This window comes from Papaver somniferum, chromosome 2 (genome assembly GCF_003573695.1).
Source record: "Papaver somniferum cultivar HN1 chromosome 2, ASM357369v1, whole genome shotgun sequence".
Taxonomy (NCBI): Eukaryota; Viridiplantae; Streptophyta; class Magnoliopsida; order Ranunculales; family Papaveraceae; genus Papaver; species Papaver somniferum.
Genome location: NC_039359.1, coordinates 327,440 through 383,774, shown reverse-complemented (window position 1 = coordinate 383,774; position 56,335 = coordinate 327,440). Strand labels below are relative to the sequence as shown.

Here is a 56,335-nt window from a genome sequence, read left to right as displayed (position 1 = left end):
ATCAACATAGTGCAAATATCTGGAGTATCTTAAGGAAACACGATCAAGTAAGGAAGTAATGAAAGCAGAACAAGAATCCAAATGCCTAACAATTTGGGCGTGTACTCAACAACCGATTTATCAAATGGAAGAACAACTTAATTTGCAAAGGCTTCGACAACAGACTTATCAAATGCATCAACAACAAATGCATGTAGACCAAGATAATGCAATAATGAGTATGGATCTTAGTAAATTAGCTCCTTACGAAAAAAATATTATCCACGCAAGCAAAAGGATATTCTGAAGAGGGTGAACATAACCATTGTTGAAGATTCAGAAGATGGTGATGTAATCCATCTCTAATTGTTCTCCTAAATTGAGTTTAAGTTTTTAATTTTCAGTCTAGTTTTAAATTAAAAGTGTTGTCTTTATTTCAAATTCTTGAAGTTGTCACCTTCATTAAAAAATGTTGTCTAAATGAATTTATTTGTTATTTGAATTAATGAAATGTCTGAATTTTAAAATTAATATTTGAAAATAATGGAGTCGTTACATTTTTAATTTAATACCAGTAGTCGTATTACAAAATTTTGTATTAAACCAATGTTCATTAATAACTAAAAATTTAAATTACAACAGATTGAAATTACAACTAATCATTCGATAAAAGCTTTTAATGCGATGCCCAAACATGTGGACGGTGAGTATGAACACATTACATGTTATTATTTGGGTTGTCGGTGCGATATTCAACTATCAATTCCGCTTTGAAATGATAAAACAGTTCTCCTCTCCATTTGGTATATGCATCATGTGCCGCAGACCTGTCTCCTTTATGTATAGCGAGAAACTCATTGTACTTGACGCTAATTTCTTAACATGAATTTTCCTGCTACAAACGTAGCTTGGTTCATACTGATGGCGTGGTTTCTTATACTCGCTCGTGTTTTTAACGGAAGGACAAGAAGATACTTGAATCCAAAAAAAAAATCTCATGTTGTTTTTCTTCAGGAAGATCCTTAACAGTTTAATAATTTTTAATTCATTGGGTCTCTTCCTCAACATCCTTTAATATTTCTCTCAGTTGGAATTGTTCTTCACCTCGTTTCTTTACTCAGAGTCTATCTTCTTCTTTTTTTGCAGCCGATGACGAAGATACGATTTCTCTTGATGAAGACATAGTTGCATTCTTAGTTGATGACGAAGATACGGTTTATTTTGATGAAGACGTAGTTGATTCTTAGTTGCTTCTTTGCTTCTTTTGTGTATCTCTTCTTCCATTAATTGCAACAATTGATTTGGTTGTTCGCTTGCATCTTCTAAGTATGTTTTTGATTGAACTGCTAGTTGGTGATGGACTTGCCATTTAAAAGTTGGTTAAATTTGATTTTCACCTCAATAATTTCCTATGAATCAAATTAGGGTTGTGTTCCTTATATAGTAAAATACACAACGACTATAGTTCTTATTGATGTTTTGTGCTTAGAATTAATTCTTTGATAATTCATGCTTAAGGATTACAATTCAATATTTTGACACATTATAGATTAATAAGTGATTTAAGGGGAAAAAGAGCTTAATAATAATTTCTAAAATATTTTTGTAACCAATCAACTTGAAGTAATAGTGAATCCGGAGCCTTAGTCCATTTAAAATGTTGACATCACTATTTGAATTGAATTTTCTTTATTTTTAAGTTTTATTTAGTGTAAAATTTCATTTCCTTCACAAGTCTGAAACGAATCCCATACCACTATTACTACAACAACATTTAAAAACCCATCACTACCGTGACACCCATAATTATATAAAATTATTAAAAATGTCTGCATGACGGATTATGCATCTGCATGACGGGTTATGCATTAGGGGTATAATTGGCAAAGCAACTTGGATATAACATATCTAAAAATCCGCGCCTTGGAATTTTACAAATTTTATATCGTTGGAAATCTTTTTAAGAGAAATACGAACAACAATATCAAATTTTTGTTTTTCACGAAAATATCGGAGGTGATCTTCATTTTAGGCAAAATTTCGAAAACTGACTACATAACCTTTATGCAGCCACCAAAAACGATGCATAACACATTATGCAGACGCATAACGACTTATGCAACCATTTTCTCGACTGTATAACAAATTATGCATCAACTTTCACGACTGCGTAACATGTTATGCATATATTATTGTAGGTGCATGACAAGTTATGCAGTCTTTTTTTATTGCTGGTTTCGATACTAACAAATAAGTTGATGCATAACGTGTTATAAAACAAAAATTTTAAATGCATAATAGGTTATGCAGCCACCAAAAATAATGCATAACACATTATGCAGACGCATAACGACTTATACAGCCATATTTACGAATGCATAACAAGTTATGCATCAATTTTCATGAATGCATAACATGTTATGCATATATTATTATAGGTGCATGACAAATTATGCAGTCTGTTTTTATTGCTGGTTTCGATGCTAACAAATAAGTTGATGCATAACGTGTGCAACCACTTTCTGAACTGCATAACAAGTTATGCAACAAATTTTTTAAATGCATAACAGGTTATGCAGCCACCAAAAACGATGCATAACACATTATGCAGACGCGTAACTAATTATGCAACCATTTTCTCGACTGCATAACAGAAAAATTATGCACCAGTCTTCAAAGCTTCTCCAATTTCTCATTCAATTCTACTTGGTTTCTCTTAAATCCATCGATCTCATCAGTCAAAACCCTAATTTTTTTCATGATTTTCATTCTTCTCTTTCAACTATTCTGATTTCTCTTGTTCCAATGTTTCAATCTTCTTAAGATCAACATCAGCACGATCAGTTTTTGAAGAAACCTTTTCAATCTCCACCAGTTTATCATCATCGTTATTATTATTCAGTTATAAATCCGATTCTGCGCTGTTGATAACAGTTTCGTCCGCCATTGTTAAACCTAGGGTTTTGGATCAGAAAGCTTTGAAGATTTCCACATTGTTCCTTTAGAGAAGAAGAAGAAGAAGAAAAGGAACTGAAGAATAAACTCACGGTAGAGAAGAAGAAGAAGAAGAAGAAAAACAATTTAGGAAATTCTGGGTGTGGGTTTTAACCCAGAAAATGGGTGCGCGCCTGAACTTTTCCGCCTGTGGGTTTGACAGCGATGGAAGTTGAGAAAATGAGTTTGTCTATAGTTTTCACCCCAAAAAATCGTTCAAATAAAAAGAACCATTTTTCAGGCACTACTCCAAAATGGTGGGGGACTACTATTTGATAGGAATATCTACCTTAAATTATTAAGGGGTGTCCTAAAATGCGGAAATGACTAATCTACCCTTAACCTAATTTAATTTAAAACCAATCTAATAACCACATATATATATATATATATCTAACCACCACCTCCTCCCACCATCGCCGTCCACCACCGCCGTCCACCGCCACCAACTCCGACTACCACCACCATAAACATATATATCGCTTAATCTAAATCATTAACATAGATATTCTCGCAAACCCATTACTTGTCATTCGTTTTTGGTTGAAAAAATGAGTAGTAATCATTAAAATGAGTAGAAAATGGAAGTTGCAGAGAGAAGTTCGGTTAGGAATTGTCTGACTTTGTCAAACTATCCGAACTTAGCTTTAATGGAGTTTTTTCTTTCAGAAAAAAGTTAGGTTACCTCGTAAAAAAAAAATCTCAGCCGAACTTTTAATTCGATTACGTCGCAACTTTTTTTCTTTTTTTTCCTAGCCGAACTTTTAGTTCGGTTACGTCGCAATTTTTTTCTCCTAACCGAACTTTTCTCTGAAAAACTATATATTGAGTTCGGTTACATTGATTTTTTTTCCCAGCCGAACTTTTAGTTCGGTTACGTCGCAACTTTTTTCCTAGCCGAACTTTTCTCTGGAAGCAAAAACCTCCATTAAAATGGAGTTCGGTTACCTGCGTCTTCTGAACTAAGTAACTGAACTCTACATACAGAACAGTTCTGTTACGTTGCAAGGAAGGTTAGGTAACCGAACCACTTTGACCTAGCCGAAGTTTCTTCCTGAAATTTTCGATTTTTTTGCACAATTCAAGCTACATTGACTAAATTTGAGCAATACGTGAGTACCCATAACTTCATCTTCTGGTTGTGGATGATACAATCCATCATTTGGTTCGTCACATTGAGTTTGGGGAAGATTTTTTTGGGTTCACCCCTCTTTTTGTTCATTTCTTCTTCTTCTTCTTCTTCTTTTTCTTCTTCTTCTTCTTCTTCTTCTTCTTCTTCTTTCTCTCAATAATTCTGATTCTAACAAACCTATCATATTATTAACTCACTAATCACTAACTAATTATTACACTAACACTAAGAAATCATTACATTAACACTAATTTGAGTTTTAAGAGCTTTTTTGGTATTAAAAAAAATAGGATAAGGGATAACCCATGTTTACTACCACTATCCACACATAGTAGTCCCCCCACAAAAAGTGAGTAGTGCCCAAAATTTAGTTTAATAAAAACCATAATCCCAAAAAAAATGAGGGCTATTTTTAGGCATACCAACAAATTCCTAGGCATACCAAGTGAAGACAAAAAGGGATGTCAAATAACAAATTCAGAAAGCCCCTTAACCAATTTTTTTATAATGACAAATCTACCCTTTATGTATTAGTGTTAATAATCTGGATTAGTGATTAAAATTTTTGTTTAGTGATTACGATAATTTTCAGAAAGGTTTTTTTGTGTAGATGATAAATTTTGGGGGAAAATTTTTTTTATTGAGAAGGAGAGAAGGAGAAGGAGAAAGTGAGAAAAAAATTTCTTGATTCAATGGAGGATAAGGAGGGTCATTATTCATACAAAAAACCTAGAAAAATACATATCAACTATGCTTAATCTCACTTTTATAGCTCGAAATTATCAAAAGTTTTTATCTTTTCATTGAGGTTTGGCGAACCAGGAAGAGGTTCGGCTTACATCTATGAGCCGAACCAATCCCTTGATGAACAGTTCGGCTAGCTGAAACTGTTTAGGTATGCGCCGATACTATATTTTCCACTTCCAACCCATTTGCTAGACACTAGTTCGGCTTGTATAAAATTTTCCTTGGAAGCCGAACCTGTTCCTGAGAGTTCTGGAATAAAAAATGTGAATGGTTCGGCTTATATAATGAAAATCGTATGAGCCGAACCTTTCAAGATCGTTTTCAACCTCAAGAACAAGAATAAGTTTGGCTTAATATATCAGCCGAACCCATCTGGATATTGACAACTAATGAACAGTTCGGCAAGCTGAAAGTGTTATTATTATGAGCCGAACCAACTATTTCGGCTTGTTTAAAAATGTCATAATGAGCCGAACCTAATCCTGTGTGATCTGGAAGAAAAATTATGTGAGGTTCGGCTTATATTGAGAAAATCATAAGCGCCGAACCTTTTGGTAGTACATGGTTCGGATATTTATATAAGTATTATATAAGCCGAACCTGATCATTTATATTCCTGATAATTGTTGGGGTAAGAATTTTGTATTGGTTCGGCACATAGTGTGAATATCGAATACGCCGAACTTCGTTTACACTCAACTTATTTTAAAATCGAAGAAGTACCCTTTTCGTTCATGAATGAAAAGGGTATATTCTGCACAACCAAAATAATGAAGGGCATCTCATACAGTTTATTCTTTCCATTCATGAATGAAAAGGGTATTTCATGTACTTCAACTTAAACGAAGGGGCCCAGCTGCAAAAATGCCTGGCGACTGGTATGCGACATGGTTCGTCATAATTCATCTAAAAAACCTAGGAAAATACATATCAACTACAACAATGATTCATAAAGTGAAGTCTAATGATGGAGATTACCAAGGTCCATATTGAACACATTAAAATCTATGAGATCTTATCTTCAACTTTAAGAGAATGAAAAAACAAACACAACGCAAAAAGAATGAGGTCATTCCGACATCGGACGAAAAAGTTATGACCAAAACAAGATCAAAAAACTTGAGTGTACAAAGAGAAGGTTCGGCTGATAACTCAACAACACGAGCTAGCCGAACCTAGATCCTGAAAATCAATAATTTCGAAGTGTTTACAAAGAGAGGTTCGGCTTGAAAGTGATCTAATCGAGTCAGCCGAACCTGATAACCACCTGGGGTAAATTTCACTTCTCAGGTTCGGCCGGGAAGGTTTGCAAGGTATTACCCGAACCTGACACTGTTCTGGGACGTATTCAATACACATTTTGGAGTTCGGCTAAAAATTGAAATTTACGGTTTAGCCGAACTGTTCATAGACACTTTCAGGTTGAAATTTCAAGAACAATTCGGCTCAAAACTCAACTCAATTATCAGCCGAACCCGTTACTGTAACCGTCAAAAACCCTAAGTTTTTAGCAATTTAACCCATTCAATCCATGAAAAACAACAAATAAAAGATTGGGTTTGTAGGGAATACCTTTTTATCCTCATTTTAGTTTTTGGAGCTTCAAATGGTTGAATTTCCGATTCAATTTCTGGTTCAATTATAGTTTTTACACCTTCATATTCAATTGGTTTTTGTTCTTTAATTTATGGATTGGAAGAGGGTTTGGCTGGAGGAAGAAGAAGAGATGTTTAGGATAATTTGTTTTTTTATTTTAGGTTTAAGGGTATATAGGTAATTGAACTACCCAATAGACACCCCTTATAAGGTCACCTAGGATGGTAAAACTATTTTGTATGCCTTGAAATTTTTTGGTATGCCTAAAAAAAAAATCGCCCTTAGAGAAGTACCTCAGAAGCCCATTTGCAGTGTATGGGCCTGATATCGGAGGCATCCCCTAAATGAGTAAAAAACACACTCAATTCCTCAATTCCTGACTTATGAATTTGTGCTTACTTGTTTTTTAGGGTTTTCGTAATCGATAATTGGAAATCGCTTAGGGTTTAATCAGAAATTGTTTTTGTGTTCATTAGGTAGGATTTCAAATCAAATGGAGATTGGTGATAATTATGCTTTCAGAATATATAGAGGACGGAGGAATTACGACGATGAGCAACCTCTAAACAAGAACACCCCCAACCTTGATTTTCCACGTCCAATTGATGATCCCGCACCTTACATTGTCGTCGTGCAGGGACCTCGCAAGGTAAGAAGATCCCCTATTTACTTTTGAATTTCTGTAGCAATCCCAATAGAGGTTTATAACAGTTTGTTTCATACTTATATTATGTAGGTTGGGAAGTCCTTGTTGATTGAATCTATAGTAAAGAGTACGCAACGCCCCTTCCCTTATCCACAAGGCACCTTCCCAACAGTCCTAGTCCCGAACGAATCAGGTTCAGTTTTATTTTTAATTTTATTCTTCATTCTTCACCTCAAATTCCTTTGTTAATGCAATATTATGCTGATGTAACATATCCACGGGTAACTTTGGTTTTGCTAAAATGTTTTCATCTACGTAAAGGTATACGGCTACAGTTTGTGGAGTGTCCGGATGATATTAATGGCATGATTGACGCTGCAAAGTATGCTGATGTAGCGATACTAATGGTTGACGCAAGTTATGGGTTTGAACAGGTGAGTAACTTACAAGAATGATGTTTTACGAGTAAAATGGTTTTGAGAATGGCATGTCCGAGTGCTCAGGATAATGCTTTTGTTGATTTCAGGAAACATTTGAGTTTCGTAACCTTTTACAAGTTCACGGCTTTCCAAAGGTTATTGGGGTTCTTACACATCTTGACAAGGTCGCTCTAGATGAAATGTCAAAAGTCAAACAGCGTCTCGAGGATCATTTCTGTACTGAAATATATGAAGGAGCAAAACTTCTGACCTTATCCGGTCTCGAAAATGGCTTGTAAGTTTTTATTAGATGAATATAGCAAAGTAGCATCTAATGGAGGAGGATTATGTTTGCTTGAATCCTTTTTTTTTCAGTTAAGGTTTTAAGTAACAATGCTTTCTAGTCTAGTAGTTTCTTGCTAAGGAAGGTATTTTGTTATATAAATATTTTGCAGTAGGAGCTGATTTAATGATCAAAGATGAAAGACCACACTTCACATTAGTAATATAATATTAATGTTTCCCTTTCAGCTGAATTAAAGGAAAGTCTATCATGGATTCTTATCCGGTGTATGATTTACAGGTACAAAATGCCTGAAATTGGAGATTTGAGAGAAATGCTTTCAGATCCTCAATTCCTTCCTCTGTCATGGCGGGCCAAACATCCTTATGTGCTGGTAGATTGTTTTGAAGATGTTACTTCAGAAAGAGTGCATGGGGATAGACAATTCAATAGAAACTTAAGTCTGTACGGTTATCTCAGAGGTTGTAATATCAAGAAAGGATCTAAGGTATTTCTCTTAACTCTTTTATTGTGGTTCTCAATTCATTGATGCACTTGCCGCCCAACTTGCTTTATAGTTTTTGTTGTCCCCTTGTCAAATACTCTTTTATGTCATAGTATATTAATATTTGATTCGAGTTGGTTGTCTTTTGTTTTTTAATTAGAGCTTCAGATAATTATCTGCTCGCCCTTTCTTGGTTTTCTGTTTTTAATGCAATTCCCTGTTTATGCTGGTTCTGTAACTGTCATCTGCACATGAGTCTGATAGGCTCATCTTCTTGAACATGCACACCTATTATACACTTCTTTTACCACATGGTTACTTGTATTTTGTTTACACTAAACTAATTAGGTGTATTATGCCAGGTGCATATTGCTGGTGTTGGGGATTTCTCTTTAGCTGGCGTTACAACGTATTATGATCCTTGCCCTGTTCATTCTTTTGGGAACTTCGTTCTTCTTGATAAACAAAGCACAGGGACTTATGTAAGGTTGGATTTTCTTGATGTTCCTCCGGAAATAGTTGAAAAATTTGATCCCCATCATCCTATTCTCGTGGGAGGTATCCTTCCAGAAGAGGAAAATTCTGGATATATGCAGGTAATCATGCATTTTCTAAGTTTTATTTACTACTGCAAAGTGTGTTATATGGAACCATGTTACTGGTTTAGCACGCGGTTGGGTTCTTACAAAAGAAACTGGAAGGAGCCGTCATTCAAAATTTGAATATAAGCTCGTAGCAAGGCATTTATACCTGTGTGCTGCTTGTATGATCATGTTTTTGTGCTGTTTTTCAGGTGAAACTTAAGCGGCATAGTTGGCGTATGGATTTGTTGATGACTGGTGCTCCAATCACTGTTTCGGCTGGTTGGAGGCGTTATGAGACAACTGCTATTTATGCCATGGAAAACGAATATGGGCATCATCAACTTCTCAATTACACTCCAGAACATAAGGAGTGTCTTGCAGTGTTTTGGGGCCCTCTTGCACCTCCTAAGACCAGAATTGTTGCTGTAATGACTAATCTTAATTGTTTGAAAGATCAGGTCTGAGTTTCAATTTCCATTGTTCTATCCTATACATTTATGTAATTCAAGGATGCAATCTGAAGCTACTGCTTAACCAATTGTTGATTTTTTCATATCTAGAACTTTGTTTCTTAAGTGATATGTGCGTTTGAATCAGGAAGAGTTTCGGATTATGGCCAAGGGCATCGTTCTTGTTTTTAATCTTGACGCAAAGATATTGCTGAACGTAGAAAAGATAGTAACTCTTGTTGACACCTGCTGGAAGACTGCTCGTATCAAGTTTGCACCAAACTTTCAAATTGATGGGTTAAAGTTTATAGGTGCACCAATTCAGACTAAGAGCGGAGTTCGGGGGAAGATTGACAAGGTTTGTGTGCCTAGAAACAAAATCCTCTCTTCTGTATTTGCCGTTGGGTTTTGTTATGAGTTCTCTATTTGATTTCTAGATTAAGAACAACAGGTTGTGACCCTTTTTCTTTTGTGTTCTTTTTTAATCTTTCTATGTCTCGCACTACTGAATTTTGCAGTGCTATCCAGTGTGTTATTTGGCATGATCTATTTTTGCAAGTGAATTCGAACTGTAAGGTTTCCTGATTTCTGTCGTGTGTTATGTGCAGGTTGTAGGAGATCGGTTATTTGAATGCACATTTAAGGACTATGTTCACATGGGCGACACTTTGTTTTTTCCTGTTCCGGCCACACTCGCACTTCCTGCACTCTTCAAACAGTTTAATTTGCTCTCCAAACCCTTAGAGTTTGTCGAAGCAAGCATGGCCGGCACTGTCGCCGCCGTCGCCGCCATCACTGCCGCCACTGTGGCCGTCGCCGCCGCCACCATCCCTGCTGCCGCTGCCGGCATGACCAACCTCGCTACTATCGTCGAGTACGAGCTTGCTGTTTCATACAAAAAGGTTTTCTCCATATCATAACCCAGTTTCGGTGCATACATTTTACAAGTCCACACTTACTTATTTACCTATATTTGGATCAAAACCCAGGTTGCTTGGAGGAAGCGGAAGTTTTATCAGCGACATGGTGTGGTTATCTGTGAGGGGAAACCTTCATTTGTTACTTTACCAAACCCACTAGAGTCAGCTTATTCATCAGTGGTTGAGTCTGCTTATTCATCAGAGGTATGAACTCTTGGGCTGATTCAGATCTTTCCTGTGTGCTCGCTTTGCGAGAACTCATTTTTCTGGTTTAATGCCTTTTCTGCTGCTGACTGGTGTTGGTTGGTGTTATAATATAGGACAGCCAGCTATATTAGTCCTAGCTCTACTAGTCTCTAACTCTCTATATCCTATTATGTTTCTTATTGGGATTTCCTTTTCTTAAGTTCTAATCTGTTTCCTTGTAAATTTTGGAATAATTGAAGCCTGTGTAAGAAGGTGTAGCATTGAAGAGAGACATTGCTTTATTACTAACATATTTTTGACAAAATCAAACCGGACTGTCTTTCTGAAACAGACGGAGTATTTTTTGGATTCTGTTACGTTTTGTTAGCTCTGTAAAATTGCATCTGATATGGTTGATATTATGTCCATTGTACAGGAGTGGAAGCCACTCAAGAGGAGCAAATTTAGTGTTTGTCACGGCCAGGTGATATCAAGAGCGGAACCAACGGTGATCAAGGACGGTGAAGAAGTCACGCCACTCGAAAGACTTTTGCGAAGGCACGGTGGTAAGCTAGTACTGGCAAGACAGTAGTGAGCTGGTAAGAGAGAAGACTTTTATGAATGCAGTTGTTTATGACAAGCTATCTAGTAATATAATTTAACTAGTATTGGTTTCATTCGTTTGCTTATATCTGGGAGTTTGTTACTTCCGCAGAATCTTAAAATTATTCTTTCGATCTTTCAGTGTAACTGTTTGTATTGTTATAGTAAGAGTTGAACTTCATCATGTAAGGATCCTATATCTGAAAAGACTATTTTCGCACCAGTGTGGTTTTCCGTTTATGAATTATTGTACTAACAGGGGTGTATTGCATCGAAATATAATGGGGTAGAACTTATGAAAAGGAGAACTGAAATGATTGCTGAGTAAAATTAAAGAAAACATTCTCTTGAGAATGGAACTGTCGGGTTCTCTCTTGCCTCTCTTGAGATGACCTCCTTTCCCATTCCACGGTATTCACCGTCTCTTTTCTATCTCTTTCAGTTTCAGAATTCTCTTTTCTATCTCTTTCAGTTTCAGAATTCTCTTTTCTATCTCTTTCAGTTTAAGAATTCTGTTTAGACTTCTGTCTACAAGAAACATGCTTTGAGAAAGTTCAAATACACCCCTTCTCCTCTTCTTTGGCAATCTGAAATGACAATAACAAGAAGAAGTGAGAAAGCCAGAAGTATATGCAACAGCAGAAGGTAAAACTCCTATATCCAATATATATAAAAAGACAGAAAGAAAAGAGAATACATATACGATCTTAAAACAACCTTTACTAATGCATTGTGATGGCTAGGAACCTGCCATAGATACCCCAGAAGTCATATTATGACGTATGTTGAGCTTGTCATAAAACTGCACAAGAATGTACAACAATCAGAACAACATTTAAACTCAAGACACCAGATGGGAAACATAATAATTAAGATACCGTGTCAAAAAAGTGGATAACAAAATATATCTGGGAAATAAGGACAAGAAGTTAATGAAGATGAATCTCTGTTTTTTATTTCGAAGTTAAAAGAGACTGCTCTAAATGTGTTGCACTGAGAATCCTTCCAAAGCTCTCAAAATGGGATACTTGTAAGTCACAACACTTACCTGAGTATGTACGTGAAGCTTCAAAAGATTCCCGACAAGAAACTCAAGGAAAAATTGATGAGCTTCAAAAGAGAAGCTGTTGAAGATGAACCACTGCACACCAAACCAACGTGCAATGGAATTAAATGATGCACACAAGATTGTGTTACTGTAGCCAAGCAAAACTGTTCAAGTGATACCTTCCTTCTGGCATCCAGCAGATCAAGACTTCTACCATCTTTGCTCTGAGATAAGGATACAGTAGGGACTTCCCTCCATAAACATTATAATGAAGTTCATAAAATCATCCTGATAACAGCAATGTCAGCAAAAAATTAAGATCCAAAGGCATAGACTAGTTCACAAGAAATCATAACAGTTGATTATTCATAAACATAGAAAGCATCAAAATATCACTGAAACTGCGTAAAGAAAGCCTACCAGCATAAACCCATCCAGAGCTCTAGGTATCCGAGATACAAAAATGAGCAGTCCCATTGCATCTTCAACAAAATGTTCAGGCATACAAGCAAGCTTGATGGCAAGGGCATTTTGAATCCGCCTACAAGATTTACCAACCATCAACCAGTAGAATGAGAGTGCGTGCTGAATTAATGATCCGTCCTACAATAAAATCCAAGAAACCTCACTAAATATCGTACCATATAATAATGTGCGTGCTGAATTAATGATCCGTCCTACAATAAAATCCAAGAAACCTCACTAAATATCGTACCATATAATAATTTGTTCGGTGCAGTAACATATCAAATATTCAATGACTGCAAACACTCTCCAATTATTTTGATCCACATCAATCTCTTTTCAACGAAACATTGGTTTTCATATATATAATTGCTTGAAAATCTTGGAAGCTCACAGCATGATCATCGACTACTTCTTTTTAAGGTTGCAGTTTAACGGATCATAATGACAAAGGTTGTTTACATCATACCACAACAGAACTTTTCTTATTTCTGTAAGGGCAAACAGATCATAGTCAGAAGCCTTCCAAATGTATATTAAATTCGTCACACAAGAAGCTAACAATCTCAGCAGCGAAGAAATGTAATTTTATTATCTTGTAATCCAAGCATAAGAGTTGAAGCGAAAATGTTTAGGTAATTGTATATTAGCAGGTTAAAGATACAAGAAAGCAAGAGAATAAGAATGAGAAGTCTCCTTTGGTCGATATCTTCTAATCCAATATTTTATTTTATTTTCCAACCAGTGTTCCTAGTGTATGCGGTGCCCATTAAATTCTACCTAGTTACAGTAGAACATATGCAGGCTCTGTGCAATAAGTGAAACAAGACTCGGAGGCCGAAGCATGTCATAAGAATCAAGTAAACAGCTAAAATCACAAAATCAATGAAAATGAGAAAACAAGACTTACTAATGAGACGACAAGTCATCATGGCAATCAGTTAATTACTGACGGAAATTTAGCCAGCTTCGAACTGTATATCGGTGCAGACGCAATAGGTTTCCTAAGAGGATTCCTCCATTATGTCATCAGCATCACAAACACTGTCCTTAAGCTTTTTCAGCTAAAATTTGATCTCCTTACATCACTTGCTTTTTCTCAGCATTGCGATTTTTGGAAGAATCATCTGTAAGGAATTTTGAGGCTATTACATGTCCACTGAACTATGAATCTCTGCACAAAATAAAAGTCACAAAAAAGTGGGCTAGCGGCGGCAATTAAAGCAAACAAATTAGTTAGAAATTCAATTGCATCCAGAATACTACACAACTCGGATGCAACATCGTTTGATAGCTGAAGTTCTTAATCATCCATTACTAGAACACCATATCCTAAACGTTTGGATATACACAACTATTAACTTCTTAATCATCCCTTACGGTAACAATCCTACTAAAATCAAGTACTAACTCGAAAACCTCCTCAAGAAACAAAAAACCTAGTTGAGAAGTACAAATTTCTTAAATGCCAAGTGTCCTTAAACTTATACTTATGGATTTAATATGATGCCAACAAAGATTAACAACTTAAATAACACATTGCATCTACAGATGTCATTTTCACTTTACAGAAAACAAAATTTTCTCTACCATTTTTAAAATGCTATCAAAAACACAGAAAATTGAACCCTAAACAATGAAGTAAGATGAATCTGAACCTAGAGTTATACAAACATAAATAAAAATCTGATCAAAAACCAAGAATCAGAAAATCATTCAGATGATTAATAACCCGTCTTTTTCAACATTCAATTCATCAAAAATTTGATGAACAACTCAGGACTGTGCCGAATCAAAAAGAGAAGGAGGGTTGATTAAAATTAGTCATCATTAAAAATTGAATTTGAAACTGATTTCACTATGTTTTTCTTATACTTACCCTGCACTATCACGACGGTGGTAGAACTTATGAAATCCCCATTTCAGAGTGACAGAGAGAGGAGAAGAACTGAAATGAGTGCCGAGTAAAATTAAAGAAAACATGCATAGCACCTTAATGAAAATCGGGTCATCCAGTTGGAGCATCTTGTAGAATTCACGATAAAGAATTAAAGATAAGTAAACTGCACATTAAAGGCAATTTCTACGGTTGAGCCTCGTGACGAACAAATTGTGTTTTTTAGTGGAAAATTAGAGCCAGACGAATAGATTTGGTTTTCCATGGTTCCACTAATATATTTTTTTTTGGTGTAAAATGTTTTGTAGGATAAAAATAAAATATATAATAATATAATTGGTGAGATAAAATAGGATAAAGTGAGATGAAAAATGATAAAGGGAATAAAAAAAAATAGTAAAGTAATTGTTGGGAATTTGAATTTGTACTGGGCGAGGGAGGAATATACGTCAGAGTTTTTTCTTCCAACGCCCGATCATCCCACGTTCGCCCGACTTTTCATCAAGCACGCACTACACGTTTAACTCAATGAACAATCCAACAAATTTGTTGGTTTGAACATCCATTTTTCATGTTTGTTGAGTCCATAGTGGGAGCAAAATGAACAAACTCTGAGTTTGTTCATTCCATAGAAACTGCTCTTAAGTGGTAATAATGTACTGGCTAATGAAGCTATGATTTATATTGGTGGTCTTATTGGCTGAATCACTTACTCTCAAGGAAAGTTTCAGGTTTATGTTGATATCTAGATCCTAGATTGGATTCCGTAGGCCGTAGTTTCTCATCAGAGCATTTGTCATCCCTCTCCTACACCACCCGCAGTGGTGTGAGAAAAAACTATGAGCATTTGCCATGAAGTGGCAGATCAAGGAAGATATTTATGGTTTGCACATTGGTAACTGGACTTTTTTTTTTGAAACGAAAGATGATATATTGAAGAAAATTTAGTTCAATACATGAGTTTTATCCTCACAAAGTTGTACTCTAATCTCTTTAGGAGAAGATCTAAACCAAGATACAGATAAAGCATTTTCTCTAGGTATCTTAGAGAGGATGTCTGCTACTTTATTACCCTCTTTAGGAATGTACTAACATTTCCAAGAGTTAAAACTACTGAAAAACTTTTGAATATATTTAATCATGTTGAGTAACTGCCAACCTATTGAAGCATTTTTGTTGACTGCTTCCACCACTGTATTTTTGTCAAGTTCAAAATCCACTTTCTCCAAATTTAGCCTTTGATCCCAGCTCAAAACTTCCCACAGTCCCATGCATTCTGCTTGTTCTGCACTTCTAATTCCCCTCAGGTGGATGCACCTTGCTGCTTGCTGAGCACCTGCAAAATTTCGAATTATTAGACCAATGCCATCAGTATTATTAGAGTTAATGTAAGAACCATCTACATTAATGGTAACAACATCCAAAGGTGGAGGTTTCCAATGCACATTTCTTCGACAATCCATATTAACAATAATATGAGTCGTGTTTTTTTGGGATAAATGTTCATTGGTGAAGCTACGAGATCTTTTAATGGTTCTTTCAAGACATGGATTAACAATATGAAAATCTTTATCACATCTATCAGTCCATATGAACCATGCGATGATAACCCTTTTGCAGAGTTCGTCTTCTGTAGTCTTTCTTGCATGAAGATCATCAAACCAACTTCTTATCAAATCAAAGAAGAAGATAGAACCATTTGAAGACCAACCAGAGATAGAAAACCAAACTATCCTTGTTAAGTTGCACTCCATTAGTACATGCGCTGGATTTTCTTGCACTTGTTCATAGAAAGGACAAACAATTTCGATTACAGGTATCTTTATACTCAGAATGTCTCTTGTTGGTATAAGGATTGAAACAACTTTCCATAAGAATTGTCGTATCCTGGGAAGTAAAGGAAGTTTATACAGTGTTTTGTAAATTTTGATCAGCCTTGGCCCCACAGATTCTGAATCATTTTGTTCTTCATACATCTTTCTATAAGAAGATTTTACTGAGAAATTACCATTTTTTTCAAGTAACCAGACTAGCTTGTCTTCTTGATTGTTGTGAATCTGAATACCAGAGATAATGTTGACTGTGCTGAGATCAAATAACTCTTGAAGAATATTAATATCCCACGAACTGTTATCTTGTTTAAAAAGATGGTGTACCTATTTGTATTGATGATGTGAAGAACATCCTTGTTTTGGTACAGGGGGATTTGAGAATGCTAGTATCCATATGTGTTTCCAAATTAAATTCTTCTTCCCATTACCCAGACACCAACAACTGTATTTTGGAACAAACCCTAGTTCAAAAATTAAGCTTCTCCATGACCAGGTGGAATTAGACTTCTTCAAGTTAAAGAGGTTTCCATCTTGGAAATATTTTTCCTGAAGGGGTTTGGACATCATAGAGTCAGTATCAGAACAAAGTTTCCATGCTGATTTCGCGAGTAAATCTCTGTTAAAGATGTGCATATCTCGGAATCCTAAGCCTCATTCTTCTTTCGATTTCCGAGTTCTTCTCCATGTGATAATGTGGTTACCTCTGCAAGTTTTTTTATTTCTCCAAAACTATTGTTGTTTATAGATATTTTTGATAGTAACATCAGGTAGTTTGAAACTTTTCATGTGGTGAATTGGTATCGCATTCGAGACATTCTTGATCATCACGGATCTAGCTGCTTCAGACATATTGCTGCCACTCCAATTGGAGAATTTGTGGTTCATTTTTGCGCAGAGAATAGAAAAAAGGATACGATTTTTCCTTCCCAAAAAAAAGGTAATCTGAGGTACTTCTCGTCTGAAATATTAAGATATCTGACTTGTAAAGTACCACTGATTATTTGACAAACCTCAGGATCAAGATTAGAACTAAAGTATACAGATGACTTATTGAAGTTAATCAACTGTCCTGAACATAGAGAAAACTGATGAATCACATGTAGTAGTTTTTGAACCTGAGAGTAATTAGCTTTAAAAAATAAAAGACAATCATCACCAAAAAGAAGATGGTTAATCTTTGGTGCTGAGCGATAAATTTTCATACCTATCAACTGGCCTGTTTTCTCGCGGTAAACTAAAAATATTGAGAAAGACTCCATTGCTAGGATGAAAAGGTAGGGTGATAAAGGATCACCTTGTCGTATACCACGAGTAGGCTTGAAAGATGGAATAGGAGTTCCATTCAACATGACTTCAATATGACTTGTAGAGATATACTGTGAAATAAGATAACGAAATTTTTCCGAGAACCCAAACTGTTTAAGAATATCCAGCAAGAAACTCCACTCTAATATATCAAACGCTTTGGACACGTCCATTTTGAGTGCAAGATGCCCACTCAAACCTTCTTTTTTCTATAGCTTGAACAATTTCCTGAACCAAACATATATTCTCCGAGATTAATCTTCCTGGGACATATGCAGATTGCATTGGAGAGATGATGTTAGCAATACGCTTCTTCATTCTCAAGGCGATTATTTTTGAAATAATTTTATACACTGTGTTACAGAGGGTTATTGGACAAAAGTCTTCCGGCTTATTGGCCATTTGGACTTTAGGAATCAAAGAGACTCTTGTGTTATTCAGCTGCTTAAGAAGAAACCCATAATGAAAGAAGGACTTGATAATTTTGCATACATCTTCCTTTACCAATTGACATTGTGTCTGATAGAAGCTAGGTGGAAAACCATATGGGCCTGGTGAAGTTCATGGCTCCATCGCCATCAAAGCCTAGTAGATCTCATGCTCTGTAAGAATATCTTCAAGTTCTTCATTGTATTCTATAAAAATACATTGTGGAATATGCTTGAGAAAATGCTGACTGCTTGGGTGATTTGAGGTTGACATAATATCTTGAAAATGATTTTTGAGAAGGTCGGAAAGAGAGTCTCTATGATTGCACCATATTCCACCAGGGGCCAAGAGGGAGTCAATTCTATTTCGAGATTTCCTTCAATTCATGCTAATGTGAAAGTACCTTAAATTCATATCCATACCATTATAGAAGTGGTCCCCTAGCTTTTTGTCTGTTGTAACTTGCTTAAATATCGTTGAGCATTCTGATTTCAGCTTCTAAATTAACAACAACTTTAATGTTTGAGCCATTCAAATCTGCTGCTTGCAAGGTATTTATCACTAACTGCAGCTGAGTAATACATTTATTTATATTACCAAAGTATTTTTACTCCACAATGACAAAATGTGCCTTGTATTAGATAACTTGTTGGTAAGAATAAAAGCATTAAAACCAGAGTAGTTAGAAGACCATGCAGATTCAATATGATCAGGGCAACTATATTGCTTGAACCAATGCTCAAAAAAATTCTAGTTTCTACCTGACACTCTAATTTGTTTTGAGAGTTCTAACAATATAGGTGTATGGTCTGAGCCATTTTGGTGTAAATGGTTAAGAATAGAGTCTGGATAAGTCAAGTACCAATTACTATTACCTAGTGCCCTATCTAACCTAGACTTAACATGTCCAATGTCGTATCTATTACTAGTCCATGTAAATGGGTTTCCACAAAAACCTATATCTGATAGGTCATAGTCCTTGATTAGATGTAGGACATCACTAGAAGTTGTATTATTAACTTCAGAGTTTTTATCATTAGGAGAAAAATTGATTTTCAAATCACCAATAAGAACCAAAGGTTTATTAATAGAACTACTAAGGTCTTTAGTGAAAGACCATTGAACAACTTTTTCATGGATGTAAGGTGTACCATAGACACAAGATAAGTACCATTCCCATGTACTTGGGGCATTGATAATATAATCATGGATCATTTTTTCATCTTGGTGAACAATGTTTAAGGAGAAACCATCTTTCCATAACATAAGTAAACCACCATCTATTCCAACTGATGGAACAGAAAATTTGTTTGGCATACCTAAGAAATTAGATAGCCTAATGATTTTATTGTCATTTATCTTGGTTTCACAAATGAAGATTATATCAGAATTATGGAGATTATAGAGATAGAGAAGATGATATCTGGTATCTTTACCTAAAAATCCTTGGCAGTACTAACTTAACATTTTCATACTGAAAAATAATTGGAAACGAAAGTTGATATTATAATTAATACTATGAAAGACCGTAGGCAAAACTTGCAGAAAAAAGAGATAAGATATTGGGAGTAGAAGGTACCGAAATGCTAGTAGAAGTAGCAACCTCATACGTAGCATGGGAGTACTCCTTAGTGTTATCATATCCCTCGTCAGTCAGATCATGCTCCATACCATCAAACTCGATAGAAGATGGATTCCTTCCAGTACTTTGCTCATTGATGTTATGTAACTCGTTTTTCTGCATGGGGAGATTCTGCGTGGGATCTATATAATCGAATTCCTCTTATTTAGAGCTTCTTGATCTTTTGGGCCTTCTAGTCTCTTCATGGTCATATCCTTGTTTTGCCAATTATTTTCTGATAACTTCACAAATTATTTGAATCAACAAGTCAAGATCGTCACAGATTTCAACTCCATAAGCTTCATCCAACTCATGAAAATAGTTGATGTACTGTTCATTTTTGTATCTTCTTATTTTCAGATCATGATCGACATTAGCACATTCCTCTTTATTATGATCTATTGTCCAACAGTGGGGACATAAGTTATGTGGTTCCCGTTCCCAATGGTATCTCACCCAAGTAACACCTCCGGACCGTATGTTCCACCAACCACCCCTAGATATAGGTTTGTTTAAGTCAACTTTTACTTTAGATGATATCATGTTCCCAAATGTAGGTCTGCATGTTTCAGGGTTGTCCAAATCTTTTGACCCAATTCCATCAGGGCTTCATTAATTACTTGAACATAATGATGTTCACGCAGTAATTTTTTGAATTTAATTTTCCATTCTTGATGAGTAAACTTCCAGTCTTTTAAAGGGATAAAATCATCATAAATTAGGAGATTAAGGTGAGACTTACAAACATTCCAAGGGACTTTTTTGAGAACGACTTCCATCATTTCCTTTGTGTGAAACTTGAATAGAAATATGTTTCTGTCTATAGCACGAACTTCTCTAAATTTATATGGCTTCTAGATACTTTTTAGTTCCTTCCTAACCAGATCTGTTTCTATAGGGTATTCAGCAAATAGTTTTCCTATCAAAGTGTGACCTCTTTCTTCAGTTGCTACCGATAAATCTCTCACTGACCCAACCGCTCTCCTTAACTTCATAGAAGAGATATCTCGAATGTTAGCATTCTAGAGTTGGTTGGTGATGGCAGGGACTGGGTTTTTATATGAAGAAGCCATTGTTTTTTCTTGAGATACATCCACTTATAAAGAGTGATAGCAGCGGCAGAAAAACCATAAATAGTTGTAGAAAAGTAAGAAAGATCTTTTATTTTTGTAAAGTCTATAACTGCAGAGACTATAATTAAATATCTGGAATTAAAAGAGTACAAGGCTGAATTAGAAAGCGTGAGATTCTCTTTGATAACTTGCTGATGACCAAAAACTGCATTGAATGGGTATAACATTTTCTGCTTAATAACCACTGAGTAGCTGCAATGCTTCCAATCACGGGTTTTCAAATTTTGAAATTTTTCTGGATCGAAAGGGATGAGAGAATGGACTCGGATCGGGAGAACTGAGTTTATAACATGACACTTACAAATATCATTTGAGACATTAAAATCATATAAATGATTTATAGAAAAATACTGGAACATACTGTTGGAATCCATCATGAGAATGATGGTCTGCAAAACTGCCGAAGAAGACGATGTGCGTACTGCTTTTGATTGAAGCAATAATGTTTGAACAAGGAGAAGAATAGACCAAGTCCAACAATGGATGCCTCCAATGATAAATGATGGATGAGGCCCTGCAAAAAGATTAAAAACTCATTAGATAAGTAAAAAACTTAACTGACATATAAGAATCTGAGAAGAATAAGAGAAAAAGTTCAGAGCTATGTTTAAACAATAACATCCATCTACGGTGTTGTTAGACATGTTTATAAGGAAAATTCATGAATAGAAGATAAAGTTAGTCAAGTGGGTCGAATCCGTTTACTGTGTAAAGACATTTCTACAAGCATCAGACCTTGATCAGTTGCAAACTTGCAAATACTACACGAAACATCATCACCCATTAATAATGTAATCTACAGAGATTGAGTTGTTCATGTCCTTGTTTGGAAAAATTTATGATTATCAATTTATGATTATAGATAATCATAGATAAATGATTTTAGTATAATCATTTTTATAATAAATTTTCACAAACACCTTTCTCAAATAAATGATTATCTTTGAAAAATGCTCTAAAAATGGAGAGTAAAAAACAATGATTTATGAATTTTTTCTAAATTCCATATTGTTCTTTTAACTCTCTCTTGATAGTTTAGAGAAAATAAGAATAGAAAACCCAACTCAATTTACTGAAAAAAATAACTGATTATAATAATTTTTTTAAAACAACTTTTTTCCGTTTCTGAAAATAATGAATTTTTTCAATTATTATTAAAATAATCACTTATTATAATGGCTACCAAACACATACATAATCCATTATAATTCACATAGTGGATTATGGGCTGATAATCCATTAAAAGAATTATTATCAAACAACCCCATGTATCTTGTGAGTGTTGAATAGAAAGAGAAGCAGATGGCGAGAATTATAAAAAGGCATAGGAGGATGAGCAAAGCTCATGAATTATATTACACATTCCGTAAAAAGGATCAAATATAAAGGATCAAAAACCAGTTGACTCTTTCTAAGCCCGGTTCATATGGGGCTCGTAACTGGACCTTATAAACAACTAAAAAGGCTACAGACACAGTTAACTGACATAAAAAAGCATGAGGCAATGTAGAATCTCGATTAATACGTACAAGGTCGGAGCCAAGTTCCGATACAAACCATCACCATTATTTGGTGGAACAAACCTACTTGAAAGGTGTCACCATAACAGAAAAGAGGAAGAAAAGAGTACTTGTTAAATTTTCAGAGTCTATATGCATTGCCAAAAGTGTCTACAAAAGCTAATAGTATTAGAATCTGAACAAACTAGTTGATTGGGTGATTAATTATGTCCAAAACATAAGTACATGCACAATTACACCACCACAAGGGCTGTTTGGTGAGCATTCTCTTAATGAATTATCAATCCATAATCCATTATTATATCTATATATGTGTTTGGTAATTATTATAATAATTGATTATTTTAATCATAATTGAAATAATTCATTATTTTCATAAATATAAAAAAGTCGTTTTGAAAATTTATTATAGTAAAAAAAATTTTCTAACAAACTTAAATTGAAGTTTATCTTCTTATATTCTCTAAACTATCAAGAGAGACAATAAATCAACATATGACTAAAAAAAGTCCTAGATCATTATCCTTTCCTCTCATTTTTGAAATCATCATTCTAAGATAATCAACTATTTTTAAAAAAAAAGTGTTTGGAAAAAATAATTTTAAAAATGATAATATCAAAATCACTTATCAATTTATTATTATCTATAATCATAAATAGATAATCATAAATTTTACCAAACAAGGACTATAAAGAGTATATAAACAATATGAATGAAACCAAACCTATACCATATATAACTTGACGTGACGAATTTGTAGTGAAATTTACATGTTTGAATAACATTTCATAAAACGAGTTATGACCTGAATTTTGGGTTTGTGTGGGAACAATATACCATTACTCTAGAGAATGTTATTCTAGACTCTAGAGTAATACAATGTTATTTTCAAAGGAAAAAAAGTAATACAATATTATTTTGGGTCTTGTATCAGAACAAAAAAGTACAAGATGGATACTCATTACTCTAAAGGAAAAGGATTAAAATCAAATCACCCCTCGATTGAAAAACATTGTTTTTTTAAGCAACCCAATCGAAACAGAATGAATATGAAACTGTCCAGAGGACGAGGGAATTCAAGTATGATGCAAAAAAAAATCAGCAAACTTAAAGTACACCTTGTGTCCATTCAATATTACCCAAGAAATTGGGCCTTCCAACGTATTCGTATTTTTGCCCACTTCATAACCCATATCTCTTTTTCGAGAGCTTATCAGTTGTAAAATTGATTTCTGCGAAACCACGTTTAAAAAAAATGGTGATGCTACTTTTGCATATTTCATTCCACCTTCTCCAGAACAACCAAGGTAGTTTTTCATTAATTCAAATTGAATAAGCGCATTTGTTTAGTTGTTCTGTAGTTCCTACTCCAATGATCTGATAACAACGACTAACTCAGCAATGAAATTAGAAATTGTGTTTATACATCAACATTCTACAATTATGAAATCACCAGAGTGATTTCTACCAATAAACACATATCAGCCACGATTGCATCTTTAGTTATATCACAACTTTAGTATTCTGAATTACGAAGCATACACTTATCTTTTGACCCTTGTAATTGCGACATATGGACTATCTTTGTAACTTGTTACTAGATTCTGTAATAAACTTAGGAATGATTTCATGCCTAGAAAACTATGTTTAACTAAATGAGTTTAAAGAAGTAAACTTACAAAACTTGTTTTATAGTCGAAAGGAATCAATGGAATTAGTGGTCTGATTCCTATTGGGGATCTATAGCAAGACCGATCCATGTTGGGGATCTCTTGCAGGACCGATCCTAATAGCAAAACTCTTATTTCTAGTTTTACATATATTTTAGGGTTTTGTGAATATTAGAATATGAGTTGCTATTATGGAAAGTTCAAAATGTCGATATAGTGAGTAATTTGAACACATGCTAAATTTTCATTTGTTATTGTTCAAATATATTCCTTGATACTCAAGTTAAAATCCCAAACTGAAATGTTTGAGAATCTTTTTATTAATATTTTTGAATATATATGTTTTATTTTCTCAATAAGTAAAACATATATCTCGAAGATATATTAGTAAAGTATACTTGTATACCAACTAATATTGAGTTGTCATCCATGAGGAATTTCGGTATAAAAATTTGATATCAATTGGAATTAGAAAAAACCTAAAAATAGAATATATTGCACATTTTTAGATATTTTCAGTTATAGAAAATTCTTTCATGTCCAAACTAACTTGGTCTACAAATATCAACGTTTGTTCTTCTTATAAACTTATCCTGACATAAGCACTTCATTTGTAGTTACTTTGGTAGCCGACTAATAGTATTACTTGTAATACTATCTTGGAGAGGAGAGTAACCTAATTAAATGAAATCTCTTACGTCCGCTAGTTTAAAGAATTATGTAGGATCAAGAAGTGTTTAGATGGTACCGTTGGTGGGAAACTAGAATTGAATTGTTATTTTTAGTTGCGTTGTTATTTTAGTTTTCAATTATTGATTTGATTGACTAAGGAAGGTTAAACCTTGATTGCACCTAGTTTTTTTTTATTATAAGTTCCTTTTCTTCTGATATAAGGGTCCCTCAAACTAAATCAAGGATTGACGGTAGTTCTGATCTATCTTTAGATCTGAAAAAAATATATGGTCGATTGTAAGGGAATCAAGTTTGTTTGTGCAGACATTGAAGATTGGAAGACAAGAAGATTTCTAATTGGTTTATGATCTTTTTGATTTAATACGTGCACACATTTGATCGACTGGGATCCGACTTAGCTTGTTTATCTTTGATAGACATCTTTGCTAGTCGTATAAGATCGACATATCTATATAATTCTCTTTGAGATCTATTTAGATAGATTGCGAATCAAGATCTTGTTATCATGATAATTTAGATCTTGATTAATCTAAAACTTAACAAAAGAGTTTATATTATTTAGATGGAAGAACCTTTTCTTAACTCAAAACAAATATCTGATTTACTTCTTGAGATTAATAGAGCAATTACCGAATATAGATTAGTTCTTTACTGTTTCGGAAATACGATCCAAAGGAGTTGAGTGCTTGAAGTGTTCACAAGCAGGTGAAGAAACTTAATGTGGTGGACTCTATCTTAGGATTCACGTGTGTTGGCCAAATTGGTTGTATGCGAAAGTGAAAACATTGGGGTATAACAACCACACCTAATATTCCGTTCAGTAATTTGTATGGACTAAACTCCAATATAATTCCGAGACCACCAACTTAAAAAGTGAGACTCAATCAAGAAAGATATCAAAGAGCTTTATCTCTTTATCAATCCAATCACTAAATTAACTAGATAGAAATATTTGAGACTGATTGATATGAGAATGACTTGGATGGTACCAAAGACCAATGCCCGAGTGTCAATCAAGTTTTATCCAACAAACAAGGTCGGATTTATCAACTGTGATTGAACTACGCACAACCTGTGATGTTTCAAATATATAAACAAATATAATGCAGAAAATAAATAACACAGACACCTAAATTTTTTTAACGAGGAAACCGTAAATGCAGAAAACCCCCGGGACCTGGTCCAGACTTGAACATCGCATTGTATTCAGTCGCTACAAACTCTATCCTACTACAAGTCAACTTCAGACTGGAATGTAGTTGAGCCATAACCAAGTCTCACAACGATTAAGGTACAGTCGCATTCCTTACTCCTCTTGAATCCCAGCAGGAAATTACGCACTTGATTCCATTAGCCAATCTCACCCATAACTTAGAGTTGCTACGACCCAAAGTCTAAGATTTATAAACAAATCTGTCTCCAACAGATAAGTTTATTCTTGGTTTTGTTTCCGTCTTATGATAAATCAAGGTGAACAAGAAACTCAACTAATACCCCGGACTTATACTCCCGAAGAGCATCCTAGAAATATCAGTCATCTCACAATAACCCAACTGCTTAATAGAAAAAGTTATCGTGGAATCACAAGAGTCTGAGACGAAGAACTGTTATGATTACTTTTTATATCTTACCCGTCGTAGATAAATTTTGAGTAAATCTTAGAGAAGATAAAACTCAATACGATAGAAAAATTAAGATCAGAATACACAACTACAGAGAAAATAGTTAGATCTGGATTCACGAATCCCAAATGAAGTCTTTAAGGCGTTAACCTATTAATGTTTTTGGAAAGCACCAGGCTAAAGGTGAATCGACTCTAGTTTATAACTAGGACATACAGAAATTTCGGGATTAGGTTTCCCAGATGGTAGAGTTCTCCCTTATATAGCCTTTCAAATCAGGGTTGCTTACAATCAAAGCTAAGATAGCTTAGTAAAAAAAGAAATTGATATTCACCGTTAGATGAACTCCTGATTTAAGATTCAAGCCAAGTCTTCTTAGAAACTAAGCAATCAATCTCCATCGTTAGATGATATTAGCTTGATACACACAATTAAAATATACTTATATTTAGATATGGATGAACCATACCCAAACGTGTATACCTTGTTGGCATAACAATAGTTAACAGAAGTTAGCCATATTAACACTTATAACTTAGCCATATTCATCTAACACTTCTAGACCAAATATGATGATCAATCAATCATGATAGATAATCAAATGAATCTAATTGTGTTTCAAGAGAGTTGTTCAAATGTTAATCATCTTATAAGAATATGTATATGAACCATTTGAAGCAAAATCGGTTTGGTTTGTAATTATACAAATTACTTATTCAAGAACCAGTTCATGAACATAATACCACAGTTTGTAAAGCTAGTTCACATACCTTAATACATTAAATTTCCAGGGACTTTAGTTCTCAAACTGAGTACGGAAATGAACCTGAGTTCATAATTATATATGACTTTAGAACTTAACCACTTTGTTTACAAACTGAGTACGCGGACACCATCTCCGGACTTTGGCCTTGTCTATCCTGTTCGCAAACAGGCTACGTGAACAAAAGCTCCGTACCCTTTCAAAGGTAAACAAGTTCGCAAAACAATAGTTTCGGACCTGAACTAGACTTACACAGTTAACATACAAAGTTTGCAACCTGTATTATATCCAGACATGGTAGTCTTAAAACTCTCATTTAAATACTAAACATCCTTGGAAGACAACAATAGTAATCTTACATACACCACTATTTTCAAGTGATTAATCGATCAATACGAAACTTCCCAAGTTGACATCAAATGATTGTCTCATACAAATCATATAAGATGTTTAACGTAATTTTCACATGATCATCTTTTGACTTAATATTTAGTTTCCAACAAATAAATTGTCTCCAATTAAACTCGTCAAGAATACGATGAACTTAGCTAAAGATAAAATCTTTCAACACATATTTTGAGAAATAGATGAACGAGAAAAACTCGTCTTGAAATATCAAATGTGTATAATGTAAAAGTCTATATAGGTATACGACTTAGTCTCATTAGAAGATAGAATAGAATATACTTCTAAGTGATAGATAAGTTTCAGTCTCCGTATACCTTTTGATAATAAAGTTCCTTAAATCTCTTCAGTAGATCTTCTTCTTCAATTGGTGAACGTCGTGAAGTCTAAATCTCAACTACACACTTCTATCTTAATCCGATACATAGCTATAAGTAGACTAGAAACCAGATTTTTCTGAAAAAAAGATTCCAACAAAAGCCAGACCAATTCAAATGAATAATAGATTGTTAGAAATATGTAAATATGAAATTCAAGATTTACTAGATAAAGCCTTGATTAGAAAAATATACTCTCCTTGGAGTTGTCCTTTCTTTTATTTAGAAAAAGCAGCTGAATTAGAAAGAGAAGTTCCGAGATTATTCATCAACTATAAGCCTCCATGAAAAGTGGACTTTACAGGTAGAAGTTCCAGCAAAACCTTGTCAAAACAAAAATCTTCAACAAATAATTGAATATGAAGATAGAGATGTGGAAATAAAGTTTTCATCTTTTAGGAAAACTAGGCTTAAGATATCAAAAGGTGATGGAAGTGCACCAAGGCCATTTGTAGCATCTTCTTCTTATACAGATCCTATTCATAATTTTATAAATGACCCAAATGATATTATTATAGAAGGAGTCGAAAAAACTTCGCATCAGGTTAATAAACCTTATTATAGAGTAGAAAAGCCAAAATATACGGTTAGAAATATTCCGGAACAAGTAGAACCTATATTCTATGATCTAGAATTTGAGATAAATGTGATCCAAAAACCATTATTGAGTTTACAAGAAGTTCGAAAAGAGTATCATAGTTTATAAAATACATTCAAAAGGGCTTGGTTTGAATCCAACTTTAGTTCGAATAGAAGAATAAAAATATATAAAACCAATGGTCAATACTTAAGTCATAGTAAAGATCCAACCCCATTATTCACCTAGTTTGAAGATTTTAGCAAAACTTACAATTTAGATGGATATAAAAAATCACTTAATATGTTGGAAACTCATTTTCAATCTTATGCGAAAAAAGATGGAAATGTTATTCAGTTAATCCATCCACCATAAGTAGTTCTTGATATCAAAGGTGCTACATCGGCCCATACAAATTAGAACATAAGGGAACTAATTCAGTAGCAAACCAGGAAGATATTGGTCAGTTAATACAACAAAATAACTACACCAATTTATATTTACATTCAATAGGAAAACAAACAATAAGAATTGAAGGTTTGTTAAACAGGGATAAAATCTAAGGTATACAACGTAGCGCCCTTAAACTTAATCCGACACCGTCTAGTGGATTATTATTTAAACCAAACCCAATAATAGCTCCAAATGTCATCAAGTTGTCCAACCCAAATCATAGCTTTGTAGATGCACTAGTAGAAAAGCTAGGAAAGATAAGCTTATCTGCTCCATGCCCATCCAAATCATCCAGACATTCAAAATAAGGAATAAATGTTATTTTCAAACCAGAACCATACAATGATATAGATATAGAATGACTGGAAGAAATTTTTCATGCATCAAATTCTGATAATATTAATAAAAATTCTGGTGATATTAATAAAAAAATCTTTTGGGAAAAATAAATACACACCAACAGCTCCTACTAGAAATTATTACCCTAGATCAACACCAGTAGATTCACAACTGGAAGAGAATTATAATTGGAATCAGACTTTGTTTGATGGAAGATCCATAGTTGAGTGTAACAAAGATGGTATGACAGAAAACCAAATAGTAAACATCATAAGACAAATGTCGATGTATGCTTATGCATCTAGGCTCACTAAAAAACCAGAAAAAAAAATTGTTGAATCCATAGTTACCGGCTTTTATGGCCAACTTAAAGGAGATTTCCATATTTCTGACCAGGAAAAATATAACATTTGGATGGAAAATAATCCAGCCAAGTTAGAAGATGGTACTGAATTACCCCAGGAAGATATTGTCAGTATCCTACTTTATACCGTTGGTCTACACTTCGTATGAGTAATAGACAACAAATGAAAAGATCTAGGGAGTTACTTATTAATCTTAAATGTCATACCCTCTCTCATTATAGATGATACAAAGATGTATATTTCTCAAAATTGTTTAGTAGGGAAGATTGTTCCTCTAATTCTGACTTTTCGAAGGAGAAATTCGTCTTAGGATTACCCCCTTTGTTTGCTGAAAGGGTTAGTAATAGACAAAAATCAAAAAATATCAAAAAACGTATTGAGTATGGTGAATATACTTTTGGCCAACTATCTTCAGAAATTGTATCTGAAGGTTTAGCTTAATGCTATGACATAAAATTACACAAACAAATACAAAAAAATAAATTATCTAACAAGCAAGAGCTGTGTGATTTTTGTGAGCAATTTGGTTACACTAATACTCCATCGACGTTATTGTCTAGGAGCAAACGTACTCGACCACCTGCCTATAACTATCCTAAGACTAATAGGTATCCTTCCAAATCTAAACGACCCAATTTTAGGAAAAACAACAATAAGTCACAACAATTTAATAAAAAGACTAATAAGTCGCTTCCGGTCTATTATAAGCGCGAAAAAGTTGGGCATTATAGCAACAAGTTTCGTACAAAATAGAAAATAAATGAGCTTAATCTAGATAAAGGTCTCAAACGTCAATTAGAACAAGTTCTCTTAATAGATTCTGATCTATCTGAAGAGGATGAATCATCTTCTTCAGAAGATGATTCAGGGACAGTTTCAGGATTGGAGGATGAGGATTGTACATAACATTGTTCTTCTAAAATTGCTTTCATAAACAAATATCTAGTCTTGGAATTAATGTCCTCACTAATGAAGAAAATTTCATATTAGAATTAACTGATAAAATTGAAAATCCAGAATCAAAGCGAATATCTTTGGAAAAATATATTAAGGTAGCTAAACGATCACTAAAACAAGAGAAAATCAAAACTCCTTACAAACCTTATAGTTTTAAGGAGATAATGGCAAGAGTAGAAAATCATCACATTTGAATAGAACCTTCAGTCAATGATCTTAGGACAGAAGTTAATCAGGTTAAAAAGGAATTAAGAGGTATTAAATAAAGGGTCCAGATATTGGAACTTCATAAACCAATAGACCGTGATTATGAGTCGCAAGAACAAAACTCATTCGATGGAATTTTACAAAACTACCAAGCTCAGATTACTACACAAAAACATATAGACAAACCAGAATCACCCACTGATAACCAGGATATCGAAAACATGGAATTCATTGATATAATAGACAAAGTAATCACTGAAAAATGGTAAACCTTAGCCACTCTAATCATAAGAAAAGAATACCGTTTCGAAACTATGGCACTTATAGATTCGGGTGCAGATCTAAACTGCTTATATGAAGGGTTAGTTCTCACAAAATATTCTAGTAAGAAAACTCAAGTTCTTAATACTGCAGACGGAAAAAAATTGATAATTAATTATAAATTGTATGATGCTGCAGTATATAATAATGAAAATTTTCTAGCAACACCATTTATCATGGTAAACAATTTATCCCAATTCTGCATATCAGGAACTCCATTCTTAAATATGTTATACCTATTAAGTATTAACAATATGGGCATTGAAGCCCTCATTCATGGACATAAAATAATATTTGAGTTCATCTCCGAACCTAGACAAAAAAGTATTAACCAAATATAAGATAAAATCAAACACAAAGAAATTTTTTGTTCTTCTTAAAAGAGGAGATCCAATATAAGAAAATAGAATAAAAATTAAACTGCCTAAAATTTCAAAGAAAAATCAACGATTTTAATGATCTTCTGGTAAAATAAGTTTGCGTAGAAATCCAAAATACGTTCTAGGAAAGAAAACAACATATAGTAGAATTACCTTATGAACCAGATTTTTCTGAAAAAATGATTCCAACAAAAGCCAGACCAATTCAAATGAATAATAGATTGTTAGAAATATGTAAATATGAAATTCAAGATTTACTAGATAAAGGCTTGATCAGAAAAAGATACTCTCCTTGGAGTTGTCCTGCCTTTTATGTAGAAAAAGCAGTTGAATTAGAAAGAGGAGTTCCGAGATTAGTAATCAACTATAAGCCTTTGAATAAAGCATTGATATGGATTAGGTATCCAATTCTTAATAAAAAAACACCTTTTAGATAGATTGCATAATGTTGTCATATTTTCAAAATTTGACTTAAATTCATGATATTGGGAAATCCAAATCACCGAAAAACATAAGTATAAAAATGCATTCACAATCCCCTTTGGACATTATGAATGGAATGTCATGCCATTTGGTTTGAAAAATGCTCCATCAGAATTTCAACATATTATGAATAACATATTTAATTCTTATTCAACTTTTACAATTGTATACATTGATGATGTATTAATATATTCTGAATCAATTGAGAAACATTTTAAACACTTATCAATTTTCCTCACAATAGTAAAACAGGCTGGATTAGTGCTATCTGCATAAAAGATGAAAACATTTCAAACCCAGGTTGGTTTCCTTGGTCACAATATTAATAAAGGTACTATAATACCAATAGAACGAGCAATATCTTTTACTGAAAGATTTTCTGATCAAATCAAGGATAAGAGACAATTACAGAGGTTTTTAGGAAGCCTGAATTATATAACAGACTTTTATAAGGATTTAGCTAAGGACAACAAACCTCTGTATGCAAGATAAAAGCTGGAGCAGTGAACACACAAGTGTTGTTAGAAAAATAAAAGCTAAAGCCAAAGAATTCCCATGTCTGATTATAGCCAATCCAACATCCTACAAAGTAGTTGAGACCGATGCTACAGATGTTGGATATGGAGGGATTCTTAAACAAAGGACTCGTAATAAAGAACAATTAGTTAGATATACCTCGGGTGTGTGGAAATCGGTATAACAAAACTACTCAACCATTAAAAAAGAAATTTTAGCAATAATTCATTGTGTTACTAAATTTGAAAGTGATTTGTTAAACCATGAATTTCTTACTAGAGTGGATTGTCAGGCAACTAAGGAAGTATAGGTAAAAGATGTTAAGAATTTAGCCTCTCTGCCAATTTTTGCAAGATGGCACGCCATTTTATCAGCATTTGATTTCAAAATTGAGTATATAAAAGGTGAAACTAATTCTTTACCTGATTTCTTAACTCGTGAATTTTTGCAGGGAAGCCATGGACTGCCAAATATCTAAGGAAAGCTTCCCCAAATTTCTTACCCATCTCCTAATAAAAAGAATAAAAATAATCCTATTACGATTAAAGGAAATCCACATAAGGGAAAACAATATTCTGCATCAAAATATAAGTCATCATTTCTAATATCTACATCACTACCTCTTTTGGCGGTAAAAACAAAACATGCTACCAGAGATCCTGCACAAGTTGCAAGCATGGACTTAAAAGATCATATTTTACCACATTATGGTAAAACTAGAGAGTTTTATGAAAAAATAATCATAGAGACATGATCTATCCTTATAAAACATAACACAAGAGATGGTAATGGTAATTTTTAAAGCATTGCTCGGTCGAACTCGCAAGCGTTTCTATCTCAAGTTTGTTTGTCAAGTTTAGTTGCCAAAACTATAAGTCTTGATTTCTAGTCCACTTATAGCTAAGTCTCGGATTAGGATAGAAAGTGTAGTTGAGCTTAGACTTCACGACGTTCATCGATTGAAGACGAATAACTATCAAGGGGAGCTTGTGGAACTTCATCGACAAAAGGTATGTGGAGACTTGAACTCATCTATCAATCGAAAGTCTATCTTCTCTATCTCTTTCTTGAGACAAAATTCGTTTAGCTATATAGACTTCAGTTTATACACATTTGATATTTCGAGCTGAGTTTAACTCGCTTACATATTTTAAGCTTTTGCTTTAACCAAGTTCATCTTATATTTTTGACGAAAGTCAAAAGATGATCATGTGAAAATCGCCTGGTAACATCTTACATGATTTGTGTGAGACAATCATTTGATGTGGACTCGGAATATTTCGTATTGATCATTCGATCGTATTGAATATTGCTTTGAAGCTAATAGTTTGTGTGATGCATCTATTGTCGTCCTCTAAGAATGTTTCAATAATTGAAATGGAGTTTAGAACTAATAACCATGTTTTGATATAGCATAGTATGCATACTTGCATATATGTTGTCCAAGTCCGGAACCATGGTATGCATACCCGTATGCGTACTGGTTGGTTTTGTGAAAGTCCGGGAACCGTGGTATGCTTACCTGTATGCGCACTGTCGGTCAAGCGAAAGTAAGGGAACCATGTTTACATACCGGTACGCGTACTTGCGTAAGGTTCAGGTCCGATACTTTCTGCTGAGTTTGGAAGGTATGCGTACCCGTTCGCATACTGGCGAAATACAAACTTAGTCCAGCTACTTAGGTGTGCGTACCTGTTTGCATACTTGAGAGTAGGTTATGTTCTAAAATCGGTTTACTCATGAACTATACATTTAAATATCAAGGAATGCAATCTTTTTCAAACCGTGGCTATCATATTCATGATTGATTTATGTGAATCAAAATCGATTTTTCTTCGATCGTGTCTTGTATATTTCTATGAGATATAAACAATTGAACAACTCCACGAACTAATTTCATTTGAGTCATTTAAACTAGTTATGATTAAGATGAATAAGGTTGAGATGAAAGTGTTCATATGGCTAACTTCGGCTAACCATTGTTGAACCAACCAAATATACATGTTTAGGTACGGTTACCCAGACCTAAATGAAGGTGATAAACACGTAGGTGCTATATTTTATACCCATATTTATATTAGTTAGGATTCGATATTTTGGCCAATGATACAATATTAGTGCTTTTGTAGAAAATGCTAGCGAATCAGATCAATGGAGGTAAAAATGGTGTAATAAGAAATTAATTTCCGTTTACGATGTAGCTGGCAAGATGTAGCTGGCCTGGTATTTCTATATATATCAGCGGCATGAAACCATTCCACGGCCATAGAATTGAGCCGCACGTGAGCCACACAAGGGGGGGCACAAGGACGTGGTTGGTAGTTTGTCATCAGTATTTACTCCGTTCTCATCGAAGAAAATGTTCTTTTCCACTCGGTCATCTCATAACAGAGAAAGAAGATTTGAGAGCATCCTCTTCTAAGGAACGATTCGTCATCATCAAAGCAGTTGCTGCCCTCTTCTTCACTGTATGCCGTTCGTTCTGCCGGTGAAGTTCAAGTTCTCCTCAAATTAGCAACACCGATGTTGGACATGGTGTCGATTGTTCTGGACAGTTAACAAGAGATAGAATCGAGTAGGAAGTGGTGGTTGTTGATACAAATTGGGGTCTGTTGTTTGAAGAAGACGTTGGATGAGCTAATTGCAGTTGGAGAGTAGAGATACATCAATTGGTTAATGGTGTTGGCGGAGAGAAGCGCTGCTGCTGTTTTTTAAGTCAATGAATGTGTGCATGATTGAATGCATTTGAACATCGATTTGCAGGGAAAGAGTTTGTGGAATCTCCAATTTACAAGCAGTACACGGCCTTCACCAGTTGGCTAGGCGCGCAGAAGATGTTTGCAGAATTGCATGAAAGAAGAATTATGGAGAGTCTTAAACGGACAGAGAGAAGAAGTTGCTGGCAGAAATGTTTGAGTTCATTGAAGCGTGCAGATGATGAGAATGGCTGAGATGTTTGAGTTCTAGAAGTGCAGAATGGATTCGATTTTTGAACTGGTTCGATGGATATGTTTGAGCAGCAAAGCTAGGCTCCAGTATGGGTTGGTCTGGAATTGAATGGTTGAGTTGTTGCAGCTGGTAAAGAGAAGACTGAATGTGTTTCTGCCATGGATTTGAGTTGTTAATGCCTGCAGAGATTAGATTTTGATGGGCCAGTTAAATGGTGGTTGAGATGTTGCTATCGATGTTGGTGCTGTGAAGAATATGGAGATGGAATGCAGCTCAGGGAAATGGTGAGTTGAAGGCCGACGCCATGGTGTTGTTCTCAGACTTAGAGGGTCTGAATTTCAAAGCCAGTCGGTGACGGAAAGGATTCAGGCAACAGAAATTGCAACTGGTGGAGGTAGCTGCGAAGTCAAGCTGCTGGTGGAGACAAAAAGTTCATGTTGGCAGCGAACAAAGGCAGTGATGATGGTTTGCGCAGATTTTGGAGATGATTAATGGTGGAAACCTCTCTTATCTATATTTGGTTTTGTCTGGAACGGTCGATGGTAGCTTCTGAGAATGAAGGCGAGAGAGTTGGCTCTGATCATTAGTTTGTTGAGGGTATTTGGCGGTTGTTAGCTTGGAAGGAGACGTTCACTGTTGATGCACAATACAAGTTGAGCTTTTCGTATTTTTTAAGCAGCTGCCGTTAGAACTTCTTTTTGGGTTGGTGTTGAGCTCGTGACTGAGATGAAGCTGAATATTGTCTGAGTTTATCGGATTTGAGAAGAGAGTGGTGGCTGGAATGCTATCGAGAATGCAGGGCAGGTGCTGATTGTTTATATGGTTGAGTTATTACTACCCGAGAGTAAGGCAGTGATGGTTACTCTACAACCTATAGTGAATTAAGGCAGTGCTGGTTCATGGTCGTCGGATGGTCGGAGGAAGGTGCTTTTGTGGCTGATTTGAATCATATTAAGCTAGGGGGTTTCTGTATGTAATTTAACTTTGACCAGGGAACAATTTGAATGCATGCCGGTGGTGATAACAAGAATTAGACGGACAGTCCGTGGTCGGTCTTGGAAAGGGTCTGAGTTTGGAAACCGGTGGATAGTGGACTGGACCTATTGGAATGTTAGTGGCTAGGTTAATTAACTTCTCCAACAATACCTATACAAATACATCCAAACAGAAAGAGAAAGTGGAGGCCGGTTTTGGGAGACGAAGAGGAAAGCGGCAGCAGAGCCGCGAATAGGAGAAAAGAAGGGTTTGCCGTTTTGATTTTATTTTCTCCATGATTTGCTAAATTGTTTGTTAGGGTTTAGATGAAAACCAATTTATTTATATAAACTCAACAATGATAATTCTAATAACGATTTAATCAATTAGTAATTTCTCTTCATTTAGCTTGGTACTCAATCGTTTATGTGATTTTTTTGATTATTTATGCTTTTCAATTAATATTTCGTGTTTTGATTAAATTCTTTGACGTGATATGCTCTAGGATTGATATGTAATGCTTTATAAAGCTACCAATGACGTGAAGAAAATTATAGCGGAGAAACTATATTTTAGAATTTAGTATACCATCTTCCGAGACATGAGATTGATTTCGAAATTCGTCTTGAGTAATAAATAGAGATTAGTAGAGTTTTATACGATTGAATTGGTGGAAATCGAAAACCCTAATAACCCACTCTCCATTTTGTTTACGGTTAAGAATTATTTATTATTTCATTTTGTCTCGAGTATCTGAAAAATCATCGAATATCATCTTATTGATTTGATGATTCTTGGCATTAGCTAGTAGGGAGTATTTCACACTCCTCGTGGGAACGACCTGTACTTTTCATTGTCTACTAGTTAAACACTGTGCACTTGCAGTATTTTATTGTAGGTTTCTGAGTCTACCAAGTTTTTGGCGCCGCCGATGCAGACTTGTTTTTAGGCTAGAGTTTTTAGATTTATTTTTAGGTGTTTATTTTTTTTAATTATTTTTTGTTCCATTTTACGTTTTTGGTTGTTATCTTTTGTCTAAAGGTTTTGGAATCGTAAAGAAAGGTGAGCCAAAGAATTGTTGGTTCGTACAGACAATGAAAGATTAAAGCCAAAGAACGTAAAAGAAGACATAATTTTTTAAAGATTTTTATTATTCTTTTTTATTTTAGTTTAAAAAAATTGTATTAGGGTTTCTTTATTATTTTATAATTTTTCTTTTCTTTTTGGACTTTTGGACTCTAAACATTAATTTTTTTTTATATCTTACGGAAGGGTACCCTTAAATATAAAATTGTTTGCAGGGAAAGACGACGATTACGATATCGTCTCGTCCCCTCGGGTTCGTACATGACATAGGAGTTGTGGCCCGAGTCGACTTCAGCGGTTCTTCGCCCGTCTGGTACGAGAGGTAAGTTTTTCGGAACACCCGCGAATCCCCTGTCAGCGGGTTTACTGTCTGCCTTAAGGTGAATATATGTTGAGGACTGAATACAGATTTTAATTTACTAGTAAAGGGCAAGGACATGCTATACAAGATAAAGGTTCGGATTTCATCATTGTTCTCTTCTTGCCAGCCTTAGGAAAACAATACCAAACGCGAACCCAAGCTTAAAATATTGACTAGAACGAGACCTATAGGGTAACGAGCTTAATAGGAAAGTCGTTCGAAAATTATAGGTTGTTCTTTTAAGCATACTTTGAAGTTCAGGAAGAATACTGTGAGTCGATTATAGCCGCCTTGTAACCCGGGGAAGCGTTGCCAAAGAGGTGGGGGTATCAAAGCTCCTCTGAGCTTCCCCTACTTCTCTCCGATTCACTTTATTCGGATCGATCCAGAGAGGTTTGCTTAGATTGTAAAGAATTCCCTTTTGAAAGAGTAGAATCTGGTCTAGAAACAATCTAAGTGGAGCCGTCATGCTTGTTGTTGCTAGAAATATTTAGGTTTGCTTTGGTGGAGTCAGCCTGCTGTGTGTTTGCTTAGAACATCCCTTGCTTGCTGTGTCCGAGGTCATTAGAGAACGGGCTTGGAAAAGAGACACTTTAGGTCGATTGATTAGTGAAAAAGCTAGTAGTTCTACTTGTGTAAGCGGGGAGCTCGAAGATTCTTCTTTTGAGAGCCCTATTTTCGGAAATTTCAGCTTTGAAAACTTGACACTTAGTGAAGAAAACACTCATATTCCTTTGGTAGTACATGAAATAGCAACTTTGAAAGATTTGTTGAACCCAACTAGGACCTCTCGTCTGTCATGCATCAAGTTAGCTGTAACCGAGGAAACTTATGAACTAAAAACTGGGACCATACAGATGCTCCCAATATTTTTAGGGAAAGAAAATGAAAACCCATATTTTCATATTAGGGATTTTGAGGAAATTTGTAGTATCTTACGAATTAGAAACCTAGATGATGATGCTTTGAAACTTAGGTTATTCCTCTTTTCCTTAAGAGATAAAGACAAATCTTGGCTATATAGTTTGCCTTTTGAGTCAATTGAAACCTATAACCAACTTACATCTGCCTTTTTACAAAAGTTTTTCCCTAGGCACAAAATATCGTCTATTAGGACGCAAATATGTACTTTTTTCTCAACAAGAGGGAGAATCTCTATATAGGTATTTGGAAAGGTTTAATGACTTGTTATCCCAATGTCCTCAACATGGTTTAGATATGGTTAGGATAGTTCAGATCCTTTATGAGGGTTTAGATTATTCGACAACTAGCATGGTTGAGTTTTTACGCACTGGTGGTTTTGAAAATAAAACTGTTAATCAGGCGATGCCATTTTTAAATGAAATCGCTGAAAAGACCTAGCAATGGGAAAATAGTAGGGAACCCGAGAAAACAATTCTTTTAAATAGAGGAAATGTCAATAGGGTAGAAGGATCTTATGAGTCTAATGCAAAATTTGCTGCTATACAAAAAAGGTTAGAAGCCTTAGAATTGAGTCATACTAGTGGTGGAGTAGATCCCAAGTCCTTTTGGGAAGGGCATACTATTGAAGAGTAAGCCCATGCTCTTTATGATAACTATAGATTTGATAACCGTACAAAGTTTGACCCATATTCAAAAACATATAAACCTGGTTGGAGAAACCACCCAAACCTTTCTTGGTCTAAGGGCCGAAGTCAAGGTGAGTCTAGTAACTCTCAGGTTATACCCCCAGGTTTTGGCTACAATAAGAATTCTTAAGGACCAGCACCAACTCAGAACCCTTTAGATAAAAAGATCACGATTTTAGAAGACGCTCTCGCCTCGTTTATTAAAAACTCTGAAAAAACAACCAATTGATTACTCAAGGGCTAGAATAAAGTAATAATATATGTTATGCTAACTCCCGAGCTATTTCCGAGTTAAAAACCAAGGTTAGTCAGATAAACGAGACTTTGAGAGAAAGAGGCAAGTTTCCTAGTCAGACACAACCCAATCCCAGAGGAGTTCATGAAGTAGGTGGAAGACCATCAGAACATGTGAATGCCATTAAAACCCTTAGGAGTGGTAGAGTAATAGACAACAAGGTTTCCATGCCTGATAGTGAACATGTTGTAGTTCACCCTTCTGAGCCAGAGAATGAAGAGACTGATAAAGTCTCTAAAGAGACCAATGAGGGTCCTGTTGAGCCAGGCTTTGTTTCCAGATCCCCATTCCCCAAGTTTCTAATTCCAACTAAGAGGGAGTCCAACTTTAATGATATTTTGGAAGTTTTTAAGAAGGTGACTATCAACCTTACATTATTATATGCAATTAAAAAAATTCCCTCTTATGACAAGTTTCTTAAGGATTTCTGTACGCGAAAGCGAAAACTTAGTGTACATAAGAAGACCTTTCTAGCTAGTCACATGAGTTCTATTATTCAGATTACTACTACTCCTAAGTATAAATACCTAGGGTCCCCTACCATATCTTGCACAATAGGTAAATACCATGTTGAGAAAGTGTTGCTTGACTTAGGAGCTAGTGTGAACTTACTACCATCATCATGTGTACCTTAAGATAGGACTTTGTGAGATGAAACCTACCCAGATGACACTTCAGTTAGATGATAAGTCCGTCAAAATTTCTTGTGGTGTGATCGAGGATGTTCTTATTGAGGTTTATAAGTTTATATATACAGCGGATTTTGTTATCCTAGATACCCAACATGTCCCTGACCCATAAAACTAAATACCAGTGATTTTAGGTCGTCCGTTTTTAGCTACATCTAATGCGATCATCAACTGTCAAAATGGTATCATGAATTTGTCTTTTGCTAATATAACTATTGAGCTGAACATTTTTAATATTAGTAAGATACTCTCCGAACTAGATGACTCGAGCATAGAAGAGGTGAACATGATAGTAACTGTCCTTCAAGATACTCAGGAAAGTAGGCTAGTAACTGTCCTTCAAAATAATAAGGAAGCTTTAGGGTGGACCATAGCAGACATTAAGGGTATAAGTCCTACTGTTTGTATGTATCATATTTATTTAGAGGAAGATACCAAACCTTCTAGGGAGATGCAACGTAGATTAAACCATAATATGAAAGAAGTAGTTCGAACCGAGGTTCTAAAGCTGTTAGATGCAGGCATTATCTACCCCATTTCAGACAGTAAGTGGGTCATTCTCGTTCAGGTTATTCCCAAGAAAACTGGTATTACTGTAGTCCAGAATGATAACAATGAATTAATTCCAACTCGAGTGACCACGGGTTGGCATGTTTGTATTGACTATAGGTAATTGAACAAGGTCACTAGAAAGGACCATTTTCCCCTTCCCTTTATCGACTAAATGCTAGAGAGATTAGCTGTATATAGTCACTACTGCTTCTTAGATGGCTACTCTGGCTATAATCAGATCGTTATTGCCCCATAAGACCAAGAGAAAACCACTTTTACCTGTCCCGCTGGTACCTTTGTGTACAGACACATGCCTTTTGGTCTTTGTAAGAATTTTCAACGTTGTATGATGAGCATATTTTCTGACATGGTAGAACGGTTCTTAAAGGTCTTTATGGATGATTTTTTTCAGTATTCGGGTCGTCTTTCGATGAGTTCTTGCATCATTTGTCATTAGTGATGACTAGGTGTAAGGAAAAAAATTTAGTGCTTAATTGGGAGAAATGTCATTTCATGGTTTGTTCAGGAATTTTTTTAGGGTATATGGTATCTTCTAAGGGTATAGGTATATAAAGCTAAAGTTGACCTTATTAAGACTTTACAGGTCCCAAAAACTGTAAGAGATATTAGGTCAATCTTAGGGCATGTAGGTTTTTATCGTCGATTCATTAAGGATTTTAGATTGATTTCTAGAACTCTTTGTAATTTTCTTGCAAAATATATTTAGTTTGTCTTTGATGATGCTTGTTTAGAGGCTTTTGAGAAGCTTAAGACTTTACTCTCTACCGCCCCCATAGTCCAGTCACCCAATTGGAACCTAAATTTTGAGATCATGTGCGATGCTTCATATTTTCTATTGGTGTTGTGCTAGGTCGGAGAGAAAAAAAAATTAATTTATGTGATTTACTATGCTAGCAAAACTCCGAATTACGCCCAATTGAACTATACATCTAACCGAGAAGGAACTGTTATTTATTGCATCCTTAATAGGCATAAATAGGAAAATAGAGTATCGTTCAAACTCGAACTTGTGAAGGATGTTTTTAGACTTAAATTAAAAATTAAATACAAAACTCAAAAAAATATGATAACAATAATAAAAGAACACTGAGGCTAAGATTCCACTATTTTCCAAGTTCAAAGTGATTAAATCCAATACTTATACTATGCAATTTTTCTTTTTAATTCGATTCTAAACTATTGCAATAAGTAAATTTCCAAAATAACAAGTGTAAATCCAGAGAATAAAGCATCAAAACCAAAGCTAAGCATGCTGTATCAAAATAAATCACAATCTCTTAACGAAAATCATTTAAACAATTATCAATCAAGGAAAAATAATCATAAAAATAATTGCAATAAATAAGATAAATAGAAAATACCGCTCTTTATTGTAAAAATAGCTTCCTCTATCGCCTCAGCAATTGGGTTTAGCTCCTCATATTAATCATGATCTCAAAAGATGTATTTATAGCTCAAAAGTTGATTAAAAAGGATGAAAAATCGTAAACAACGACTTTACGACTCACCGAAAGTGCCACAAAAAAACGATAAAGGCTTAGTGATGCTGTCGATGTTGTTCTAAGACCCTGGAACTTGTTTTCGCTGTTGAAGAACGACAGTCTTAGGCCGTCTGTTCTTTGTATTCTTCGGCAGCAACATCAGAGACGAACTTCCTGCAACTCGATCTTCTCAGCTCTATGGTGTTCTAAAATTATCTGAAACTGCTCCAATGACTTCCTGATTATTTTTGTGACTCGACCCAACCCTTATATAGCCAACATGACCCAAAAATCCGAGTTTATCTTCAATTATTCTTTTTTTCTTTCTTCGGCCAAAAGTTGTGGGATTTTCTTCTGCCAGCTTCTTTACGCGTCCAAGAGTTGTTATAATTCTTTCCAAACTCTCTCAATAGAAAAATTCGAATTCGACAGAAGATATTCTCGTCAACTTCCTCACGTAACTTCCCATAATAGATACAGAGAAATCCCGAGTATTACTCCTCCCCTGATTCACTTCCAAAATCGGATTTCTGGCCCAAGTTAATCGAAACAAATATATATACTAGGCATGTTCTGTCATGCAGAGTCCATACGTACCAAATCCAACAATTGAATCTCCTTAAAACTGGTTGAAATCATCAACCCTAAATCTGCTCCGTCTGCAAAAGTGTTTCCCGCCAAATTTAATTTGAGTTTGTGAAGAAAGGGGAGCGCCCCTATCCAGAGTAGGGGTGCCTTTAGCATCAGACTTGGGGATCCCTGGGGTGGCCCTTATCCAAAACGCGGGGTGCCAAAATCGCTTTCTCCGGGATGTTTCCAGCACTTTTTCGGGGTTCCTCCAGGGTATTTCTGGGGTATCTCCAACATACCTATGGGGTGCTTCTGGTACGTCATCTACGGAGGTTCAAATGCCACATTTTGAATCAATTTCGCCGCAAAAGCTTATTTTTCCAAAAACACCTACAAATACATAAAATAACCAAATAAGTATAAAATCTAGCACTAACAATACATACAAATTAGATATATTAGACACATAAATGCGTCTATCAAATACTCCCCAACTTATTATTTGCTAGTCCCGAGCTAATCAAAACTACAAAATAAAATTCTAACTCACTTTCGCAGGCATCGTCGATTGCATTTAGCGTATGCAATAAGCCTTTAAACCCCTAGGTGTCCCTAGTGGCCGAGTTATAGTCTCGGGAGGGCTTACCATAAATATACTCACAAAACCTTTACTCAATACCCTAGCTATCTACGCAGAACCTTGGAATGGCACTAAAGAACCTCCTTGGTTGACATACTTATTGATTACAGGAGGAAGTACCGTGATGCGAAATTCCAATTGTTGTACACGAGTTTGCACTCAATCATACTAAAATTCATATATAAGTGACAAAGCTCTCCTCAGATTGTCGCACTATGGACATCAATATCCGGAGTCAACAAATCACATGGATAGATTAAGAGACGGATATAGAAAAACATAGATGGTTTTGATGTTGACTAGGTGAACGGTGTTTCTCATATCTGTCTGAAGGCCACTGCCAAAATGAACCTATCCTAAATGAATGAGATAATGGTCTGAATAATATCAACTCACTAGCATATACAAGGGAACCAGTGGTCGATAATCCTAACTCTAGGTCAACACAACTGGCATATACAAGGGTGCTAGTGGTCGACTTTATTGAATTTTATTCCGGTTGGTCTAATGGTCTAGTCTCAATTTCTCTCTTTTTTTCTTCTTTTTTTTTCATTTTTTTTCTTTTCAATCTTTGTTTTTTCAATCTTTTTTTTTTGTTTTTTTTTTTGTATCTCAATCACTCTATACTTATGGATTTAATATGATGCCAACAAAGATTAACAACTTAAATAACACATTGCATCTACATATGTCATTTTCACTTTACAGAAAACAAAATTTTCTCTACCATTTTTAAAATGCTATCAAAAACACAGAAAATTGAACCCTAAACAATGAAGTAAGATGAATCTGAACCTAGAGTTATACAAACATAAATAAAAATCTGATCAAAAACCAAGAATCAGAAAATCATTCAGATGATTAATAACCCGTCTTTTTCAACATTCAATTCATCAAAAATTTGATGAACAACTCAGGACTGTGCCGAATCAAAAAGAGAAGGAGGGTTGATTAAAATTAGTCATCATTAAAAATTGAATTTGAAACTGATTTCACTATGTTTTTCTTATACTTACCCTGCACTATCACGACGGTGGTAGAACTTATGAAATCCCCATTTCAGAGTGACAGAGAGAGGAGAAGAACTGAAATGAGTGCCGAGTAAAATTAAAGAAAACATGCATAGCACCTTAATGAAAATCGGGTCATCCAGTTGGAGCATCTTGTAGAATTCACGATAAAGAATTAAAGATAAGTAAACTGCACATTAAAGGCAATTTCTACGGTTGAGCCTCGTGACGAACAAATTGTGTTTTTTAGTGGAAAATTAGAGCCAGACGAATAGATTTGGTTTTCCAGGGTTCCACTAATATATTTTTTTTTGGTGTAAAATGTTTTGTAGGATAAAAATAAAATATATAATAATATAATTGGTGAGATAAAATAGGATAAAGTGAGATGAAAAATGATAAAGGGAATAAAAAAAAATAGTAAAGTAATTGTTGGGAATTTGAATTTGTACTGGGCGAGGGAGGAATATACGTCAGAGTTTTTTCTTCCAACGCCCGATCATCCCACGTTCGCCCGACTTTTCATCAAGCACGCACTACACGTTTTAACTCAATGAACAATCCAACAAATTTGTTGGTTTGAACATCCATTTTTCATGTTTGTTGAGTCCATAGTGGGAGCAAAATGAACAAACTCTGAGTTTGTTCATTCCATAGAAACTGCTCTTAAGTGGTAATAATGTACTGGCTAATGAAGCTATGATTTATATTGGTGGTCTTATTGGCTGAATCACTTACTCTCAAGGAAAGTTTCAGGTTTATGTTGATATCTAGATCCTAGATTGGATTCCGTAGGCCGTAGTTTCTCATCAGAGCATTTGTCATCCCTCTCCTACACCACCCGCAGTGGTGTGAGAAAAAACTATGAGCATTTGCCATGAAGTGGCAGATCAAGGAAGATATTTATGGTTTGCACATTGGTAACTGGACTTTTTTTTTGAAACGAAAGATGATATATTGAAGAAAATTTAGATCAATACATGAGTTTTATCCTCACAAAGTTGTACTCTAATCTCTTTAGGAGAAGATCTAAACCAAGATACAGATAAAGCATTTTCTCTAGGTATCTTAGAGAGGATGTCTGCTACTTTATTACCCTCTTTAGGAATGTACTAACATTTCCAAGAGTTAAAACTACTGAAAAACTTTTGAATATATTTAATCATGTTGAGTAACTGCCAACCTATTGAAGCATTTTTGTTGACTGCTTCCACCACTGTATTTTTGTCAAGTTCAAAATCCACTTTCTCCAAATTTATCCTTTGATCCCAGCTCAAAACTTCCCACAGTGCCATGCATTCTGCTTGTTCTGCACTTCTAATTCCCCTCAGGTGGATGCACCTTGCTGCTTGCTGAGCACCTGCAAAATTTCGAATTATTAGACCAATGCCATCAGTATTATTAGAGTTAATGTAAGAACCATCTACATTAATGGTAACAACATCCAAAGGTGGAGGTTTCCAATGCACATTTCTTCGACAATCCATATTAACAATAATATGAGTCGTGTTTTTTTGGGATAAATGTTCATTGGTGAAGCTACGAGATCTTTTAATGGTTCTTTCAAGACATGGATTAACAATATGAAAATCTTTATCACATCTATCAGTCCATATGAACCATGCGATGATAACCCTTTTGCAGAGTTCGTCTTCTGTAGTCTTTCTTGCATGAAGATCATCAAACCAACTTCTTATCAAATCAAAGAAGAAGATAGAACCATTTGAAGACCAACCAGAGATAGAAAACCAAACTATCCTTGTTAAGTTGCACTCCATTAGTACATGCGCTGGATTTTCTTGCACTTGTTCATAGAAAGGACAAACAATTTCGATTACAGGTATCTTTATACTCAGAATGTCTCTTGTTGGTATAAGGATTGAAACAACTTTCCATAAGAATTGTCGTATCCTGGGAAGTAAAGGAAGTTTATACAGTGTTTTGTAAATTTTGATCAGCCTTGGCCCCACAGATTCTGAATCATTTTGTTCTTCATACATCTTTCTATAAGAAGATTTTACTGAGAAATTACCATTTTTTTCAAGTAACCAGACTAGCTTGTCTTCTTGATTGTTGTGAATCTGAATACCAGAGATAATGTTGACTATGCTGAGATCAAATAAATCTTGAAGAATATTAATATCCCACGAACTGTTATCTTGTTTAAAAAGATGGTGTACATATTTGTATTGATGATGTGAAGAACATCCTTGTTTTGGTACAGGGGGATTTGAGAATGCTAGTATCCATATGTGTTTCCAAATTAAATTCTTCTTCCCATTACCCAGACACCAACAACTGTATTTTGGAACAAACCCTAGTTCAAAAATTAAGCTTCTCCATGACCAGGTGGAATTAGACTTCTTCAAGTTAAAGAGGTTTCCATCTTGGAAATATTTTTCCTGAAGGGGTTTGGACATCATAGAGTCAGTATCAGAACAAAGTTTCCATGCTGATTTCGCGAGTAAATCTCTGTTAAAGATGTGCATATCTCGGAATCCTAAGCCTCATTCTTCTTTCGATTTCCGAGTTCTTCTCCATGTGATAATGTGGTTACCTCTGCAAGTTTTTTTATTTCTCCAAAACTATTGTTGTTTATAGATATTTTTGATAGTAACATCAGGTAGTTTGAAACTTTTCATGTGGTGAATTGGTATCGCATTCGAGACATTCTTGATCATCACGGATCTAGCTGCTTCAGACATATTGCTGCCACTCCAATTGGAGAATTTGTGGTTCATTTTTGCGCAGAGAATAGAAAAAGGGATACGATTTTTCCTTCCCAAAAAAAAGGTAATCTGAGGTACTTCTCGTCTGAAATATTAAGATATCTGACTTGTAAAGTACCACTGATTATTTGACAAACCTCAGAATCAAGATTAGAACTAAAGTATACAGATGACTTATTGAAGTTAATCAACTGTCCTGAACATAGAGAAAACTGATGAATCACATGTAGTAGTTTTTGAACCTGAGAGTAATTAGCTTTAAAAAATAAAAGACAATCATCACCAAAAAGAAGATGGTTAATCTTTGGTGCTGAGCGATAAATTTTCATACCTATCAACTGGCCTGTTTTCTCGCGGTAAACTAAAAATATTGAGAAAGACTCCATTGCTAGGATGAAAAGGTAGGGTGATAAAGGATCACCTTGTCGTATACCACGAGTAGGCTTGAAAGATGGAATTGGAGTTCCATTCAACATGACTTCAATATGACTTGTAGAGATATACTGTGAAATAAGATAACGAAATTTTTCCGAGAACCCAAACTGTTTAAGAATATCCAGCAAGAAACTCCACTCTAATATATCAAACGCTTTGGACACGTCCATTTTGAGTGCAAGATGCCCACTCAAACCTTCTTTTTTCTATAGCTTGAACAATTTCCTGAACCAAACATATATTCTCCGAGATTAATCTTCCTGGGACATATGCAGATTGCATTGGAGAGATGATGTTAGCAATACGCTTCTTCATTCTCAAGGCGATTATTTTTGAAATAATTTTATACACTGTGTTACAGAGGGTTATTGGACAAAAGTCTTCCGGCTTATTGGCCATTTGGACTTTAGGAATCAAAGAGACTCTTGTGTTATTCAGCTGCTTAAGAAGAAACCCATAATGAAAGAAGGACTTGATAATTTTGCATACATCTTCCTTTACCAATTGACATTGTGTCTGATAGAAGCTAGGTGGAAAACCATATGGGCCTGGTGAAGTTCATGGCTCCATCGCTATCAAAGCCTAGTAGATCTCATGCTCTGTAAGAATATCTTCAAGTTCTTCATTGTATTCTATAAAAATACATTGTGGAATATGCTTGAGAAAATGCTGACTGCTTGGGTGATTTGAGGTTGACATAATATCTTGAAAATGATTTTTGAGAAGGTCGGAAAGAGAGTCTCTATGATTGCACCATATTCCACCAGGGGCCAAGAGGGAGTCAATTCTATTTCGAGATTTCCTTCAATTCATGCTAATGTGAAAGTACCTTAAATTCATATCCATACCATTATAGAAGTGGTCCCCTAGCTTTTTGTCTGTTGTAACTTGCTTAAATATCGTTGAGCATTCTGATTTCAGCTTCTAAATTAACAACAACTTTAATGTTTGAGCCATTCAAATCTGCTGCTTGCAAGGTATTTATCACTAACTGTAGCTGAGTAATACATTTATTTATATTACCAAAGTATTTTTACTCCACAATGACAAAATGTGCCTTGTATTAGATAATTTGTTGGTAAGAATAAAAGCATTAAAACCAGAGTAGTTAGAAGACCATGCAGATTCAATATGATCAGGGCAACTATATTGCTTGAACCAATGCTCAAAAAAATTCTAGTTTCTACCTGACACTCTAATTTGTTTTGAGAGTTCTAACAATATAGATGTATGGTCTGAGCCATTTTGGTGTAAATGGTTAAGAATAGAGTCTGGATAAGTCAAGTACCAATTACTATTACCTAGTGCCTTATCTAACCTAGACTTAACATGTCCAATGTCGTATCTATTACTAGTCCATGTAAATGGGTTTCCACAAAAACCTATATCTGATAGGTCATAGTCATTGATTAGATGTAGGACATCACTAGAAGTTGTATTATTAACTTCATAGTTTTTATCATTAGGAGAAAAATTGATATTCAAATCACCAATAAGAACCAAAGGTTTATTAATAGAACTACTAAGGTCTTTAGTGAAAGACCATTGAACAACTTTTTCATGGATGTGTACCATAGACACAAGATAAGTACCATTCCCCTGTACTTGGGGCATTGATAATATAATCATGGATCATTTTTTCATCTTGGTGAACAATGTTTAAGGAGAAACCATCTTTCCATAACATAAGTAAACCACCATCTATTCCAACTGATGGAACAGAAAATTTGTTTGGCATACCTAAGAAATTAGATAGCCTAATGATTTTATTGTCATTTATCTTGGTTTCACAAATGAAGATTATATCAGAATTATGGAGATTATAGAGATAGAGAAGATGATATCTGGTATCTTTACCTAAAAATCCTTGGCAGTACTAACTTAACATTTTCATACTGAAAAATAATTGGAAACGAAAGTTGATATTATAATTAATACTATGAAAGACCGTACGCAAAACTTGCAGAAAAAAGAGAGAAGATATTGGGAGTAGAAGGTACCGAAATGCTAGTAGAAGTAGCAACCTCATACGTAGCATGGGAGTACTCCTTAGTGTTATCATATCCCTCGTCAGTCAGATCATGCTCCATACCATCAAACTCGATAGAAGATGGATTCCTTCCAGTACTTTGCTCATTGATGTTATGTAACTCGTTTTTCTGCATGGGGAGATTCTGCGTGGGATCTATATAATCGAATTCCTCTTATTTAGAGCTTCTTGATCTTTTGGGCCTTCTAGTCTCTTCATGGTCATATCCTTGTTTTGCCAATTATTTTCTGATAACTTCACAAATTATTTGAATCAACAAGTCAAGATCGTCACAGATTTCAACTCCATAAGCTTCATCCAACTCATGAAAATAGTTGATGTACTGTTCATTTGTGTATCTTCTTATTTTCAGATCATGATCGACATTAGCACATTCCTCTTTATTATGATCTATTGTCCAACAGTGGGGACATAAGTTATGTGGTTCCCGTTCCCAATGGTATCTCACCCAAGTAACACCTCCGGACCGTATGTTCCACCAACCACCCCTAGATATAGGTTTGTTTAAGTCAACTTTTACTTTAGATGATATCATGTTCCCAAATGTAGGTCTGCATGTTTCAGGGTTGTCCAAATCTTTTGACCCAATTCCATCAGGGCTTCATTAATTACTTGAACATAATGATGTTCAAGCAGTAATTTTTTGAATTTAATTTTCCATTCTTGATGAGTAAACTTCCAGTCTTTTAAAGGGATAAAATCATCATAAATTAGGAGATTAAGGTGAGACTTACAAACATTCCAAGGGACTTTTTTGAGAACGACTTCCATCATTTCCTTTGTGTGAAACTTGAATAGAAATATGTTTCTGTCTATAGCACGAACTTCTCTAAATTTATATGGCTTCTAGATACTTTTTAGTTCCTTCCTAACCAGATCTGTTTCTATAGGGTATTCAGCAAATAGTTTTCCTATCAAAGTGTGACCTCTTTCTTCAGTTGCTACCGATAAATCTCTCACTGACCCAACCGCTCTCCTTAACTTCATAGAAGAGATATCTCGAATGTTAGCATTCTAGAGTTGGTTGGTGATGGCAGGGACTGGGTTTTTATATGAAGAAGCCATTGTTTTTTCTTGAGATACATCCACTTATAAAGAGTGATAGCAGCGGCAGAAAAACCATAAATAGTTGTAGAAAAGTAAGAAAGATCTTTTATTTTTGTAAAGTCTATAACTGCAGAGACTATAATTAAATATCTGGAATTAAAAGAGTACAAGGCTGAATTAGAAAGCGTGAGATTCTCTTTTATAACTTGCTGATGACCAAAAACTGCATTGAATGGGTATAACATTTTCTGCTTAATAACCACTGAGTAGCTGCAATGCTTCCAATCACGGGTTTTCAAATTTTGAAATTTTTCTGGATCGAAAGGGATGAGAGAATGGACTCGAATCGGGAGAACTGAGTTTATAACATGACACTTACAAATATCATTTGAGACATTAAAATCATATAAATGATTTATAGAAAAATACTGGAACATACTGTTGGAATCCATCATGAGAATGATGGTCTGCAAAACTGCCGAAGAAGACGATGTGCGTACTGCTTTTGATTGAAGCAATAATGTTTGAACAAGGAGAAGAATAGACCAAGTCCAACAATGGATGCCTCCAATGATAAATGATGGATGAGGCCCTGCAAAAAGATTAAAAACTCATTAGATAAGTAAAAAACTTAACTGACATATAAGAATCTGAGAAGAATAAGAGAAAAAGTTCAGAGCTATGTTAAAACAATAACATCCATCTACGGTGTTGTTAGACATGTTTATAAGGAAAATTCATGAATAGAAGATAAAGTTAGTCAAGTGGGTCGAATCCGTTTACTGTGTAAAGACAATTCTACAAGCATCAGACCTTGATCAGTTGCAAACTTGCAAATACTACACGAAACATCATCACCCATTAATAATGTAATCTACAGAGATTGAGTTGTTCATGTCCTTGTTTGGAAAAATTTATGATTATCAATTTATGATTATAGATAATCATAGATAAATGATTTTAGTATAATCATTTTTATAATAAATTTTCACAAACACCTTTCTCAAATAAATGATTATCTTTGAAAAATGCTCTAAAAATGGAGAGTAAAAAACAATGATTTATGAATTTTTTCTAAATTCCATATTGTTCTTTTAACTCTCTCTTGATAGTTTAGAGAAAATAAGAATAGAAAACCCAACTCAATTTACTGAAAAAAATAACTGATTATAATAATTTTTTTTAAAACAACTTTTTTCCGTTTCTGAAAATAATGGATTTTTTCAATTATTATTAAAATAATCACTTATTATAATGGCTACCAAACACATACATAATCCATTATAATTCACATAGTGGATTATGGGCTGATAATCCATTAAAAGAATTATTATCAAACAACCCCATGTATCTTGTGAGTGTTGAATAGAAAGAGAAGCAGATGGCGAGAATTATAAAAAGGCATAGGAGGATGAGCAAAGCTCATGAATTATATTACACATTCCGTAAAAAGGATCAAATATAAAGGATCAAAAACCAGTTGACTCTTTCTAAGCCCGGTTCATATGGGGCTCGTAACTGGACCTTATAAACAACTAAAAAGGCTACAGACACAGTTAACTGACATAAAAAAGCATGAGGCAATGTAGAATCTCGATTAATACGTACAAGGTCGGAGCCAAGTTCCGATACAAACCATCACCATTATTTGGTGGAACAAACCTACTTGAAAGGTGTCACCATAACAGAAAAGAGGAAGAAAAGAGTACTTGTTAAATTTTCAGAGTCTATATGCATTGCCAAAAGTGTCTACAAAAGCTAATAGTATTAGAATCTGAACAAACTAGTTGATTGGGTGATTAATTATGTCCAAAACATAAGTACATGCACAATTACACCACCACAAGGGCTGTTTGGTGAGCATTCTCTTAATGAATTATCAATCCATAATCCATTATTATATCTATATATGTGTTTGGTAATTATTATAATAATTGATTATTTTAATCATAATTGAAATAATTCATTATTTTCATAAATATAAAAAAGTCGTTTTGAAAATTTATTATAGTAAAAAAAATTTTCTAACAAACTTAAATTGAAGTTTATCTTCTTATATTCTCTAAACTATCAAGAGAGACAATAAATCAACATATGACTAAAAAAAGTCCTAGATCATTATCCTTTCCTCTCATTTTTGAAATCATCATTCTAAGATAATCAACTATTTTTAAAAAAAAAAAGTGTTTGGAAAAAATAATTTTAAAAATGATAATATCAAAATCACTTATCAATTTATTATTATCTATAATCATAAATAGATAATCATAAATTTTACCAAACAAGGACTATAAAGAGTATATAAACAATATGAATGAAACCAAACCTATACCATATATAACTTGACGTGACGAATTTGTAGTGAAATTTACATGTTTGAATAACATTTCATAAAACGAGTTATGACCTGAATTTTGGGTTTGTGTGGGAACAATATACCATTACTCTAGAGAATGTTATTCTAGACTCTAGAGTAATACAATGTTATTTTCAAAGGAAAAAAAGTAATACAATATTATTTTGGGTCTTGTATCAGAACAAAAAAGTACAAGATGGATACTCATTACTCTAAAGGAAAAGGATTAAAATCAAATCACCCCTCGATTGAAAAACATTGTTTTTTTAAGCAACCCAATCGAAACAGAATGAATATGAAACTGTCCAGAGGACGAGGGAATTCAAGTATGATGCAAAAAAAAAATCAGCAAACTTAAAGTACACCTTGTGTCCATTCAATATTACCCAAGAAATTGGGCCTTCCAACGTATTCGTATTTTTGCCCACTTCATAACCCATATCTCTTTTTCGAGAGCTTATCAGTTGTAAAATTGATTTCTGCGAAACCACGTTTAAAAAAAATGGTGATGCTACTTTTGCATATTTCATTCCACCTTCTCCAGAACAACCAAGGTAGTTTTTCATTAATTCAAATTGAATAAGCGCATTTGTTTAGTTGTTCTGTAGTTCCTACTCCAATGATCTGATAACAACGACTAACTCAGCAATGAAATTAGAAATTGTGTTTATACATCAACATTCTACAATTATGAAATCACCAGAGTGATTTCTACTAATAAACACATATCAGCCACGATTGCATCTTTAGTTATATCACAACTTTAGTATTCTGAATTACGAAGCATACACTTATCTTTTGACCCTTGTAATTGCGACATATGGACTATCTTTGTAACTTGTTACTAGATTCTGTAATAAACTTAGGAATGATTTCATGCCTAGAAAACTATGTTTAACTAAATGAGTTTAAAGAAGTAAACTTACAAAACTTGTTTTATAGTCGAAAGGAATCAATGGAATTAGTGGTCTGATTCCTATTGGGGATCTATAGCAAGACCGATCCATGTTGGGGATCTCTTGCAGGACCGATCCTAATAGCAAAACTCTTATTTCTAGTTTTACATATATTTTAGGGTTTTGTGAATATTAGAATATGAGTTGCTATTATGGAAAGTTCAAAATGTCGATATAGTGAGTAATTTGAACACATGCTAAATTTTCATTTGTTATTGTTCAAATATATTCCTTGATACTCAAGTTAAAATCCCAAACTGAAATGTTTGAGAATCTTTTTATTAATATTTTTGAATATATATGTTTTATTTTCTCAATAAGTAAAACATATATCTCGAAGATATATTAGTAAAGTATACTTGTATACCAACTAATATTGAGTTGTCATCCATGAGGAATTTCGGTATAAAAATTTGATATCAATTGGAATTAGACAAAACCTAAAAATAGAATATATTGCACATTTTTAGATATTTTCAGTTATAGAAAATTCTTTCATGTCCAAACTAACTTGGTCTACAAATATCAACGTTTGTTCTTCTTATAAACTTATCCTGACATAAGCACTTCATTTGTAGTTACTTTGGTAGCCGACTAATAGTATTACTTGTAATACTATCTTGGAGAGGAGAGTAACCTAATTAAATGAAATCTCTTACGTCCGCTAGTTTAAAGAATTATGTAGGATCAAGAAGTGTTTAGATGGTACCGTTGGTGGGAAACTAGAATTGAATTGTTATTTTTAGTTGCGTTGTTATTTTAGTTTTCAATTATTGATTTGATTGACTAAGGAAGGTTAAACCTTGATTGCACCTAGTTTTTTTTTATTATAAGTTCCTTTTCTTCTGATATAAGGGTCCCTCAAACTAAATCAAGGATTGACGGTAGTTCTGATCTATCTTTAGATCTGAAAAAAATATATGGTCGATTGTAAGGGAATCAAGTTTGTTTGTGCAGACATTGAAGATTGGAAGACAAGAAGATTTCTAATTGGTTTATGATCTTTTTGATTTAATACGTGCACACATTTGATCGACTGGGATCCGACTTAGCTTGTTTATCTTTGATAGACATCTTTGCTAGTCGTATAAGATCGACATATCTATATAATTCTCTTTGAGATCTATTTAGATAGATTGCGAATCAAGATCTTGTTATCATGATAATTTAGATCTTGATTAATCTAAAACTTAACAAAAGAGTTTATATTATTTAGATGGAAGAACCTTTTCTTAACTCAAAAAAAATATCTGATTTACTTCTTGAGATTAATAGAGCAATTACCGAATATAGATTAGTTCTTTACTGTTTCGGAAATACGATCCATAGGAGTTGAGTGCTTGAAGTGTTCACAAGCAGGTGAAGAAACTTAATGTGGTGGACTCTATCTTAGGATTCACGTGTGTTGGCCAAATTGGTTGTATGCGAAAGTGAAAACATTGGGGTATAACAACCACACCTAATATTCCGTTCAGTAATTTGTATGGACTAAACTCCAATATAATTCCGAGACCACCAACTTAAAAAGTGAGACTCAATCAAGAAAGATATCAAAGAGCTTTATCTCTTTATCAATCCAATCACTAAATTAACTAGATAGAAATCTTTGAGACTGATTGATATGAGAATGACTTGGATGGTACCAAAGACCAATGCCCGAGTGTCAATCAAGTTTTATCCAACAAACAAGGTCGGATTTATCAACTGTGATTGAACTACGCACAACCTGTGATGTTTCAAATATATAAACAAATATAATGCAGAAAATAAATAACACAGACACCTAAATTTTTTTAACGAGGAAACCGTAAATGCAGAAAACCCCCGGGACCTGGTCCAGACTTGAACATCGCATTGTATTCAGTCGCTACAAACTCTATCCTACTACAAGTCAACTTCAGACTGGAATGTAGTTGAGCCATAACCAAGTCTCACAACGATTAAGGTACAGTCGCATTCCTTACTCCTCTTGAATCCCAGCAGGAAATTACGCACTTGATTCCATTAGCCAATCTCACCCATAACTTAGAGTTGCTACGACCCAAAGTCTAAGATTTATAAACAAATCTGTCTCCAACAGATAAGTTTATTCTTGGTTTTG

At 34.5% G+C, this 56,335-nt stretch overlaps 1 protein-coding gene and 2 long non-coding RNA genes across 5 annotated transcripts; 2 read left to right on the top strand and 1 right to left on the bottom strand.

Moving 5' to 3' along the window:
• Positions 1–6,816: 6,816 nt before the first annotated feature.
• LOC113346625 (ribosome biogenesis protein BMS1 homolog) lies at positions 6,817–11,266 on the top strand. Its single transcript, XM_026590088.1, has 11 exons — positions 6,817–7,097; positions 7,185–7,287; positions 7,416–7,528; positions 7,621–7,808; positions 8,097–8,304; positions 8,664–8,897; positions 9,095–9,343; positions 9,483–9,692; positions 9,943–10,236; positions 10,324–10,458; positions 10,877–11,266. The coding sequence occupies exons 1-11, from the start codon at positions 6,942–6,944 to the stop codon at positions 11,030–11,032; spliced, it is 2,046 nt and encodes a 681-aa protein (XP_026445873.1). The 5' UTR covers positions 6,817–6,941; the 3' UTR covers positions 11,033–11,266.
• Positions 11,267–11,309: 43 nt separating this feature from the next.
• LOC113346626 lies at positions 11,310–14,711 on the bottom strand. Of its 3 annotated transcripts, none has more exons than XR_003358577.1 (8): positions 14,436–14,711; positions 13,467–13,730; positions 12,807–13,047; positions 12,512–12,694; positions 12,271–12,379; positions 12,092–12,184; positions 11,761–11,845; positions 11,310–11,630 (listed from the first exon to the last, which is right to left on the bottom strand). It is a non-coding gene; the product is annotated as an uncharacterized LOC113346626 (long non-coding RNA). The 3 variants fall into 3 exon arrangements; XR_003358578.1 differs by having other exon boundaries at positions 13,467–13,683; XR_003358579.1 differs by lacking the exon at positions 12,807–13,047.
• Positions 14,712–34,714: 20,003 nt separating this feature from the next.
• On the top strand, positions 34,715–36,749 carry LOC113346624. Its single transcript, XR_003358576.1, has 2 exons — positions 34,715–36,229; positions 36,494–36,749. It is a non-coding gene; the product is annotated as an uncharacterized LOC113346624 (long non-coding RNA).
• The last annotated feature ends 19,586 nt before the right edge of the window (positions 36,750–56,335 follow it).

What these genes read in the sequence shown, in the direction of transcription:
- LOC113346625 (XM_026590088.1), top strand. Translation starts at nt 6,942, where the DNA reads ATGGAGATTGGTGATAATTATGCTTTCAGAATATATAGAGGACGGAGG. An exon ending in CAAGTTATGGGTTTGAACAG is followed by an intron (nt 7,529 to 7,620) that starts GTGAGTAACTTA and finishes TGTTGATTTCAG; the next exon opens with GAAACATTTGAGTTTCGTAA. An exon ending in ATATCAAGAAAGGATCTAAG is followed by an intron (nt 8,305 to 8,663) that starts GTATTTCTCTTA and finishes GTATTATGCCAG; the next exon opens with GTGCATATTGCTGGTGTTGG.